The sequence below is a fragment of the Acipenser ruthenus genome, chromosome 6, assembly GCF_902713425.1.
Source record: "Acipenser ruthenus chromosome 6, fAciRut3.2 maternal haplotype, whole genome shotgun sequence".
NCBI classification, from domain to species: Eukaryota; Metazoa; Chordata; class Actinopteri; order Acipenseriformes; family Acipenseridae; genus Acipenser; species Acipenser ruthenus.
The window spans coordinates 66,047,081-66,119,169 of record NC_081194.1 but is presented as its reverse complement, the minus strand read 5'-3'; the positions used below and the strand labels follow the sequence as shown (position 1 = coordinate 66,119,169).

Below are 72,089 nucleotides of genomic sequence, written 5' to 3'. Positions count from 1 at the left end.
GCTTGCAAATTTCAGAGGGCTCTGACCTGCAGTTTTCACTTCCAAAAACAACTTGACTTTTCCCTAAAGTGGCAATTTCATTTTCATGATAGCGCTAAACCCAATCCACATGGCGTTTAATTTAAAGTAAGGGCAGGGCCATGAGCCTCGCCAAGAAACAATACAGGAACATGCTTTTTCCACGAGCTTGCTCCAGGCAATAACATTTCAAATATGTGGGCAGAAATTTTGTCTTTGAGTGAAGCCAACCGTGGTTAAATTAACTGCATTTTTTTGCATGAAAACAGTTGTATAAGCCCTGTTGATAGAGCGCTAATTGAGAACTGATGGATTGGAAATATAAAGACCATCATATGATACAGTATAATATTTTAGGGGATATGTAGCATAAAATCCATGGTTCCTTACAAAGGAGCTTATTTTGGACTTAATATTGAAATTACAAATAAGCTGTTCTTCTTATTTCAAAGACCTGAGCAATTTTGGTTGACCGTGTCTGATTTAGATTTAGTCTGGTTTCCACACTTCATAATAATTATGATACTTGTGACACGCGTGACTGGAAAATGAAATCTCTTTAAGTCGATAGAAGCATGTGATGATTTCCAATATGAATTGGAAAAATAAACACATGTGACAGCTGTGGCAAGCTTTAAGTCTGGTGTGTGCCGTGCTTTGCAAATTTAAAAGCTTGAACCAGGAAATGTAATTATAGACAGGTATTTCCCATTGAGTAAAATTGCATAGCAACATTATTGATACAATATTGTTTCAATCTTCAAATATAAAATATACACATCAAAGATCTTAAACCACTTTATATATGGAAAATACAGATGAAAGTATATGTGACTTTTAATGCTATTATTTTTTCATAAAATGTTATTAAATTAAAGTTATTTTATATTCTAGCTAGCCATACACACACTAGAAGACTAGAAGTAAAATAAACTAAATAGAAAAAGGTTTAAAAGCTTCATTTGATGAAGGAATTAGCTGAAACATTTGTTCACATGAATATTGAAGGTTTATGGCAGATATTATCATTTTATTATGATGGAATATAATTGTAATGGTTTTAAAAAAATAATTTGCAATAATACATAGTGTGATGAACACTCAGGTAACACTTGTCTGTCTACTCTGATTAGGGAACAGGCTATTTTATCCCAACAAAAGATGTGAGGCTTCAGACTCACTTACTACCTGCTCTACTGTTTTCAGTCTTAAATAACCTTCCAAGCAGTCCCTTTCAGTAGCATACACTACAGGAAGTGAATGAACGCTTTATTAGAGATCTTCTTTACTGAAAGAGACTGATAGCATTGACCTTTAAGTCAAGTTGATAATTTGTTTGATAGCACTTTACAAAAATCTTGATAGTGTGGTAAAGAGTTAGGCGGTCACGGCTGGTCAGTGGCAGGAATAGCAAACGGACACCTCTAAACTCAATTCAGTGCCTTGGCGCACTTTTATTATTTACAAAACAAACAAAATAAACACAGGAACAAAACAAAAGTTTCAAACTAAACACTTCTTAAACAAACACTGCACCCAAGCTAAAGCTAACAAGATACCTCCTCTCTATCGCTGTTCAGGCTGGACAACTCCTTTACTGAACCATCACTTCTCTTAAACAAAGGCTCTGGCTCCTCTTTTATAACATTTGGCTGGGCTTAACTGATCATCAATTATTCAATTAAGCACCAGCCACATTCTGAACTGGATGTGGCAGGATGGGATTTTAACCTCATCCCTGCCAAACTTAAATTCAAACCATTTTAAACTATTAACACAACTAAAGATACAAAACATTTACATGCGCCCTTCCCTGTCACAATCAGGGCCGGATTAAGTTCAATGGAGGCCTGGGGCTGTCATCATTTTGGGAGGCCCTCTTTGCAAATTAATTTGCTTCCCTTTTACTTACTACCACCATGCTCGATTAACATTAATGTCTTAGCTGATCCATATTTTACCTGATTCGATGTTTGAATTAGTGCCAGTTTTAAAAATGAGCATTGGCCACAGCGTTAGTTACTGGCAGTTTCAAATACAAAATGAGAAATGCAAACTGCAGACTCCTTTGTCGTAAAAGCAAGTTATCTGGAAATGTGTTGTCCTTATCTCTTACGAATACGTACGTGAATAATAGGTTTGTAGTAAATATATATGCAGTCAAAACATGTTTAGCAAATAATACAAGGACAGTACACAGCGCTTTCTTATGTAATGTTGTTTTATGTTATTTGTGTAACGCTACAGCTTGTCAGTTTTTTTTTTTTTTTGGGAGGGGGGATCAAATGAGGCAGGCTGTGTTTTAAGACAACCTAAAAACTTCATGGGTACCCGGTTTAAGAAAGCTATACGATAAGTCACGCAAGACTCAGACTCTGCCTCCGGTATTTTAATATAAATTTGTTTATTTGCATTTGGAACGAGAATTTCTCAGTCTAAAAGAAAACTACATGGAAACACACACAAACCAAAACTACTACCAAAATAGACTGAGAAAAAGGTGAGACTTATTTTTATTTTTCATTGAGTTTGCCCCACTGTAATCCATATAAACCTATGTCGTTTCATCCTGTTGATTTCTCTCTAATGTATTTTCCGAAGTACTGGTACCTTCACATACATTTGTTGGTATTGTATTAAAATAGTGTGTCAGTGTTGGTGTTTTGTTTCACATCTCTTCCTCGTGATGACACTGCACTTGTGTTTCTGCTTTTCAGCATCGTTCTCATACTTCCTAGGTGCTGCTTTGTCAGGTTCTGATCTGCATCACGTTCACACCGCAGCACACCTGCTAAAAGTGGCACGTGACTTGATCGCAGGTCAAGTCATATGATCAGGCAGTCCCTGCTCCTCCAACGCAATACCGCGTGGTTAAACAGACCTGTTGTTCTGATCCATACAGTCACTCACTACTAATTCATTTTGTAGATATTGCATTATAAATTATATATATTGTAGCGATCTTGGTTCCCGCAGGCAGGCGCATCACACAGGGCGAGGCAATCCACACACAGGCAGAGGGCAGGCGCGAACCCGGGACCTCTCGTACTAAAGAATAGCGCCGATACCGCTGTACAAAAGAGCCGGCTCCCTTGCAAGGAGCGTATATCGGGCTTATGTCTTTGTGTGTCATTACGTCCCCTACCAGCCCTACTGCTGCCTTCCCCCGTGCACGCTACACTCTCCCCTGCCAGCCTCAAGTCTGCCCCGGACTTGCTAACCAGGCTACAGTCCGACGAGTGCGTACCGGGGTACCCGCGTCCACTTCTGACACCAATGTAGCGATCCTGGTTCTCGCAGGCAGGCGCATCACACAGGGCGAGGCAATCCACACACAGGCGGAGGGCGGGCACGAACCCGGGACCTCTCGCATTAAAGCATAGCGCCGATACCGTTGTACAAAAGAGCCGGCTCCCTTGCAAGTAGCGTATATCGGGCTTATGTCTTTGTGTGTGATTATGTCACCAACCAGCCCTACTGCTGCCTTCCCCCGTGCACGCTATAATATATTTAGGGAACCCTCAAAATCTGAGGCCCTGGGCTGCAGCCCCTAAAGACCCTGCGTTAATTCGGCCCTGGTCACAATAGTTATTTTCAGAAGAAAAAAATGCAATAAATGGATTTACAAATCATTAACTTGCCTATTAAAAGTAACGCAAACATATCATTTTGTACATTAAATATGGTTCCCTTTCAAGTCGAAGACAACCACCAAATGATACATAGTGAATAAGAGAACGTTAGGTTACGGATGTAACCCTAGTTCCCTGAAAGAGAAGATGACTACCAAACGATACTTTTGGGATATTGCTTGCCTTTGGTAGGTATTTCTGAGCATTTTATGTCAAAGCTGCCGATAGGTCCTTCTGCTGAGTGACATCCTGGGTCCCGCCACCCGAGGGATCAAATAGTCACTGAACAGAATGCTCGATCTTTTTTTGCCTCTCACTTCGGATAAGGTATGGTATACTAAACCTTAGTGTTGTGTCGAGTCTTTTTCAAAAAGAGCTCTCACTCTGAGTTGGCCTGTATTTCCCCTGCGCTAAACTTGCAATGGCTGTGTTCCTAAATTCAACGCTGAGAAGCAACGACTCTCAAAATCGTTCCTAAACTCACCGTTGAGAGCTAGTGAAGCGCAGTGTTGGCTCAACGCTGACTCAACGAACTTACCGACTCTCAGAGCTGGTGAGCTGATCAACAGAAAGATGGCGACACCCACAGAAATTATGAATGGGATTTAATTGTAGATACTGATACCGCAATCCGCCGTCAAAACAGTAATTGTTAATACACACATAACGATATATATATTGTATACACCCTCTCTGTCACTGCACCGCCCACCGTGGCTTAAGAGTCTGTGTGTCTCCTTGGTGTCTGCCTGCCTGTGTACGAGGTACTAAGGTACCTCGGTCACACAGTGACCTTAGTGCACACAGTGTTGCGGCACCTCGGTGCATGCAGTGACCTCAGTGCGTACAGTGCCCTCTGTGCTTTGGCGCCCTCGGTGCTTAGGTACACGGTGGACACGGTGACCTCAGTGTACACGGTGCTCCCGTACACACACTCTGTGCAGTGCTTCAGAGCCACAGTGCATGCTGCGCACAGCGCTTGCGGTGACCATGGTGCTTCTGTACCCCGGTACATGGTGGCCCTCAGCTCCAAGATATCCTCGGGCGCTGGCTTCCACCAATTATCAAGCTCAACCTCTGCGCTCGTAGAGAGAGCTTCAGCCTTCCTGCGCATTCCATGGAATGGTCTGTATTTAGGACGCAGGCTGCGGTTCTGCACCCTCAGCCTTTCCCTGTGTTCCCCGACTTCCTCGAGGAGGTGTGCACCTCCTGGGAACACCCAGCCTCAGCGCCTAGTGTGATGAAACAGGCTTCTCCGCTAGCCTCCTTGAAGAATGCAGAGAAGCTAGGCCTGGCGGGCTTCCCTCCGGTGGACTCCACCATCGTGGCCTTGGTTAAGGATCCACTGGTGGGTGGCTTACCCAAGGACCCTGCTTGCTCTAATCTGCTTTGCCAATACAGCGAGCCTGCTGACGGCATACCTGGATGGTATGATCCACTCGTCACCACTCCCAGAGCCACTAGTGTCTGATTTACGCTTAGTGACCAACTCTCTGCTCCAGGTCTCCAGGAGGTGGCTGCAATGCTCCCTCCACGCGCCCCAGCGCAGAGTAGGTTGAGCCACTGGAAACCAGCTAGGACATATATTTCAATGAAGACAGCCTTCCTCTTATCCATCACCTCCGCAAAGCAGGTTAGTGAGCTGCATGCATATTTGGGATAATACGGACAAACCCTGCGTTCCTTCCCAAGGTTATATCGGCTTTCCACATGAACCAATCTGTGGAGTTGGAGTTGTTCCATTCACCTCACTTTGTTACGGAGGAGGACAGGCGATTCCCTCTGCCCAGTGCGGGCATTGAGATGTTACGTTGAAAAGACAAGAGCTTTGCGCCATTCTGACCAGCTCTTCATCAGTCTCGGTATACGGACCCTGGGACAGGCCCTCTCCAAGCAACGACTGTCACACTGGATTGCGGACACAATCTCGACTGCGTATGATAATGACAGCTTACCCCCACCTGGGCGGGTAGCTGCACACTCTACTAGAGGGGTGGCCACATCCTGGGCCGTCTTTAGGGGAGCCTCACTGTCCAAGATTTGTACTGCAGCTAGCTGGACTACAGGTTCTACCATGTTAATGTGGTAGATCCCTCAGTGCCTACATTGGGTACAAGGGTCCTTGAGGTTGCACACTCCCACTGTGGACCTTATCAGTTATGCGTGGTTGATATATCCCTCATTAGCTGTCCGCTCACACTCCCTTGTGATGGCTTTGGTATACTTTCCCAAAAGTATCGTTTGGTGGTCGTCTTTGACTTGAAAGGTAATGCTAGGTTACGGATGTAACCCTGGTTCCCTGAAAGAGAAGACGACCACGAACCAGCGAGGTTGCTTCGATCGCTTACACGGTTTCGAGGCAAAAAGAGATCGAGCATTCTGTGCAGTAACTATCTGATCCCTCGGGAGGCGGGACCCAGGACGTCACTCCGCAGAAGGGCCTATCGGCAGCTTTGACATAAAATGCTTAGAAATACCTACCAAAGGCAGGCAATATCCATGGTTATGAAATAACCACGATTCAGATACTGTTTTATTTCACTCAACTAATTTATGCTGTGCATGAGAATGATGTATTGTTGTTTAAATCAGTTTACTTAAACACTGTCACTGTCCAAGAGGACTCATTTATGTAAATTGTTGTTGTGTGGCATAAATGAAGTAATCTGGAAAACACTGGTCCAAAGAGATTTTATAAATATATCCTTCAATCAATATCTGACTCATCTTCAAAAGATTCTAATTGCAGTTCTCAGAACAGGAGCAAGGGCTGCGAGGAGTAAACCCTGGGACTTGAAATAGGAATTATGTGTTTGTGACTTTAGGAAGATGACATGCTTTCCCCTTGTCTTGCAGAGAGTGAGAGTGAACTGAACGACCTCCAAGGCTGGGAAGCAAACGTTACTTCCAAGGGGAAAATGAAGACAAGAATAGAGGATACATTTGACAAAACTAGAAGTTTTTGGTAGAAGTGCCCTGACTAACAAGGAGCACCTACATTTCAGGAGATTGGCACTGCCAGACCTCTGAGACAGCCGCGTGGGGCAACAGGAATTCTGAACGAGAGAAGGAAATGAACATGCAAAGGGTTCAGAGAGGAATACTGGCATAGATGAAAGCAAGTTGTTAGTAAAGAATACAGGGTTTCCCCCTGGCTCAGGGAGAACCGCCCTCTCAGAGGTGAGACTGAACCGATCCGCCTCCAAGGCTGGAGAGCATGTAGGCTGCTCCGGGGGGAACCTGGAATGATAGAGAGATTGTTAAAATAGATTTGGCCGGGGGTTCCCTTTGGCTCTTGGAGAAGCTTCCTCTTGGAGGTCGAGGCCAGCTCGGCTGGGCCTAAGGTTGGGAAGTGATTGTCACTTGCCCCCTCTGGCTCCCTGCATCTGTGCCACCAATGCAAAACAAAAAGAAAGGCTAGTAAAGAAACACAGGTTAATTAGTGGCAATCATTAATTAATAAGGACTAATCTCACCACTCAGCGGAGAGAAACCTCCCCCACCCCCCCTGGTAGGAGGAAAACTCTGGTGGTCCTGGCGGAGATATGGCCCCCCACTTCGAGCATACTAACAATATTCTGTTTGGGACAAAACACAGAGGACGGCGGCTGGAGCATAACCAAGCTCCGTGAAGCCGAGAGAGGTATGACAGAGCCCACCAAACAAAACGCATATAAATAAAAACAAACTAGAGCGAACCGCTCCTATAGAAATAGCTCACAACCAAAGCACAAAAAAATGTAACAAAATAAGCGAAAGCCTGGTAATGCATAGAGAAGCACAGACGGCAGAAATTAAAATGACAAGTGGGGTCTGCAGCGCTGCGTGACAATACGCAAACGCAAAAAGCATGAGAGTTCAACCCAGGGCTTAAATAGGGAGGTTAATTGATAGATTGGCCGGATTAAATAGGGAGGAGCCCCTGCTTCTGCGCCCCGAACAACACACAATGGTTACAACTGTACATAAATAGGTTTTGCTGAACATCCCAAAATAATATATGATTCTCAACTCATATCCACGAAAACTCAAAAGGAGCATGTTGTAAAACCTATGCAACATTAGAAATAATATTATATTCAAATATTGCTTTTTAAAAATTTCAACCTGCAATAGGCAGAGGAGATTCTTGTACAATCATTTGCTTGGAAGCTCGTACTGTATGTGGCATGATGGTCTCATTGATTTCCGTTTTTTAATACCCATTTTCTAATAACCACATAATGCCTGAGGGAAAATATCTCGGTTCACGTGAATAGAAAAAACAGCCTAGAAGTTGTTGCTCGGTGCATTAATGATTCAGGGTTAGGGTCAGGATTATGAGCTTCTAACTCAGGCACCATTATTTTGTATTGGACATTTTAATGCTATAGTTCAATGCTGCGCAAAGTTTTTAAATGCCCCCCCCCTTTTTAGCATTTTGTCGCGCGCCCCCCCAAAATTAAAACGTTAGACCATAACTTTATATTTTAACACGTTTTTTTCCCCCCGAGTTCATGTAAATTGCGTATTTTTGCCTTAACAAAAAAGTCCAGATTTAGCTAAATACATACGTGTATCATAAATTCAACATTTAAAAATCAGTCTAGAAATCTTTTTTTTTTTACTCTTCGAGTGAACATTTTGACATGTTAAACCTGGGTTTCTAACAAATAAATCAGTGAATTTAAATATTTTGTTTACACTTGGCAAGTCAACATGTAACTAACATTTCTAACAAATAAATCTGTGAAAAAAAACATGTAACTCTTTTTTTGTTTGTTTTGTTTAAACTTGGCGATTCAACAGTTACCTGACAGATACATCTGAAAAACATTATCGTTCAGCAATTAAATCACAAAATACAGTATGCACATCGGGAGCGAAGCGAACGACACGAATACAGCACGAGTACAAAAAAATGTAGCTAGACATGTGTATCTTTTTTATTGTCTTTATAACCACAGACACTGGCATCATAAAGAACATTATATTTTTTTACTTTAATAATTAAATTCTCATTGATGTAGATTTTTTTAATTTATTTCTGTGGTAATCTCTGCGTGAGAGAGACACTGACAGTCTGACAGCAGCTACCTTTGACCTTATTTCTGTTTGGTCCATTGCGACACGAACAGCGCGTAGCAAAATACAAATAAAACAAATGTATTTCTATATTTGCTCGCTGCATTCACGCCACTCGCTTCGCTTGTGTTGTGCATTACTCCATTGAAATCAATAGTTTTAATTATTTTTGATTCACAAGCTCGCGACATTTGACCTGAAAGGAAGAAGGGAACAAAAAACACCAATAACAATTCTAAAAAGAATAAGAAAACTTTAGACAACTAATAACAAGCCCCTAAATGAAATGGCTAATTGACTAGGAAATAAATACTTTGAATCCCCTAAAAAGTCAGCTTCTCATAGGAATGTTGTATTAAAATAATTTATCATGCTGTCTGGGTTGCCCTATTTCTTACTTACTGTACATGTTATGCCTCAGACAATCATGTTGAATACATTGTCTTTTCCAAACTTAGGGAGCTGACACTTTGCAAGTCTATAATACTTAATTTTGAGTGGCTGTAAGGCTTTGGTTGCATGACTCTAACCATGATGACAGCTATTGGAACTGCTCCACACAAAGAACAAAGTCTCCCGATTTCAGTATTAAAAATGTGCCAGAAACTTTGTGTGAAACATGTGGTTCTGGTAATTAAAGCAAGCTCTGACAACAACAAACTGATTTTATTGCTTACTTTTCATGTTTTGTAAAAGAAAATATTAAAATGAATAGAAAGTTAAGCCTCACAAAACTAAATTGAAATTGCCAGCAAAAACTAAACTACATTCTTGCAGGTTTTAAAGAAACAACATGTAAACCATGGTGTTTTATTAACTGACAAATACAGTGAAAGTGGCAAAAAAAAAAAAAGGTAGAATACAAATCAATGTTGAGAGTAGACAGTAGAGTAAGATATGGCACTCTTTCTTCTGCATATCCCCTGTGTTCATCTAGAAAAACAAAAAATGATTCATAAATATCTTTAAAGATTAACTGGAGACAAAGAAAACAAAAAGTAAGAGTAAATGACTATCAAGTCTTCTTAAACCACACACCTCCACTCCTCCCACAGCCATGCTCTCTTCTGGGTGTATTGCTCCTTTATTCTTAGTTTTTCAAGCCATTTTGTGTATTTTACAATTCCTAAATTTATACATATTTAATACCAATTCATATATTAAACCTTCATTTAAAAACTTTGCATTTGCGTGTCATTTTATATATGTAATTTGATGAATAAGCCTATAAATATTTAACTTTCAATAAGGCTATATTATTATTTCAATTTGAACAATTCATTACATTTATTAAGTTGGAAACTAATGGTACTCAGTGGTTGCATGGCTTTCCTTTGCTGTTGGATTTAATTTAAAAATGTCACGGGTCAGGTGAAACAGTGAAACAGCAGTCTGAATTAAACAAAAATAAAGGCGAGGGAATTTACCTGCCTTTGTGTAATAAGGAATGTGCTATTTGGGTCAAACAAGGGCCAAATAATTTCCCCCAAACTCAAATCTCGCTACAATCCAGAAACATCAATTCAGCAATTAATATAGTTTTCAGGCCGCTTCTGGCAAATACTTTCCACTGCCTTATCTTGATCGGCTCCAGGTTGTTTGTGATCAGTGAGCCAGCTGCTTCCCAGTCTCAGTTACAAGATTATACCAAAAGCAAAATATATATTCTTGCTCTTTCAACAGACATTTCTGACAGTCATGATTTATACAAATCTGTTTCCTTTCACCTTAGTGCTACACAGTGGCAGGCTGCTTTGAAGAGGGAGGGAAAGCAATTATTTTATTTATTTATTGCATTTATATAGCACTTTTTGTACAAAAATATCGCAAAGCACTGTACAGTTCACAGCAGAAAAAAGAACAAACGACAACACATTTGTATACCATGTCATGCCATCAGACCATTTAAATAACAGCATACACATGATACCATTTTAAAGTTATATTAAAACCCAGTAAGATATGAAAGACATTTTATAAAAGTGCATTTTTAGTCTTGACTTGAAAACTGTAACGGTCCCAGCTTCCCTGATAAATGAAGGCAGAGCATTCCATAATTTTGGAGCTCTACAAGAAAAAGCCCTACCTCCTGTGTTGCTTTTGTTGACCCTAGGAATAACCAGCAGCCCTGCATCCTGTGATCTCAGAGTGTGGTTTGGAAAATACGGGGTGAGTAACTCCTGCAAATAACTAGGTGCTAATCCATTCAGGGCCTTGTAAGTTAACAGCAAAATCTTAAAATCAATTCTATACTGCACAGGGAGCCAGTGTAAAGAGGCCAAAACAGGGGTAATATGTTCACTTTTCCTGGTTTTAGTCAGAATTCTAGCGGTGGTATTCTGAACAAGCTGCAAGCGGGATACCACACGTTTTGGGACACCAGAAAAAAGTGCATTACAAGAATCAATTCTAGATGAAACAAAGGCATGCATTAGGTAACTGGTCCTGCTCCTACTAATTTGTATTTAACTATTTAAGTATTATTTTTATTAGTTGGTGTTTCAATTTAGGGAGGAGTGTGTGTATGTGATTTTAAACCAGGTAGTGTGGTTATTTGAATATTAAGGTGATTTTGCAATTTGTAACTTCTCAGGGAGGGTGGTTTGCATTTGGATTGGTCTCCACACAGCCTCCTGCAGTGGTGTGATCCCCTTTGAAGTGTGTAAAAGTATTGTCAATAGAGCAGTTAGCAGTTGTGCCAGTCCCCTTGCAAAGTGAGGTGGAACCCATCTAGGGTGTGCATATAAATAGTGATCAGTCTACAGGAACCAGGGACTGAGGCAGATAGGCTAGCTCCTGCTTCAAGTAATCTTTAATTAACTACATTTGGTAACTCTGTAAGGTGGTGTTTGAATTAGCTGAGTTGGTGTGTGTGATTAGTACCAGGTGAGTGGTTTAATTGAATAGAAGTTGTTTTGCTATCTGATTGGTTTCCACGCAGTTGTTTTTTTAATATATATTAAGCAGCCTATTTTAGCGCCAGCCAGACGCGCCAGCCAACCGAAGAGCCTCAACAAAAGAGCCGGGAGTCTAGCTGTGGGAGTCTACAGGCAACCAGAAATCTGAGGCAAGATAGGTAACTGGTCCTGCTCCTACTAATTTGTATTTAACTATTTAAGTATTATTTTTATTAGTTGGTGTTTCAATTTAGGGAGGAGTGTGTGTATGTGATTTTAAACCAGGTAGTGTGGTTATTTGAATATTAAGGTGATTTTGCAATTTGTAACTTCTCAGGGAGGGTGGTTTGCATTTGGATTGGTCTCCACACAGCCTCCTGCAGTGGTGTGATCCCCTTTGAAGTGTGTAAAAGTATTGTCAATAGAGCAGTTAGCAGTTGTGCCAGTCCCCTTGCAAAGTGAGGTGGAACCCATCTAGGGTGTGCATATAAATAGTGATCAGTCTACAGGAACCAGGGACTGAGGCAGATAGGCTAGCTCCTGCTTCAAGTAATCTTTAATTAACTACATTTGGTAACTCTGTAAGGTGGTGTTTGAATTAGCTGAGTTGGTGTGTGTGATTAGTACCAGGTGAGTGGTTTAATTGAATAGAAGTTGTTTTGCTATCTGATTGGTTTCCACGCAGTTGTTTTTTTAATATATATTAAGCAGCCTATTTTAGCGCCAGCCAGACGCGCCAGCCAACCGAAGAGCCTCAACAAAAGAGCCGGGAGTCTAGCTGTGGGAGTCTACAGGCAACCAGAAATCTGAGGCAAGATAGGTAACTGGTCCTGCTCCTACTAATTTGTATTTAACTATTTAAGTATTATTTTTATTAGTTGGTGTTTCAATTTAGGGAGGAGTGTGTGTATGTGATTTTAAACCAGGTAGTGTGGTTATTTGAATATTAAGGTGATTTTGCAATTTGTAACTTCTCAGGGAGGGTGGTTTGCATTTGGATTGGTCTCCACACAGCCTCCTGCAGTGGTGTGATCCCCTTTGAAGTGTGTAAAAGTATTGTCAATAGAGCAGTTAGCAGTTGTGCCAGTCCCCTTGCAAAGTGAGGTGGAACCCATCTAGGGTGTGCATATAAATAGTGATCAGTCTACAGGAACCAGGGACTGAGGCAGATAGGCTAGCTCCTGCTTCAAGTAATCTTTAATTAACTACATTTGGTAACTCTGTAAGGTGGTGTTTGAATTAGCTGAGTTGGTGTGTGTGATTAGTACCAGGTGAGTGGTTTAATTGAATAGAAGTTGTTTTGCTATCTGATTGGTTTCCACGCAGTTGTTTTTTTAATATATATTAAGCAGCCTATTTTAGCGCCAGCCAGACGCGCCAGCCAACCGAAGAGCCTCAACAAAAGAGCCGGGAGTCTAGCTGTGGGAGTCTACAGGCAACCAGAAATCTGAGGCAAGATAGGTAACTGGTCCTGCTCCTACTAATTTGTATTTAACTATTTAAGTATTATTTTTATTAGTTGGTGTTTCAATTTAGGGAGGAGTGTGTGTATGTGATTTTAAACCAGGTAGTGTGGTTATTTGAATATTAAGGTGATTTTGCAATTTGTAACTTCTCAGGGAGGGTGGTTTGCATTTGGATTGGTCTCCACACAGCCTCCTGCAGTGGTGTGATCCCCTTTGAAGTGTGTAAAAGTATTGTCAATAGAGCAGTTAGCAGTTGTGCCAGTCCCCTTGCAAAGTGAGGTGGAACCCATCTAGGGTGTGCATATAAATAGTGATCAGTCTACAGGAACCAGGGACTGAGGCAGATAGGCTAGCTCCTGCTTCAAGTAATCTTTAATTAACTACATTTGGTAACTCTGTAAGGTGGTGTTTGAATTAGCTGAGTTGGTGTGTGTGATTAGTACCAGGTGAGTGGTTTAATTGAATAGAAGTTGTTTTGCTATCTGATTGGTTTCCACGCAGTTGTTTTTTTAATATATATTAAGCAGCCTATTTTAGCGCCAGCCAGACGCGCCAGCCAACCGAAGAGCCTCAACAAAAGAGCCGGGAGTCTAGCTGTGGGAGTCTACAGGCAACCAGAAATCTGAGGCAAGATAGGTAACTGGTCCTGCTCCTACTAATTTGTATTTAACTATTTAAGTATTATTTTTATTAGTTGGTGTTTCAATTTAGGGAGGAGTGTGTGTATGTGATTTTAAACCAGGTAGTGTGGTTATTTGAATATTAAGGTGATTTTGCAATTTGTAACTTCTCAGGGAGGGTGGTTTGCATTTGGATTGGTCTCCACACAGCCTCCTGCAGTGGTGTGATCCCCTTTGAAGTGTGTAAAAGTATTGTCAATAGAGCAGTTAGCAGTTGTGCCAGTCCCCTTGCAAAGTGAGGTGGAACCCATCTAGGGTGTGCATATAAATAGTGATCAGTCTACAGGAACCAGGGACTGAGGCAGATAGGCTAGCTCCTGCTTCAAGTAATCTTTAATTAACTACATTTGGTAACTCTGTAAGGTGGTGTTTGAATTAGCTGAGTTGGTGTGTGTGATTAGTACCAGGTGAGTGGTTTAATTGAATAGAAGTTGTTTTGCTATCTGATTGGTTTCCACGCAGTTGTTTTTTTAATATATATTAAGCAGCCTATTTTAGCGCCAGCCAGACGCGCCAGCCAACCGAAGAGCCTCAACAAAAGAGCCGGGAGTCTAGCTGTGGGAGTCTACAGGCAACCAGAAATCTGAGGCAAGATAGGTAACTGGTCCTGCTCCTACTAATTTGTATTTAACTATTTAAGTATTATTTTTATTAGTTGGTGTTTCAATTTAGGGAGGAGTGTGTGTATGTGATTTTAAACCAGGTAGTGTGGTTATTTGAATATTAAGGTGATTTTGCAATTTGTAACTTCTCAGGGAGGGTGGTTTGCATTTGGATTGGTCTCCACACAGCCTCCTGCAGTGGTGTGATCCCCTTTGAAGTGTGTAAAAGTATTGTCAATAGAGCAGTTAGCAGTTGTGCCAGTCCCCTTGCAAAGTGAGGTGGAACCCATCTAGGGTGTGCATATAAATAGTGATCAGTCTACAGGAACCAGGGACTGAGGCAGATAGGCTAGCTCCTGCTTCAAGTAATCTTTAATTAACTACATTTGGTAACTCTGTAAGGTGGTGTTTGAATTAGCTGAGTTGGTGTGTGTGATTAGTACCAGGTGAGTGGTTTAATTGAATAGAAGTTGTTTTGCTATCTGATTGGTTTCCACGCAGTTGTTTTTTTAATATATATTAAGCAGCCTATTTTAGCGCCAGCCAGACGCGCCAGCCAACCGAAGAGCCTCAACAAAAGAGCCGGGAGTCTAGCTGTGGGAGTCTACAGGCAACCAGAAATCTGAGGCAAGATAGGTAACTGGTCCTGCTCCTACTAATTTGTATTTAACTATTTAAGTATTATTTTTATTAGTTGGTGTTTCAATTTAGGGAGGAGTGTGTGTATGTGATTTTAAACCAGGTAGTGTGGTTATTTGAATATTAAGGTGATTTTGCAATTTGTAACTTCTCAGGGAGGGTGGTTTGCATTTGGATTGGTCTCCACACAGCCTCCTGCAGTGGTGTGATCCCCTTTGAAGTGTGTAAAAGTATTGTCAATAGAGCAGTTAGCAGTTGTGCCAGTCCCCTTGCAAAGTGAGGTGGAACCCATCTAGGGTGTGCATATAAATAGTGATCAGTCTACAGGAACCAGGGACTGAGGCAGATAGGCTAGCTCCTGCTTCAAGTAATCTTTAATTAACTACATTTGGTAACTCTGTAAGGTGGTGTTTGAATTAGCTGAGTTGGTGTGTGTGATTAGTACCAGGTGAGTGGTTTAATTGAATAGAAGTTGTTTTGCTATCTGATTGGTTTCCACGCAGTTGTTTTTTTAATATATATTAAGCAGCCTATTTTAGCGCCAGCCAGACGCGCCAGCCAACCGAAGAGCCTCAACAAAAGAGCCGGGAGTCTAGCTGTGGGAGTCTACAGGCAACCAGAAATCTGAGGCAAGATAGGTAACTGGTCCTGCTCCTACTAATTTGTATTTAACTATTTAAGTATTATTTTTATTAGTTGGTGTTTCAATTTAGGGAGGAGTGTGTGTATGTGATTTTAAACCAGGTAGTGTGGTTATTTGAATATTAAGGTGATTTTGCAATTTGTAACTTCTCAGGGAGGGTGGTTTGCATTTGGATTGGTCTCCACACAGCCTCCTGCAGTGGTGTGATCCCCTTTGAAGTGTGTAAAAGTATTGTCAATAGAGCAGTTAGCAGTTGTGCCAGTCCCCTTGCAAAGTGAGGTGGAACCCATCTAGGGTGTGCATATAAATAGTGATCAGTCTACAGGAACCAGGGACTGAGGCAGATAGGCTAGCTCCTGCTTCAAGTAATCTTTAATTAACTACATTTGGTAACTCTGTAAGGTGGTGTTTGAATTAGCTGAGTTGGTGTGTGTGATTAGTACCAGGTGAGTGGTTTAATTGAATAGAAGTTGTTTTGCTATCTGATTGGTTTCCACGCAGTTGTTTTTTTAATATATATTAAGCAGCCTATTTTAGCGCCAGCCAGACGCGCCAGCCAACCGAAGAGCCTCAACAAAAGAGCCGGGAGTCTAGCTGTGGGAGTCCAGCGAGGGGAGGCCTGCGCTGAGACGCTGTTCGACTAGATCCGAACCTACCAGCGCTCTGGAAGAAGCCATCTACTAGTCAGGTCTGTATCCTCCACCCCACTGCTCCTACTGTGCCTTTTGTCTTGCTTGTCCTGCTATGACTGTCTCTCACATCCCTGTTCTGTCCTCCCGTCCTTGTCCTCTGCCCTCCCTCCGCTGTTGCTCCTCCAACCCCTCTAACCTCATTTCTCTGCCTCTCCCCCCCTCCCGCACACTCTCTGGTGCACTCTGGAACTGTCACTCTTCTGCTAACAAAGCTGATTTCATCTCTGCCTTTGCCTCCCACCTCTCGCTCGATTTCCTTGCTCTCACTGAAACCTGGCTGTCCCCTGATAACACTGTTACTCCTGCTGCCCTGTCCTCTCTCTACGTCCTGTCCCATACCCCGCGTCTCACCGGACGGGGAGGTGGGACGGGTCTTCTCCTCTCTCCCTCCCTACTCTTTTCTGTCCCCTCTGATCTCACCTCCCTCTCTGTCACTACCTTTGAATTTCATGCAGTCCAACTAACCTCTCCCTGTCAACTCCTGCTCATTGTTTTGTACCGCCCCCCTGGGCCTCTCACTCACTTTCTGGATGAACTCGACTATCTACTCTCCTCCCTCCCCTCTCTGTCTACCCCGACTGTCCTGTTGGGTGACTTCAACATCCATCTCTCCAACCCCAGCCACTCTGCTGGATTCCTCCCTCTCCTTCACTCCTTCGACTTCTGTCTCTCTCCGTCTCCTCCTACCCACAAAGCTGGCCGTCAACTGGACCTCACCTTCTCCAGGGCCTGCTGCCCCTCCAACCTCTCTGTCACCCCCCTGGACCTCTCTGATCACTATTTCATCTCTTTTTCTCTGTCTCTCCCCCCTCTCCCTGCTCCTCCTACCCCCACTGTCACCTCTCGCCGTAACCTCCGCTCTCTCTCCCCCTCTGTCCTTGCCTCCACTGCTCTCTCTCACCTCCCTCCTATCGACTCCTTTTCACAACTCTCCGTAGACTCTGCTACCTCCACCCTCTTCTCCTCACTCACCTCCTCCCTCGACTCCCTCTGTCCCCTCACCTCCCGACCCGCTCGCCCCTCCCCTCCCCATCCCTGGCTCTCCTCTGTGCTCCGCTCGGCAAGAATCACACTGCGATCTGCTGAAAAGAAATGGAAGAGAACCAAACTCCCTGCTGCCCTAGACCTTTACCGCACTCTTCTCTCCTCCTTCTCCTCTACTCTCTCCTCTGCTAAATGTGCTTATTTCCAATCTGTAATCCAAGCCTCCACTAACAACCCACGTAAACTATTCTCTACCTTCTCCTCCCTCCTAAACCCTCCCCCCCCTCCTCCTCCCTCCTCTATCTCCCCTGACGACTTTGCCTCCTTCTTCTCTTCTAAAATCTCAGATATCCGCAAACTCTTTAACACCTCTCCCTCCCCCGCACCCCCTCCTGCTCCAACCCCTACACCCACTACATCCCCTACTAACTCGCCCTCCCTCTCCACCTTCTTGCCCCTCTCAGACTCTGACCTCTCCTCCCTGCTCCAGGGTCACAAACCCACCACGTGTGCCTTGGACCCCCTCCCCACTCACCTCTTTCAAGCTGCTGCTCCTGCTCTACTCCCCTTCATCTCCTCCCTCCTCAACACCTCTCTACTTTCTGGCATCTTCCCCTCTGCCTTCAAAAAAGCCTCGATCACTCCCCTCCTCAAAAAACCTACCCTCGACCCCACCTCCCTCCAGAGCTACCGTCCTGTCTCCCTCCTACCCTTCCTCTCCAAAACCCTCGAGCGGACTGTACACCGCCAGCTCTCTGCTTTCCTGTCCAACCACTCTCTGCTTGACCCTCTCCAATCTGGCTTCCGCTCTGCTCACTCCACTGAAACCGCCCTTCTGTCTGTCACCAACTCACTTAAGTGTGCCCGAGCTGCCTCTCTCTCCTCTGTCCTAATTCTCCTCGACCTCTCTGCTGCCTTTGACACTGTTGATCACTCTATTCTACTATCATCTCTTGCTGACCTGGGGATCTCTGGCACTGCTCTGGCCTGGTTCTCCTCCTACCTCTCCAACCGCACTTACCAGGTAACCTGGCGTGGAGCAACCTCCACACCTCACCCTCTCTTGACTGGAGTCCCCCAAGGGTCAGTCTTGGGTCCTCTCCTGTTCTCTCTCTACACCCGCTCCCTGGGCCCCCTCATCGCATCCTATGGTTTCTCATACCATTTCTATGCTGATGATGCTCAGATTTTCCTCTCCTTCCCCACCTCTGACTCCACCATCTCCTCCCGTATCTCTACCTGTCTGTCTGCTATTTCCTCCTGGATGCACTCGCATCACCTCAAACTCAACCTCTCTAAATCTGACCTCCTTTTCTTTCCCTCCTCCTCCCCCTCCCCTGATCTCTCTATCTCTGTTCCTCTGGAATCTACCACACTCTCTCCCTCTTCCTCAGCTAAAAACCTTGGAGTCACCCTGGACCCCTGCCTCTCTTATTCCCAGCACATCTCCACTCTGGCACGCACTTGCAGATTCTTCCTGAGCAACATCCGAAGAATCCGACCCTTCCTCACCAACTATGCTACCCAGCTCCTGGTCCAGGCCCTGGTACTCTCCCGCCTAGACTACTGCAACTCCCTCCTGGCTGGCCTCCCTGCGTCCGCCACCCGTCCGCTCCAGCTCATCCAGAACTCTGCTGCTCGCCTGGTGTTCTCTCTACCTCGCTTCGCCCACGCTACTCCACTACTCCGCTCGCTCCACTGGCTCCCGATCACCGCTCGCATCCAGTTCAAGACTCTTGTACTAGCCTACAGATGCCTTGATCAGACTGCACCCAGCTACCTCCAGACCCTCATCTCTCCCTACACCCCCACTCGACCTCTCCGCTCCGCCTGCACTAGAAGACTGGCTCTACCTCCGCTACGCTCCCCTGCCTCCCGAGCCCGCTCCTTCTCCACCCTTGCTCCGCAGTGGTGGAACGACCTTCCTACAGATGTCAGGACTGCCCAGTCCCTGACCACATTCCGGCGCCTCCTTAAGACTCACCTCTTCAAACAGCACCTGTAGAACTCCTCTGTTGTATCCTGGGACACTATCACCCTTCATTTAAATATGCTTTATTTTGCTCTTATCTGCCCCCTATTTTACTGCATTTAATCCTGTACCTCAGAATATTGTAATCTCCCAAGTGTTTAATCTGTAGTATTTTGTACTTAATCATATCCTGATGTAACTATCACTACTTAATCATATCCTGATGTAACTTTCACTATTATCTGCTGTATTATTGAATTGTGGTTTGTCACACTTGAGAATTATTGTATTTCTTGTTCTTATTGTATGACTTATATTGTAACACTTGAATGTATTTGTATTTGCTTGCGATTGTAAGTCGCCCTGGATAAGGGCGTCTGCTAAGAAATAAATAATAATAATAATAATAATAATAATTAGTCTCACGGCATCAGATGCAGAAATAATTGTTTGAAGTTTGGCTATATTTCTCAAATGGTAAAAATATATTTTAGTAACTTCCCTAATATGAGTCTCAAATGAGAGATCAGGATCAATGATGACCCCCTAACTCTTAATTTCTAGTTTAAGTTTTGATGAGAGACTGCAAGGGTCGAGCTCATGTAATTCCACATTTCCTTTTAGTTGGTTCTGTGATCCCACTAGCATAACCTCAGTTTTATCTGAATTCAACATTACAAAATTCTGTGACATCCAATGCTTGTAGCTAATAACACAAGTAGCTAATAACACCCAGGCAGAAGAAATTCCTGGCTTTAGGGACAAATATAGCTGGGTATCATCAGCATAGCAATGGTTCACTCCGCGTCTGCGGATAATGTCACCTAACAGTAGCATATATAATGAAAACAACAAGGGACCTAGAATGGAGCCCTGTGGAACACCACAGACAACTTCCGATAATGCTGATTTTACCTCCCCAATAGAGACAAACTGAAACCTTTCAGAAAGACAAGATTTGAACCAGGATAGGACAAGGCCAGACAGTCCTACTGTGCTTTCAAGATGATTCAGTAGGATGGAATTAACATTAACAAGGGTGTTTGTGGGGAAGGCCGGTCTTGTTCTACCCAATTGCACATGCAGTAGCTGTAAAAAGGTTATATAACTTTCTGGAGTGTTCATCACAAAATGTAATTTCGTTTTGGGAAAGACACAGTACTGTAAAAATCGTTGTATACGTCACACTGGCGTAAAAGTCGCTTCCCCCTTTTTGAGACTTCAATTTTAAGAAAACATCTTTATTGTGTATACTTTTTTTGTTTTTTTACAATTTCTTCCCCCTACATGCTCAACATCGATAAATAAAGAAAGATACACAGGTTTAGTTTCGAAATAACCCTTGTTTGCAACATTTTATTTTACAGTGTTGTTTTTCGTTTTTAGTTAAACTGCTAGAAACTATTCGGTTTTTCAACATTTCTAAAATCTAAAATCAAGTTATACATCCCACATCACATCTATATTAAACTATTTTATTTTAGCTTATCACGTACCCAAACAAGAAAATATCTACTTTGCTTTACTGAACATTTATTTCCAAAACCATACTTAGACAATAGTTCCAGCTGCATTGGCTTATACAAATTTGTTGTATTAATTCAAATTTAAAAGAAAAGTATTAAACAGTGCTGCTTGCATCAATAAAAAAAGCAAAAACAAAAACAAACAAAAACAAAAACTAGTCAACCCTCTTTATACTGCCTGGTTAGGGCCATGGGTAGAAACGGGCAATAAGCGAGGGTGGCGTTATAGTGACGGTCCAAAAAAACCAAACCACACACAACCTTCTATGTTTGCAATAAATTCAAATGTTTTTTTAATTATACAATTACACGAAGGTAAAAAAAAAAAATTCTGCTGTTTACAAAACTGATGCTTTAGTTTAGTCAGCCTTCATTTGTGCAAAACTTGCACGTAAACAAACAAACTTCTTACCGTACTTTTTTTTTTTTTTTTTTACTGTGGTTTATAAAAGTCACTTATTTTAGACTGCGTCAAGCCTTTTTTTCAGGTTAAACAAACCGATCCGTTCCATCAAGGTAAGCCATTTGTTTTCATCCATTACAATGTCTCCAAAAATTGTTATTCGATTAGTATGCCTCACTTAGGCGAGAAAACGTTTGCGATGTCTTGCTTTCTTATTTTCAGATGCAATCATGCAGATTTTTTTTCTTTTGCCTTGGTGTTAAATGTTGGGTCGACTCGCCATTTTGTACTTCTGTTTTGCTTTGGGAGCGGTTGTGTTGATGACATTGGTATGAACGTTCAGTTAACAACGAATTAGGAAAGCGAGTCAAAAGTTAACTGCATAACTTTGTTGTTTTAATTGGCCATGGTTATTTCGCTGGCGCTACAATGAGGGAAATTACAATGCTTATATTTACGTCTGCTTGGCTTGGAAAGTTGGCGGATGACAGAGTGGTGGCGATATACGGGTAAAAATAGCACTGTTTTTAAATAGCTGGTGGTGGTATGCGAGGGTGGCGTTATAAAGGGTGGCATTATAATGCGGGACAACTGTATAAACTAAACAGTGCACCATCTAATAACCAGTAAACAAAACATTTTAGTGTTGTATACGGTGCAGTTCAATTGCCTTACATTTCCAGCTGTACACATACATTCATTTTGTTTTGTTAATCAGAACCATAACCATACACATACTTTACAAGTCTACCACTGCATGTCGAACAAGTTACAGTATGTATTAAAGTCATTCAAAGTACTCAATTTAAAAAAAAAATGTTTTCTACATCAGCCATAAACACGTTCCTCATCTATTAGTTCATTTTTCTTTCGCTATCAAGTTTGTCTTTATTTCGTCTCCAGTCACTGTGTTTTCAGCATTGCAATTGTCATGCATTTCAGCAAATTCAACAACACGCAATTTCAAATCAGTTGTGTAGCATTTTCGTTTTTCGTCTGACTGTCCCACTTTATCCAGTCTCAAAGACACCTGCCTTATTTATACCATTGCAGTTACAACGAATGGAAGACTTGTTAAGCGTACTCAGCTTTCTAACCAATAGCTGTTTGCTACGGATCCCAGGGGCGGGTTCAGTCTGAATGTTGACAAATCAATGGATCGGGAGGGTGGGAATAAGGAAAATCTGACAGCTATTGTGTTAACAGTGAAGCAGTATATCTGTTACGTTTTCATATTCTGAAGAATGATAACTTTACACTTTTTTTATGATAACGCGTCTGGGTCGAGAGAGGTCAGTCAATAGTCTGAAAGCTTAGTTTAACATTCAGATTTACTAAGGGTATTGAGAGTAACAAATGAAAACTTTTAATTCAAACACTGGTTTTGTGTTTCTACCTAGCAACATGACCAGAATAATCAGGTTGTTGACAGTTATGTTTGTGTAAGCTATAATAATCATGACTAATTCCATTGGGGTACTGGTACAGTAGTTTAATATTAGACACACCGCTGCATACGTCACACCTTAGTCGCTCCCCCATTTTAACGGCCCCAGAAAACTGCCTACGGTATTTAAAGGACAATAATATCACCTTCACAGGGTTATGATTGACAAGAATATTAAGGTGTGGCCCTATTATTCTATTACCTATTGCTGATTAGAATGCTGTTATATCATGAATTCACTACCTTGGATACAGTACCTACTTCGGTTACAATTAAACCCTAGACCTAACTTCATACCAGCATTATTTTATATTACCAGGTGTTTTTTTGTTTTTTTTAACTTTGACCATGGCCTTGCACTCATTTGCGTTTAGGTGCAATTAGACAGCATATAAAGCAAGTAGTATACCTATTTTTTTTAAAGTTTGAAAGCGGCAAATAATAAAAAATGTGGAAAATAAACAAATTGTTTGTAGAATTTTCAAAACACAATTACATGAAATTTAAAGGATGTCAGAATTCAGACCAGTGTTTAGACACTTAACTGGTTTTGTGCCAAATCATTTTCTTGAAATATGAATGTTTTTTTTTCCCCCCAAACATATTTATATGAAACAAATAAGTTCAGCTAGAATATCAACCTATTTATTGAATTGTGATGTGTGCCGTGCAAATGTGACAATGGGCATGATGTATAGGGTGTTAATAATTTGAAAAAGTTCCAATTATATTAATACCTTGACATTTTCTAATTTTGAAAGGTACAATCCTTCATAAATGAAGTCAAACAGGGAGCCACTGTAATTTTGACAGTCTTCCTAGAATAAAGATCCCAGGCCTGCTGGCAGATGGATTAAATTTCAAATGAAATAAATGTGTTGGAACTGAGTGACTTTGAGAAAAAAAACTTCCTTTACAGGAACTGCAGTAATTAAAACCCAAGAGGCTGACAAGCCCAGTGCTAATAGTTCATATTGAATGGGGCTGTGTTTCTCTGACAGCTGTGCCAATCTGATCCCCATCACTAACAGGGTTTATACTGCTGAAATATTCAGCACTTTTTTTAACGGATACATTTATATGGATAAATAATATTTAGTAAACTGGTATCTGATTAAAATCCAGTGTTGCGTTTTTTTACATTTTTCGGGTTATTAAAATAAGTGGTAGATAGGCTGTGCCAGAAAGTTTGAGGGGGAAACTTTATTCTTTATTATTTATTCTTTATCTTTATTTTTGGTCATATTTAATTATTACATTTTAGGACACCCATAAACTGCACCAAAGTATAAAAATACTTCAGCATATTGAAAGCAGAATACACTTAAAATGTAATACATGTGTTTACATGAATTGAATAAAATAGTTTAGGAAGAATAAGAGTACACCATTACTATTTGGATTTGATAACTGTCATTGATTAAATCAAATGTTAGTTACATAACCTATGATCAGTTATTACAAGGTAACGATTTACATAGCCTGTCAAAAAGTACATTGTAATTACACTATAATAACATATTATTTCAACATATAGGCCTAGCTTTGTAGTTACAACATAACAGCATGCTTATTTACAAAATGACCAATGCTCTCTCGCTTATTTTGTAATTACATGTGGTTGTGTAATTACTTTTGAGGGGGTCAAGTGGACAGACAGGTGTTGTTCTCCCACAAACTCGAGTAAAGGACAGAAAACCCAGAACTGTTGAAAGTGGCAGTTTCTTTGCAAGTCCCATGGATGCTGGTTTTGAAGGCTGGCTAGCTGAAGAATGGTGACTCTTTCAAGGAAATGTATTGATTTGTCCTCCCTGCTGCTTCTGTGCAAAGTTTATTTCCGGAGTGAGAGACACACGCAGTGCCAAAAATAATTTCAGCATTGCTGTTTAAAAACCCTGCAACACACAAAGGAGCTTGTAAGACTACATTTTCCACCTGCAAATTTATTTTAGCTTGCTTTTTGATATATAACCTAAATTAAAGCTCAGGAGCACAGCGATGCTGTATTATTTTCAGGCAGTAATTTATATGTGTCAGTCACTCATAATGTATGTTATTTTAACATCTTTTGCCAATATGTATTTAAAACTCATGGGGGATGTGGGGAGCGTGTGCTGTTACGTGGCTGTACTATTGAGTGCCTTTTCCTCAGGTGTACAGCTGTGGTCAAAAGTTATGCAGCACCCTATAAAATGAACTAACTCTGCTTCATAAAGTTGAATGAAACCTGCTGAATAATGTTAACATATTGAATTACATTCTGCTTTGTAATTTTCCATATACTTTACGAAAAACTGGCAAAAATTTTAAAATGTGACATTTCGAAATCAAAACATGAAATACTGTACTACTGTTATGGCTTCTGACTTCTGCGATATAATTTTGTAGTTTCTTTGATTACATGATGTTAAATACAATATCTAAATTATGCTCATAAACTGTATTTATTTTCTATGTGGGTGTAGCTGTGTTGTGCCACATTTCCAGGCTTGGGCAGCATGTACATTTAAATATAAAGCTTTGATCATAGTATACTTGAATTTTAAATTAAGTATGAGAAACCAGTCATTGTAAAGGACTTCAGAAATCCAGTATATCATACCCTGGGTATAGATGTCATTTTGTGCATAAAACTTATGACACAGTTAAAACACTATGTTTAATAGTAGCTGAATCCTTGTTCATCTAACATTAATCACAATCTTCACTTTTGTGTTTTATTTACAGCAAGTTAATACAGCATGTGTCAGGTATATCTTGCAGAAATCATTTTGCACAGTTTAAGAAGCCAGAACTGATTAGCTCTGATTTGGCCAAACTGCATGTATTCATTAGCGTCAAAAACTGGTGATGCATAAAATCATAAAAATACAAACACAGAAAAAACCTGAAATCTTGTTTTTTAAAGCAGTCATTTTCTAATAGCAGTAGAACCCTGTGAATGAGTGGTTTGCAGTGCTCTGGAAATGACAGACAGAAGACTGTTCACAATTTAACAGCTCTTCATTTGGCTGGGTTGCATGTCAACAACACTTCAATAATGAAATCATGTAACACTGACGACAAAAAGACCCAAAACGTCCGGTATACAGTCACGTGAGATGTTGACTTTCAGTCCATGCCCACTATCGCTTCAGTGCTGGCATAGCATTTCACGCAGGCAGTTAAGACGGTGGTTCAGAGACGGCATCAAATATGACAGCTCTGTGACGGTATAGACAATTCACACAGGCCAAAATGCAGCATCAGTGCCGGTTCTGAGCCGTCACAACTCGTCTGTGTGAAAGGGGTGTGTTTATAACAGCTTTGGCACTAAGTCTGCTGTTTCTTGTGCCCAAGACGGAGCCAAGATTACCTTTCATGGTCAGTTCCTCCTATAATGAAAATAGGATAGAGAACTGTGCATTCTTTTTTAGCAAGACATTAAGGACATTAAGGTAAGTCTAGTTCCAGTTAGTGACACAGTCACCAACAAATAACAGAGATGCGTTCATTTCTGTCACCAATCACATTGTGCACGCTGATTGGTTCAAGTGCAGTTGGAGTGGGCCAGTTAGGGTAGACCAGGCCCAGGGAATTTAATAGACTGGGTTGACTCTGCTGGGACGGACTCCCAGAAGGTAATCGACAGGGGCCTATGTTGTGGTGGGGGAGATAGCTGAAGCTATGTTGTCCTGAGTCTCCTCACCTCCCAACGCTACAAAATAAACTGTATTTCAGTCATAAAAAACAACTTTAAAAAACATCTGTTACAGCTTTGTGAAGCTTTGGGTCTAATTGCAGTATGTATTAAAAGGCACACTTCTGTTTACATCATGAAATAATACAGTTGTAATTTGATACATGACATTTAGACTTAACTTTAACAATTAGAGTAAGTTGTCATAGCAATAGTTAAAGAGACCATTTAAATAACAGATGCCAGTTAAAAATGCTTTAAACATTACAAAATAGCCTGTCATCAAATAAGGACAATGACTCTTAATAGGATAATGTAGCCGCCCATTCTCTTTTATACCCAAACGGAAGAAACATGGGGCCAAGCAAGAGAAAAAAGGGAACACAATACTCCTGATATTTATCTCACTTCCATTTCAAATGATACATATATAGACTTGCTAAATATGTTTTGCTGTTAATCTAACCCTTTTTTTTGCTGGAGATTGCTGGAGAAAAACTGAATTATATGTTATTAGAAAATGGATCAGAGATTTCCTTTAACCTGATTGGCCTGATTAATAAAAAAAAAAAAAACAGTTCACAAAACTACTGTAAGTAGAAGTTTTTTTGTACTTTAGTACTGAGTACTGAATATTTAGGCTATTGCATATACCCACAACATCGTCCACCGCTGGGTTACCAAAGCCTGAAGGCTACCAGACCACATCATGGAATTCTGAGCAAACCACATTACTCATTGAATATTAAGGAAAACATTTGTATGTATTCGCAAAACAAAATCTAGCGCGGCATAAAACCAGGAAAAAAACGAACAAATTTTTTTTTTTACGCAGTCGTTTTCTATTAGCAACAATAGGACACTCATAAGAGGGCTTTATCTTCTGGTAAGACCCTTCTCATTATGTAGTCGCCCTTGCTTCAGCTCAGTACATACCACACTGGTGTGGCCATACCACACTGTAAGCCTTTTTCTTTGTGTTATATTGCTCAGTTTATGCATGGAAAACAACATATAAATATTGTACCATACCGTGCCTTACAAAGCTTGTGAGTTATTATATTTAAATTAACTGTTTTTTATTAATACAAATACATCTTAATATAGTAAAGCTTTGAGAACAGAATAATAGAAAAAGGGGGTTATGTTATTATTTCAAATAATTTGATAAACGGGTTTCTAAACAACATGAACTGTGCAGCAGGATCACTTGTAGTTTTGATGTCTCGTTTCTAATCCGTTTGTTACAAATATGGCTCTTGAGACCAGCATGCACACACCTGCACTGATTTAAAGCATTACATTTGTCCATTAAAAAAAAAAAAAAGTGTATTAATATGGTCCAAAAGTTTCAAATGTAGCCAAACTAAATAATTCAGTGAACATAAGGCTTTACCATATGCTTTTTTTTTTTTTTTTTTACTAGAAACAACATTATTTCCAAAACTTAAAGACATGAATTGTTGAATTGTTCTCTTTGAACATTGTGATGTCCCTATACAGGAACAACCTACAGGTTATTATAGTTCTTATTCATCGACCAGGTGCTGGAATGTATGGGCTGTTAGGAGAGCTTGGCACATCATTTCTTCAGTAAGACTCTATTCTAAAGGGTGATTTATGGGTCGGCAGTTTACACACACTGTATGAATTTCTTTCGAGAGCTGTGAAAGATTACATTTTGCAATAACCTTATCATCTGCAGGATTGAGAGGCAAGAGAGAGCATGATGAGAAAGTATGTTTCTGATTATAATGCAGCACAATGTACAAACTTATTTGAAATACGAATTAATAGCAATACATTTGTACCAACACGGGAAAAAAAAACAACCTGAGTGGATTTGAAGAAGCATATCCTGACAATAGCCTACTGCTCTTTCTGAACACAGTGTAAATGCTACTGTTGACCTCCAAGGTTAATCCATTACAATAGACAATTAGATTTAGTGACTGTTGGAAGATAAAAGCAGGTAACGATGGTGCAGCCCCTAGGAGTATAAGATGGATTTCAGCAATTTCCTTTTGCTTTATACAACTAAAAATGACGGAGCGTGTTAGGAAGAGTGTGATCAACATGCTGTTATGTAGAGCAGTTCATTTTCCACTTCACTGGCTACAGGTGGAAAGTGAGTCTGAACACTGTTTAAAAAACTATTACAGACGAGCAGACAGATACCATTGACTTTCCTTAATTGCCACATTCTCATGCAAGCTCCAGCTAAAAAGGCTGATTAATTATCTTTGTTGGTGTGTGTTGGTGAGCTGGGGCCTATCACAAAGAAGAAAAAAAGGGTTTTAAAAGGCTCCTATTGTAGCTGTCATACACCTTTTACAAGAATATTTTCCTCTCTTTTAAGGTGTAATAATTACTTTTCTGTTGAAGGAGATTTTTAAATAACATGTGCAGGGATTTGTTATTTGTAATATAAAAAAAGACTGATTTGTTGATTGAGAGATAGGAGAAAAACTAACATTACAGGTGCACAATACAGCTCACTGAGGATGACAGGGGCTACAGTAAGCAGTGTTAAAAGCTTAGGGCTTGGCTGCTTTGTTAGGAATTATTAGGTGGCACATTGACAACAGCTGCAGAGTGACATCTGAAATGCATTATAGAGAATTTATTCAGAAAGATGTTATTTGTCAGAACTATAATTCAACAGGAAAATCTTGATCTAACTGTTAAGTTGATAAACCCAGCAAACACCATCCTGCCATTTGTCTGGTGATGCCATGCCTGAGGGGTGTTGGTTGAACTCATCCCATGGCTCCCTAATTAGATTCAAATTCGGGCAACCCAAGGACGGTTTGTGAAACCCTGCTCTTCAATCTAGTCCATAGCTCTTCTGGGTTGATGTACAGTAGCATTGTCTTCTTGGTTTGAATCACCCCTGTAATGAACGATGACCATAGAGGCAAACCTGGATGGACATGACACTTGCTAAGTCCAGCTGGCACCCTGTGGGTGGGTATTGCACAGTAACTTACAATAGCAGGGAATTACTCTATGTCGAAAATCAGCACTGGCTGAAACGTTGTTTACTTGCTTGTCCCTGTTTAAGAGCTAGTTAGACTATAGCTTTTTTTAAGTGTATCACACTTGAATAATTAGGGATTTTTAAGCTTCACCCACTGGAGAGAGTTAAACATTTGCTCTTATGCTTTGAAAGCATGTTTGCTAAAGACCCAGCTAAATAGTTTTACTTTGTAAACATAAACCAACACTCCTGAGCAGTGCAAATAGTAGCAGGTCATTCTTATTCTCACTAATGGGATGATAAAGCAGTCTGCCCTAGTTCCTTTCATCATTCTTTATATGCTGGCAAAAAGAAAGTAGGAAATAAAAACAGGATTTTGTTTTTCAAAAGCTTTAGTGAGTCACGACGGAGACTTATTAGTGATTTTAAAAGATGAGACATTCGTCTGGAGGAGTGCTGGCTCTAATCCATGGGACACAAAAGAAAATGCTGTGTTTTTTTTTTTTTTTTTTTAAAAAAAAGCTATACAAATAAAGTTTAGAGAAATAAATAAAAGCAGGAGTGGCATGTAGAAACACAACAGTGCAGCTGGTAGAGTATGAGACTGAACTCTCATTAGGAATCGAGCACAAAGATTATTTCACAGATGAGACTGAACTCTCATTAGGGATCGAGCACAAAGATTATTTCACAGGTGAGACTGAACTCTCATTAGGGATCGAGCACAAAGATTATTTCACAGATGAGACTGAACTCTCATTAAGAATCGAGCACAAAGATAATTTCACAGATGAGACTGAACTCTCATTAGGGATCGAGCACAAAGATAATTTCACATATGACACGCTTTGAAACCTCTGCTCTGCTGAACGTTGTCTAGTCTCTCCATACGATTGTTTCAAAATGCATGCAAAGAAAATAGTTTAATAATGATCCTGTCTGCTGAGGTCTTTAAACTGAAACAGGGCAAATTATGGGTTATATCATATCCGTATTGGGCTTATATCATGCTTCTAACCACACAAAAGTAGAAAGATGCAGCAGTCTGTACCAATGGTGGGCCTGTTTCATTGCTTAATGGCCCATTTAATGACACAGGCAGGAAGATTGTTCAGTTAAAAACTACTGGTACTACTTTGTTGCTTTACTGTTTGTTGCCTTACTTTCAGGCATTCTTTATCAATTTTTACCCCTGTTTTTCATTTTCAAATGTCACCTTACAACTTCTACCAGCTTAATGGGGGACCTCTGATCCCACTGCTCAAACATCTCTTTTTACCTGACAATCTGATGCAACAGATCTTCTTCTTCTTCTTCTTCTTCTTCTTCTTCTTCTTCTTCTTCTTCTTCTTCTTCTTCTTCTTCTATTTGGCAAATGGCGGATGCCTGTATCCAAGGCAACTTACAGGTGTTACAGGGCAATACAAAGTTACAGTGCTAAGCAATATTTAAATACAAGGTTCATAAAAAGCTTATGAACCCTGAAGGCAAAAATCGTTGTCTGCTCTCCCTCTTGGCCCCCAGCCAAGACTGGCGTGACCAGGATTCAAACCAACGTGCTCTCGATCTGGTAGCTCACCCGCACTCTTAATCTGAAATAAAACACATGACAACAACAATGTGCTCTTTTATAGGTTCCCCAGGTGAAGAAACAATAAAGAACATTTGAATATGCTAATACTAACAAACAAGAAAATGACAATCATATTAGAATCTCAAACAAGGCAGATAAAAAGTTAAATTGTATACATTCATGGACTGTAAATCAAAAGCATACTGTAGGGAAACTGGGTGTCTTTTATTAAACCGTTCTTTCTTCAGATTTCCTTTAATATCATATTGAATTTCTTTATGCTATTGTGAGGTAGGAGGGGTGTATAAAGTGTTTGCTTATTTTGGCCAATTTATTAAAATGTCTTTCAATTTTTGACAGTCTGTGATACAATTTTTATTACATTTGCAGATTTGGCTGGAACCATTTTTGCATGTCTGTGACATACATTAAGCCTTCAGAATTTCTGGAAATAATTCTCCTGTTTCATTTATTGATTAATATTTATGTATTCATTTTTTGTCCTGGCTTTCATGAAAATAAAATATATTTTGTTGGAATGTATTTTTCTTTTTCCATGACAAAGTAGATTACATCTCACAAAAATGGAACATGTTGAATAATATACTAAGTAATGGCATTTCAATTAAAGGTATATATGCTGACCTTAGTACCATCGTGTTTCCTTTCTTTAGCTTAAGTATCAATTTGAAATGTCTTTAAGCATGTTTACTGTAAGTCTCTGATTCCATTTTCTTCCTGGTTCAAGGAAGTGTGTTGGCTCAACTGGTAAAGGCACAGGCACTTAGTGTGCAGTGTGAGTCACACATCCAGAAAGCTATGACGATCACTGACACTGATGCTGACGGGGCAAATCATGTCACCAGCATTGCATTACTGCTAACACGTTTTGCCCTAGCGTTAGAGGTTTAACCCATCATCAAAATCAGGCCCATACAGTCAGGATACAGGTTGTATTGACTCTGGCGCACCCACAAGTTAGGGAGGTAAAAACGTCAGGGACTGAGCCACTTCACTGCCCTACAGCTGTCCCAATTGGTTTGGTGCTGGGATTGGAGTACACCCACTGACGTTCAGCTCTCCTGAACTGTTGTGAGGAGTTGAAGGGACAACAACCTAATGCTAGTGACTCAACTGAGCCATGGTGAAAACATTAAAGTGTATTAAAGTAAAAGATAGCACAGACAGGCTTGGTAAATCGTATATATATATATATATATATATATATATATATATATATATATATATATATATATATATACATTAAAATATGATCAAGCTTTTATTAAAAAATTCTCTAAATGCAAAAAGAATGGGAAAACTGCAAGTGCTATGTGAATGCACCATGGTAAACTTTTATAAGGGCTGAATCTACATCATTAATCATTGTGTGCCACTGGGAACCTTATATGCCCCTGCTTTTTACAACTACATGTTATTCAATGAAAGGGAAAAAGACCACTGTTTTACTAGGCCAACTGAGAGTTGTGCCACTTCCCTCGGGGGTTGTTTTTCAAAGGAATGCTCATTATGAAAAGCAATTAGTCTTGGCAGAGTATCTCTCAAAACGAATCCTGTTACCAGTCTGCACGATTGTCTACCTAATTTTTTGCTTCTTGGAAGTGTGATTATCGTTATGTGCTAAGTTCATTTGATTGAGTTTCTAAAGGGTTATCTGTAATGGGTTAACAGCTTGTCTATGACTGTTGCCCAGGGATACCAGCTTCTAACTGTGCGCACCGAAAATCCCAGAACTCGATTTGAAAGGTGTTAGAATTTGTGGGTACACAGCATATCTCTGCAAAGGGAAAACATGTTACCAGTTATAGATTTGCTGTAGTTCAAATTATGTAAAATAAAGAACATTTTACTTGGTATTGAAAGTTCAGAAGAGCATGAAAAGCACAAGTTACAGACTGAAGTCTATACAAGTAAATAAGTATAATTTACTCTTGTGGGTAATTTATATAGGGTGCATGACACAGCAGTAGTGTTTTAAGTTAGAAAACGGTGCCACCTGTCTATGCACAAAGACTATGTGATGCATAGGGACATGCAAAATGACAAATGATTTGCCATGGAATACTTTAATATATGTTTGTCAAACAGCATACAGTTAACATGTCATGATATTAATTCGATTTTGTATTTTCTAACTAGTGGACTGTCGCCATTTTTATTGTCTTTGATCTCTTCTCTCTCATTTCTAGGTATTTCCTGACTTGATTGAGATTTCCTGCTAACTGTGGACATTTTATTGACAATTACTGGCAAGTTCATACTACTATCAATTATGTATGGCGATGCAGCTCTGTGGAAAATTCCATATTCATGTACCGGTACCTTTGTGAATTACCCATCTCCCACACACACCTCTCCCACACTTAAAACAGATTATTTTATTAACAAACGACTAGAATGTTTAGTCTTTTTTATAAAGAAAATGGGTCTATTCTTTATTTCATTGTGGCACTGATGGGGGCAGACAGTTTTGTGTCAGTTACAGGTATTTCCTGTACCGTGTACACTAGTGTTGTAGTTCAGTAAGGCCCACTGAAAAGCTCCCGAATAATTCCAGGGCTAAGTAAATAGAACAAAAGCACTGTATACATTCCTGTTGTAGGTGGGAATGAAAGAATGGTAAACTCCGTCCGCACTAGGAGGGGAAATGAGAGGGCTGGAGAACGGAGACAAGTTTGCTAAACGTGGACCTGCACAGAAATGAAAATAAATGAAGAGACTACTGGCCAGTTTGCGATATGTTCAACACACATTTGTAATACAATCCAAGACAGCTGCTGTGATTAAGTGCACCTGAATATTGTTTAATTTAACATGGTAGCTACACCTGTATTTTATTTGAGGGTAATTAGAACGGGCAACTCTTGTTGAAGTTTGTCAGTCTTCTTTTTTTTTTTTTTTAATTTAAAAGTGCCTTAAAAAGTTTGTTCTGTGCAACAGTGCTTAAGTTATTGCTATGGTAAATACAGCAGTTTACTTGTGGGATTGAAAATCTAGTGAGAATCATACAGTTTATTGAAGGTCTCACTGGCCAATAGTAATTGTTGCATAATACTGTAGTTCACAGTGGAAATAAATATGTTATGTTTGTTCCCTGTATAATCAAAGCAATATTTGTTGTTTTTTAATATATAAAGTCAATCACAGTGGTATATGTGTATTGCATTTCATTTGTAGTTAATACCTACCACCACTAGATGGTAGCAGAATATACAATATTATAAGGTACTGTATTTACTAAAACCTAAAATGGAATTGTTATTTACAAGCCAGTTTTAAATAAGAAAAAGGATAACATATACCTAACAACCTCTCCACAGTAGCATGCTCATGCACACAGTGCCTATGTGCTGCAGTCCTGTCAGTTCCAATAAACTCTTAGTGTACATTAAACAGACCTCAAAATAGAGGGTCCAGAGTTGCTTGGGCCCTAAGCAAATGCTTACTGATTATACTATTGTTGTGTGCGTATAAATGTCAGACTTTGCTACATTATCAGTACAAAAATTTAGTTTGATTCAATGTGTGTGGCTTTGCTTCTTTAGGTAGATACTTCTTTGTGTGTTAAAATGTCAACTTTGACCTTTTTAGCTTTGCTTTACTAATTAATTTGTCACATAATACACATTCAAGGTCCAGCCATGTTCAAGCCAACACTTTTATTCTTTTATAAAGTGTGCTTGGACACCACAAATCCAGTAAAACTGAAGCTTATAAACCCAGCTGGGAAGTTGAAGACATTTTTTATATAAGCTAAAGGAAAGTGATAAAAGAGTAAGAGTAAAATAAATAATTCATAATAATTACAGAGAATGGCGAGGACTCACTGACATGACAGATCAAAGGCAGTGTGATTGTCAGCCTGTATTTACTGTCTGCATGATATGTTCTGGAATGGGAGCTCCCAGATTTACTAGGGCTGTAAAAATAGTTTAGCAAAATATGTCTGTCTATCTGTCATCAGACACATTTTGACATAAAAGTGTTATTGTATATTACAAAGCTTTGATTTTTTAGATTTAGTTGAAGTCTCCAGACACATTTAGGGGATAATTAAAACACTGCAATCAGATATTTTATTCTTGAATTGTTATTGCTGGCAACACATGCATAAAATAAATAGCACTGTAGAATGGCACACCCAGCCCCCCCCCCCCCCCCCCCCCACACACACACACAGAGGAACGCACACAGTCATGTTTTCATATCCTTGTGAAGGCTTACCAATAAAAACCAATATATTCAGAAAAATGACTGAAAAAAAGAGTTACAGATAAGCACAGTTTTTTAAAAAGTGGAGACTATATAATTCAGAATTCTAAGTTTTCTATTACATTAACTTTCATCAACCAAATAAAATGTTATTTCAGGCGCACTTACACACACACACTCACACACACACACACACACACACACGCACACACACACGCACACACACACACATGCTGTACACAGCCTCATTTTCTTCTGTATGTGGCATGTAAATGTACAATTAAAATACTATGCAGGGGCTCATTTACAAATCTGTATTTCATGGAAAAATGGTGGAAAATTGATGAACAAAAGTTTAATAATAAAAAAAAAACTATGTAGAGACATTCAATGACACACTTAAATGTTTGAAGTTATTTATGACAGATTTATTAATGTACAGACGACTTGTTTGAGAGCTAGCCAGGTTAGAGAATTTAGCAATTGAGATGAAGCCACTCGGGTTGACACCCCTAGGCCCTTCATTGAATGAGAGATCTTTAAACACAGGATATTGTGTTCACAACTGCTGCACCAACTCATCAGTGCTTTCTAACCCTTACAGAATATCTTGATTGTAAGGCAGCTTCAAATGCTATATACTGTATCTCGATGTTCTGTAAAGAGCTAAAGATTCTGGTATTATGTACAATACAATACTAGCAGTCAGTGTTTTGTGTTTTTGTAAACGGTAAGTACACAGAGAAGACAGTGATTCAGTAATTGTGAAAATAAACACTTTTATTTCAGCAGCTACCAGTACAGAAATGGTTGCCGTTCACTGACAAACTGTTGTAAACGTTTGTGATTCTTTTACCATGTCGCTCTAACAGCTTCACATGCACGCAAACAAATTGTCTGTGGTCATCCCCCTCCAATATATGTGACCCAGCCAAATTAGAGGGAAGGAATTATACTTGATGAGGCTTATTAAAATGATCCAGTGCCAGCAATTAGACCTGTGCTTAAACCCCTCCATATGGCTGGACACAATGATGAAGAACTACAGACTCAGGTGAGACTCATTCCAGGTCTGATAACTTCTGTAATAGTCTGTTCAGAGCAGACACAGCAAGAGATTGATTTGCCAGATTGCTGTAACCTGATTATTTTAGTAGTTAATCAGCAGTCTCAGAATGTGTGAAATATGTTACTGGGACAAATTTTATCTACATTTTTTCTAGAGTAATTCTTAACCAAGAGCTCAAAGAACATTTTTTGTGCTGTTCTGGGAATTCTAATTTCACCTAGGAACGGGTAACCTTAGGAGAAAAGTAAAATTCAGACTGGCAGACCAAATAACCTTTGAACCAAAGAACAATGGGGAGATACAGACTACTGTTACATGTCTCAATCCTAAAGTTCTTGGTCATGCAAAACTTTTGGCCATAGCTGTACATGTATGTACATCTAGAATGCCAGGCTTTAATATCATCATCCTTATGATTTAATACAATAATCTAATTTTATTTTTTCAGTAATTTAAGCATTGATATATGAACAGTGGCTTAAATAAGACATTAGCGATAAATCAGCAAGCACATTCTCAGCTATTATTGCAAGGAAACCATTTTGTATTGTCATTTAAGGAAAAGCCATTGTAAGATACATAATATAAATGGTTACAAATGTGTTAGATTGTTTCTATAATGACTTGTGCAAGCAATATTGCTATGTGCTGAGAACAGGCCTTTGTAGCTCATAGCTCTTCACTAAGAACATCAAATAAAGAGATAATTAAATGATAAATAGATGTAGGGGTCTGATTCATGTGCAACAACTGAAGCAGGGTGTCGACTTGCAAAGAAAGCCATCAGCACTGTCCTGTCAGAATGTGCCAACGTGCAATGGTTGTTCTTATGAAGTGGCTTTAAATTCTCCCCCTCCGTTCACAGATGTGTTCTTGTAGGAAATTGGCAAAGAACAACCGTGTCAAGAGTTTCAGACAAAGAGACTTCTCCTCACTTCATAAAGAGTTTAACTGTTGAAAATAATTAGAAAGATGTTTATCACTTGGCATTTAAACAGCTTATTGAAGGTAAAGCACATTTGAGAGAAACATATTTGCAAAAGTCCAGCGTGAAAAAGATGCAAGATACTTAATCAAAGGCATTCAGCTCTTCAAGCTTCTTCATATAGTATGATCACTCAAAGACTGTCAGTGCGCTACCAGATATATAACAAAAACTGTATTTACAAGCAAAATAGCAGGTCTGGGACAAACCTTGTAAAAACTAAACAAATATAAAACTAGAGTGTAACTGGTGTTTGGTGTTTGCTTTTATGAAGTAGTTTAGGATGACTGAAGTATTTTTCAAGATTTCAATTCAGTAAAGATACAGGAATAGACAGATATTATACAGAACCTTGAGTTAATCAATCTGACCAGTGAAACGGCAGAGAAGGAGAAGCACTATGCAGAACCTTGTATGTGTTGACATGCTGTGTGTGTCACAGCCCCCCACTAGACACATGGAAAATGCCTTTTTTCCAGACCAGACCCACTAAGGGGTAAATGTACTAAGATGGGCCAGTCGCAGCGCAAACATAGCATTGCATTTTCATTGCGACAATTCGCAAAGTATACATTTTGTCGTATGTACTAAGAGAAAATATGTTAATGAAAAGAGCCGCAATATACTAATTTAAATATTTGTTGCTTTAGCGATATCTCTAGCATACATTGCGAGAGTCGTGCGATATTGTTCAAATAAATAGCGGGAGTTGAGTTGTGGTTTGCTGCAGCAGAGGGTACACAAAGGATAACATCTAAACATGAATCAAAGCAAGAATCAAAATAACATTTTTTTTAATGTAAACGTCATCTGTACAATGCATTCTGTTCCGTATTCATTTTACCTATTTTAATACTGTTATATATATATAAAAAATGAAAGGCAATCCCATCAGATTCTATAGTGGGGCCCCCACCTTCACCCCCAAAAAGCTTTTCATAATCATACAGTAGCCCCTCGCTAAACCGGACATGTTTGTCCAACATAAGGAGGTGTTGGGTTTAAAAACAATACAATAAAATCGCACACACATACATTTAGTTCTCGATGTATTTTAAATATAAATCATTGCGCTGAAATAACACTAATGTGTTTTGGGTAGGCTACACATTACATTATGTAAAAATATATATCAGTACAGTAGGCCTATACAGTATACAGTACAGAAGTAAAATCAAATGAATACTTAGCACACTTTCTTTTTACTTTAACCTGCTGGTAACACAAAATAAATCATGCTGCTGCATTGTACACATTGGTGTACAATGCGAATAAAATGTTATTTTAAATTGAAACTAAAACTTTATTTTAATTATTATTATTTTTAACTTGGCCTACTTAGTAGCCTAGACAATTAACACACAATAGGTCATGGTCCTATACAGATGCTCAGAATGAGCTGGAGGGGTTAGTGGCACGTGTGTGCAGTTTATTGCTCCCAACACGCTGGGAAAACCAGAAATGTCACAGACAATGTCACAGTTTTCAAGGCTTGTAAGTACATCCTGACTTTAGTGAAAATTAGATACTCAAAAATGCACTGAGCACAACTGGCAACGCACGAGAAAAGCGGACTGGGAAATGCCAGCAACAATTGCCACTGTCTAAAATGTGCTTTCAAAACAAATTGATGCAATTGTAAGTGTCGCAATTGTCTGCAGCTTTAGTACATGTCATTATAATATTTGAGAACCCTGATTTGCACCCCCTTTTTTGAGAATTTATGCAGGAACGCCCATAATTACATATTCATCTAAGTTTGAACCGCAAAGAAAAACTGCTGCTGCAAAGCATTCCCTAAAAAGTTGCTAACAGCATTGCACATGTTTAGAACATTTCACCTTAGACTTCCGACTCGTTTGCGACTCGTTTGCGACAGCCATAACACTTTAGTACAGCTAGTCCTAACTCTCTAACTAAAAATTTTATTAGGGTATATTTTTGGATTTACTTTTAAAAAATGGATAATGGAGATTTGTTTTTATATCGAATGCTTTAATGTTTTTGTTGTTCTTGTTGTTGCATTATACTCACTTAAGCATACTGACCCAGACATGTAAATACATTAAAAAAAATGTTGATGCCTTTTGTTGGCCCACTTGTTTGTTCACAACACAAGCTTTCAAGACCATATCCCTTCATTTATATGAATAAAGCATGTATTCGCAGTGCTTGTACAGGCATTGGGAAGGCAGAAATAGGGCAGCAAAGGGGTGTCAAGTGAGGAATCAGCATGGGTAGGGTTACCATATGATTCCATGTACACTAGGACAGTTTGGGACACTTCAGGCTTTTCAACGCACCCCAATGCATTCTGGTAAGTGTAGTCTTACTGTGAAAGGCACTTGAGACAAGGAGTTATATGACCACAACAAGTGTGGGGTCATTTTCCTAGACTGCAGTTAATATTGTTGGCAGATTATGGTGAATGCTATAAATCGATAGGAACACATATAAATAATAATAATAATAATAATAATAATAATAATAATAATAATAATAATAATAATAATAAATTTATTGAATGTGGCACCCCTTTTTGAATTGAAATGTAGGAGTAATCAAATAATGTATAAAGCCACATGAAAGCTTCAAACTACAGCAGCAACACTGCTGTATCTAGGTTACTATTCATTTCAACGATAAGAATGAAACACTATAAAACACTTTGGGATAGTTTGTTTGTTGGGTCACACAGCTAATGAAACAGGGTTTGTCCCAGCCAAGCAAATGTTGATACTGATAAATGCCAACAGAAAAAAAGTCAACAGAAACCAATTTGTAAAAAATAGGCTACAGTATATAGTATTTGAGCTGTTAGTGCTAGTTTTCTATTGAGAGAGCCTCTTCGCCACATCCATGTATGCCATCTCAATCTCCTTGTCGGCAGCACACGTGTTGGTGAACTCATCCTTGGTGTAAGCATTCTGCAGGTACCGCCACACTCCTGTCATGTCCGACGGGATTTCATAGTTGCGATACGTTTTCGCTACAATCTAAGACAATACAAACACAAAAACAATACAGTCAACTCTCGTTAATACGAATTTCAAGGGACAAGCAAAAAAAAAAGGTCTTATCAGTAATTTTTATTATCAGGAGTCTAAACCAAATGCACATTGTCAGTTTTTTATGTAATCACATTTCAATTACAGTACAAGAAAATTATTATACATTTAAAAGTACTGTGCATTTTATTAAAAATACAGTTGTATTAAAAAGTATACATTGCAACGTCATATCAGCACACCCCATTTTGATCACAGGCATTTTTAAAATACAAAACCAAGGTGTCCTCAGTATCACAATGGTTGAGAAAGTGTTTGCGGGAACGGTGAAATCTGCAACAACATCTGTCTTTTTCTTGTGCATTCATGCTCTAATCACCATTTTCAACACTTTCAAAGCTCGTTTTTTTGCGCTGGTTACTCACTAATCTGGATGCCAGTTAATACATTTCCCAATATCCTTTACACTCAGCTGTTTGAATGAGAGTAATTAGTTTAATTTTTTAAAATAAATGAATCCCTGGGGGGCTCCAAAATAATTTGCACAAACAGGAAATTCGTGTTGAGTGAATTTGTATTGTAAGAAGTCATAATAAAACCCGATAAAATCATTTAGTTTCAATTTAAAATAATATTTCCAGTATGGTAACACAAAATAAATCATGCTGCTGAATTGTACACATTGGTGTACAGTGCAAATAAAATATTATTTTAAATTGAAACTAAATGATTTTAGCGGGTATTATTATTATTATTATTATTATTATTATTATTATTAGCTTGGTTGCCTAGACAACACAAAATAGATCATGGTGCCGCATTGACAAGTTATGATACTTACATGACGACAGTCAATTCTCATTAATATGAATTTCAAGGGACTAGCAACAAATTTTGCATTATCTAATTCGTATTATCATTAGCCTATAGCCAAATGTATACTGTCTGTTTTTAATTAGTCAGTGGTGCAGTGCTAAATTGTGCACAATTACAAACCACCTGCACATTAATAGAATAGGAGTGTTTCCTATTCCTATACAGGTGTTCAGAATGAACAGGTGCACACCCTGCTTTTAGGGGAAAAATAGGTATTTGGCTGTTCGCCTCAAAAATGCATTGAGCACAACTGGCAACGCATGAGAAAAAGCAGACTGGGTAATGCCAGCAACAACTGTGACTTTAAAACATGCTTTCAAAAATTCTTAACAAATTGATGCAATTGTAAATGTCGCAATTACCGGCATCTTTAGTACATCTCATTATAATATTTGAGAACCCCCATCTGCACTATCTCTGCCCCCTTTTTGTGAATTTATGCAGGAACTCCCATAATTACATATTCATCTACGCTTGAACCGCAAACAGAAACTGCTGCCGCAAAGCATTGCCTAAAAAGTTGCAAATAGCATTGCGCTTGTTTAATACATTTCACCCAAGACTTCTGTCTCCTTTGCAACTGGTTTGTGACTATTGCGACAGGCGCAACTCTTTAGTACCTTCAATTTACATTGTATTTACTGCCCATTTGGTAGAGTCATCAGTGTCATGAAGACATAGATAATTCACCACCATGACATACTCTGGATATCCGCTGTGTGTATGATGTGACAGCGAGACTTGCAGGACTTGTGTGTTGTTTCTTTTTTCTCCACTCCTTACCTTCACTATATGAAGCTTTGGCAGGAGATTGCAGTCCGCGAGAGTCAGCTCGTCTCCATCCAGGAACTTGCGATTTGACACGTTCACATCTTCAGCACTGTCCGCGTCGATCTCCTCGGGGAGCGCAGTGTTCAGGTAAGTATCCAGCTTCCTCAGCGCCTTGGACAGGGCCTTCTCCAGAGCTGAAAAAAAAAAGACTTTCTGTGAATTCACTACTACGAATTCTCCATAACAGGACAGATCATTCTCTCTTGCAAATACCCATTTAGAAAGCAAGGGGATACTAAGCTACACATTACCTTTGCTAGACTACGTTCAATTATATTGCAGTATTATCTAATGTTGAATTTATAACACTGATTATTGCTTGCAATTATTTTACCTTGAAACCTGACAGGAAAGTTTAAATAGTGCTCTCGCTGGGTGCTGAGCAAATCACCACTTCACTGCAGACAAGTGTATATCCACTAGGTGGCAGCAAAGTAAAACAAACAGTTGACCAGCGCTTAAACATTCAAGAAAATGAATCCTATTCATGAACATTGCAAAGTGCCATTAGGGTAATCAGTGGTAAAAAACGAAAAGTTGCCAAAAAGCAGTTGGTCTGTGCATGATGATCACACACAATGTACAGTGCAGGTAACTGGAATAAATATAGGAAGTTGTGATTATCAGAAGCACATCTATTTATAATGTTTATAATGTTTCTAAATTTAAATTGACATTGTATTACATTTTCTCTCCTTGACATTTTGATGTCAATGTGCTTGTTTGGTTGCTATCAACACCCTTATACTTCTTGCCACTTAACATGAACATTTGCATTTCATAGGAAGATCCATATGAGTAGTGTAGAAGGCATTCCGTTCCACCCCTGACTGATGAAGTGAGAATGGTGTAAGTGGATGTCTGCTAATTATCCACAAATGGGACCTTAGCTTGCAGAGGTACAAGTGGCTAGTCAGTCACGTAGGCATGAATGGAAAAGAGAAGAAGAAAAAGAAATAAGTAGAAATAAATAACAGAAAATAAAGACGTGAGAATTAAAAAAACAGTACTATCCACAACGACAAAGATCCCTTTGGTAGTCATCATTAGATATTTAAGAAGATGCCTATCAGTAATAGTTTTAAAACCTTAACCACTCTACTGATGAAGATTTTGTGTACAACATGTATTACAATATTTAATAAAATATTATATTGTATCAAAAAATACTATAAATCTGCAAACTCACCTTCATTGGCCTCTGGTTTTGTGTTCTTTATAAATGCTGAGAACTTTGCAAAAATGTCATTTCCTGCAGTGTTGGATTCTCGCTGTTTAGCAGCAAGCTTGGGGTACCTGATGAGAAAACCACAGAATAGGTCATTGGTCCACAGCCAACCAGGACTGAATAGCAGGGGATACTCAGGAGCCCTCTCAGCGCTCTGAAAGGAAGATGTGCCTGACTGTCACTAGTGCAGAATACTGATTCGAATCACAACACCATATTAATGCACATAAATACAGTAAGTTTGATGCCTCAAGCCCAATGCAATCATGTATGCACTGTCACAAGTGTGACTGGAAACCATGAGCATAGGTCTTTTAGGCTATTTTGAGTCCAAACCCTAATGAAACAGGATCTGTTTCTGTTACGATGTGCGATGTGAGAAGTGTCCCTTTCAAGATTTCTACACGTTTTTTCACATGTTAATACTTTTCACAGAACTGCTGTATATTGCACTTTTTATTGAATATCCAAAGACATATCCTTCAATAGCTTAGCCATTCAGGTGTTTGTTCTGTGAAGGAGTAGGGTACAGTGTCCTACATTCCCACTATCTACATTCTTGGAGTAAATGCCCAAGGAATTCGGGAAAGAGTTTGTGTGGATATAGACTTCAACAATTACAACATTACATCAACCAATCAGAAAACAGAACACATACAACAGTAGGCCATTGAGACCTATATTGCAACGGGCAAAATGTGGTCAAGCATTGTCCTGCACATTTGTTGTTGCTGTAATTGTGCTGTATACCGCCACCAGGACATATTTCAAGTGCTTAAGTTGCCCAAGCAGTTAGGCAGTGTTTCAACCTACTTTGGTGGTGCAAGGACTTCCTCCAGAAACTCCTCGATTTTGTTGATGTCAGTCTTGACCTCGCCGTTAAAGGTCAGGAAAGGTGGATGAGTCCCTGGGGCCAGATTATGCAGGTCTGCGGGTTTTCTAAAAGAAACAAGCAGATTCATTATTGTAAGAATGTTGTGCATCGATATCATAGCAATTATTTTTGCTAAGTTTTTCATCTTATTTTTTTACTTTTGAGTAGGGGTGTGCTAATACTCATATTTTCCGATTAATTCCCTTTAAGAAGGTTTAAGTTGTTAAGTATTTATTAAATTGAATAAAACATGTTAATTACTCGACAAAACTTAATGTTCCCTCAATTGCCCTTGTCTACACAATTATTGAGTAACGATCTGACAGTTTGATTTAATACAGAACCAGTCATGATCAAACTAACTAAATCCACTCATGTGATTATTTGTCTTCCCTTTCTTTGATATGAAATCACTTTGATTTCACATTGCTTGTTTCCTTAGAAATGCTTCATATCTGCAGTGAATTGCTGCAGGGAATTGTAGTCCTGGATGTAATCTTTGACTATAAACTCGACAAATACATTTCCCAGTTTGCACAGAGGTAGCTTAAGTTAAGTCTAATAAAAGGTCACGCAACGAATCAGTTGCATTTACTAGTTTTGCAACATATTTCCATTAGTTTTGCAACATATTCCCATTCAATGCCGTCATATTAACACATTCAGCTTATGTTAATATGACGGCATTGATGGTTTCATTAAATACTTGCTGACAAAAAGTCATAGATTTATTGTAAAAAAAAAAAGGGTACTGGCCACCCTTGCTTCTGAGGCCTGTTTACATGAGGTGTGCGCTGTTCACTACACAAAAGGAAGACGTGGATTTAATTTGCTTGATGCAGATATTTACCTTTTTAAGTCGACAGTGGTGACGTTGAAGACAACCCCTTTGAGCCAGAGGATCATGAAGAGACGCTGAGAGAACGGACAGTTCCCAATGCTTTCTCCATCACTGCCAGCCTGAAATACACAACCGGCAAACAAGTCAGTTCAGCACAGCAGCTTAATACCAGCCATCTACATGCATTTAATTTCATAACTGTTTTAGATCCTTCACACGGTTCACTGATCAACATAATATTTGACATTGAACTTGACTTGAACACCCCCCACCTCAAGCTTCATCAAACAGAAGCTAATCTTGAGTACCAGGTAGAAACTGTTGACAACATATAATATGACTTTCAATTTGGAACAGCAATAAATTAACAAGTGTGTCAGTGACATTCCAATGACAAATTCAAAATTAGAGCTACCCGTAACATGAAATAATTCGATTACCATGAGCTACAGTATATTATGTAAAAATGTGTGTCTGACATACCAACAGATGCTTAATATTGTGATCATATACGGTATACTTAATGACACTGTTTAAGATCCCTATCTACAGAAAACATTGCCTTTTAAACCAAGCTGCATGTCTAAATCAGAAATGATTCATTCATTTGTACAATTACCATTTACTTAGCTTGTGTTACTAATGTTATTTACATTTTTACATTGTTCTACTGGAAGATTTCATTTTGTAAAGCTATACACATTCCTGTGCCTTTCTGGCAGAACTCAAGAGAGAACAAAAGAAAGATTTAATTGATAAAGCACTGCATTGTTTTTACCAATTACTCACAGAAAATATCATTTCAGAAAGTCTACTCCAGTCCACACGTTGCAAAGCATGTTGGTAATAGAGGTCTCTAAAGGTATGGCACACACATTTTTTCTTTTAACAGTGGATACAGTATTTAATGTTTGGCATCTCAAAAAAAATATTATTGAACATGACAGCTGGTGAAAACAAAATTTTAAACATTTAAACAGCCATTTATATTCACTTTGTTACAACACAAGGTTAAAAGAGCAATCGGATCTACATAAAATACCCCAAATAGGGAGTTTCGCTTTGAAATAAAGAAGCCAGACATTCCTGCTACATTTGGTTTTATGTTACCAGATCCATTGTGTAGAGCACAGTACTGTAATTTGTTCTTTCTAGGCTTACATGCAGTCTCCTGGTGTTAAAAGAAGCCTTAAGAGTCTTTAACCATTTCAGATGCTAATCAAATTCTGGCCCAATGTAATTGGCCTTGTAATGCACTTGTAATGCTAACAATAAAGCTTGTATCCGCGTGTAATGAACGTGTAAAGAACAAACCTTGAGGCACATAGCAACAAGAAGTGGGTGGTCTTTTTAAAATTGAGCTGCATTCATTGGCAGCGATGGAGATTTTCAAGATATTTTTTTTTTAGGATTCTGCTTTATACTTTTTTTGTAAATGATCATTTCTTTCAGATGATGTCAATAAGTCATGATCCTCTTTGTTGTTTTTAATATAATTTGACTACTGGTCGAAAACAGCTGAAATGTCATGTTGTGTTTGGGTAAGATTACAAGTCAAACTTAACATAATGTCTAGTTTTAATTTTCTAAATACAGTACAGTACTACTGTACTAAACGGGCAGATGTTGAATACATCTAAGGTGCCATTTTGTGTTAGCTTCAAACAATTCTCCTTAAGAAGCCAGAAGCGCACACATTCGTACTTCTTTCCAAACATTTGTGCCGCATTTAACAGTTGTGATCTCTACAGTACATGCAAAATATACAGTACAAGGGAATGAATCTCAGCCAAATGTCCATATCTTTGTACAAGGTATCAGGTTTTCAAATAATAACATGAGGCAGGTGCAGAAAGTTAACACTGAAACTGGAAACTTGGAACAGGCTGAATTATACATGAAAATTCCATTACCTGCTTCATTAGGCCTTCTAACTCTTTGGTGCACTCAGCAGTCACAGATGAGCACTGAATCATATTATTTTAAAATTCCATGAACCAATAACATGAGGTGCTAAAACCTGTGACAAGCCCATCTATTGGATATTTTACACGTCATTAAACTGCAGAGAAAAAGGGTGGAACTGTGTTAATTCATTCTTATAGAAACATCAATCACAAAATGATCAGGCTAATCTACTTGTATAATAAGCCCAATTACAATGGTCTGATACAATAAACTGAGCATAAAGAATAAAAATGTAATTTGCATCTGCCTGACATTCAATGTGTTTTGTTTGAAGCCTGATATTTATCCGGTGAATAAAGGAAAGGCACAGCTGTAACACAATACAGCCGCAGGATAAATAGTCAATCAAGACCTAGAAAATGACAATAATAACAGCAGTCATGTGTCAGTGGCTCTAATCTGACAGGCGCGTGTGCGAGTTCATCATAGAAGAAACTAGAAGAAGGATTCTGTCAATTACCAACAGTCAGCTTGGCTGAACAGGTACATAACATTTTAAGCATGGTCTGTTTCCCTCTTTCATGGCAAGATTCAGGGCTGTGTTGAAAAGAATGGATATATCAAACTAAAGCATATGTCTAGGCGTGCTCAGTAGCAAGCACCAATATCCTATGCATTGTGTACATATATATATATATATATATATATATATATATATATATATATATATATATAATATCCAAAACTGTCAGAGACGATAAACATCACAATGCTTTGAAAACAGTGATGCTATTGTTAACGTCCACTTTTTTAAGTTGACAAATCTGTTTCATCTTTCAGGTTACATGGCAATATGATCCCAGAGAATGTACACCAATACGTCAATACGGCTTTTCATATCAACATATTAATCGCATGCAAAATGAAATGTGTCTCTTACCTATCCTGCAGCATCTTATCTTATCAATGTAATGAAAATATTCACAAAATATTATACCGGTAACATCATTCATTATTATAATTATTTATATTTTAAATGTAAAATATATTTGAGCATTCACACCCATACTCATTAACCAATCAGTTGTGCTCATTAGCATTTGTTTTGGAACCAAAGGTATGGATTGAAAAGTGAAGTTAATGTACTGTAGAATGCAATAGGACACCAAGGAAACATGTGTACACGGTCTGAAACACAGCATTCTGGGGGCCTGTATTAAATCAGCAGTTCCCTTTCCTCAAGCAGGATAAAGGTACATATTTGCATGTTTTGCTGTGGGCTGATTGTAATTCAAACTCTTTAAAGTGCTGTTTGAAATTCAATGTCCTCTGCTCTCCCTGTTAAGATGCCACAGTTCCCTATACTGTACATTTTACTGTAACTTTATTTTAAATACTGACCTTGGTTTCACTGCTGTTAATTACTGTTGAGCTCTGCTCTTGGCACTTCATGGTATATATCTGTATATACAATTACACTGCAGTAGATAAAAGAGGTTCCGTTTATAATTAAAAAAAACACATGAGGTAATGGCCTTTCTTCCACCGCGAATGACCCTCACCTTCAGTCCGTGCCAATAGCTGACACAGCAGACACTACCTACTGGGAAGGACTGCTTTGCCAAGGATTATTTCACAATACTTATCTTAAGTGAAAGTGCCTTACTTGTTTAAATGTGCTGTTAAAAAAATCGTAAAATCCTGTGGTGGATCGCCCATATTTACTTACCTTTTCACTATTATAATGCACGTCCCAGAGCCAATGACAAAGCCACTCTCTGAATAATTTTATTAAATTATATTTTTATTTTTTTTAATGAATTTTTAATTGTCTAGTGTGCTGAATATGTGAGCTAAACACAAAAGCAAACTGATGTACTGAGAGGTAATGTAGGGTTCAAGCCACTGCTAACCATTACATTGCTCTGAATCATTCTGCCTGTTTGGTTCATTATTCAGATGCCAAAAAGTCACATGACCAAATCATAGTTAGAGGGTTAAAGTCAAGTGTACTTGCACATTTTGCCTTCAGTGGATATACAGTAACCATGCTCTGCTCTCAAATGGTTTCTGAGATTTGACGGGTTTACAAACTGACATTAGAATGCTAAAAGGACACCACCCGAATCCACATTCAGCTGATACATTTGGGATATTTATCTGATGCACTATCATATCCTGGATACTGTAGACAGACTATTCCATACTTTGGGGGGCTCTAACTAAATACTGATCAGCCAACACAGGACGTTCACCAAGGCACTTGATAAATAAGTGCAAGACTAGATCGTAAACTGTACTTAGGTATATTTACCTGTAACACCAAGCCTAGGTAACCTAGCCACAGACTTGTACACACAAAAAGTACCAGTACAATTGCCTTCTACAATTCAGTCACGTCCAATTTAAGGAAGCTAGTAACTGGCAGTGATGTGTTTGAGGAGGGTATTCTAATAGAAATGTGATTGCTTTGCTTAAATTTAGGTCCAAAAACATTAACTTAGTTTTTATTTTAATTTTAATATGATCTATTTAAATTTGGAAAAAGTGCATGTAAATAAAAATGATATTATAGCAATTCAATCTAAACCACCTTCCCTTTAAATGATTCTGGTTTTGCATATTTGCATAAAAATGCAAAGCAATAATAATAAATAAAGCAAAGCCAACACTTTGTCCTTTGAAGACGGAAATGCTTATAAATATAATATGGACAGATAGTCTCACTGAAGTGCATTTTGCAGACTGAGGTTTCATGTTGCGCCTTTACTGTGCCCTCTTTCCTGGAGTGTACAGAAGGGCTGTGTAGAGGAAGCAATGTGATTTACAATCAGAGGGGGGATTATGGGGGGCAAGATGGGGCATTTGCCCCTTCACCTTTTACAACACAAATATGTTGAAGGGGCAAAGATGCAGCAGCAATTTAACTACTCATTCCTGTATTATTAATATTATCTTTTAAACTTCTGTGTGATACTAATCAAGATGTAAACCTTATTGTAACAATGTATCGTAAAATACAAAATGGCTAAACGTATGCTTTAGATTCATATTTTATAATCCACACTTGAATCACTATGACAGTCGCATGAAGAAACAGTAACACCGGTCTCCCAAACAAAATGGTTGTTCCAATATATAATTAACTACTATTCCAAGTGAATTATAGCAGCTGAATATGTTACAGACTGGAGTAAACACTTTGAAAACATGGCACATTCTGTATTAGTAAAAAACAAAACAAAACAAAACCAAAAAAAAATATTTAGACAAATATTTCAAGAGACGTTCAAGTTCAGTATTCAGTGCCTACATAACACATACATAACAAATTACATCTAAATTACTACTGATTGTCCTTCAATGCTTCCTCTACAACCAGGGGTGCAAATTTGGCGCTATGGCGCTGGGGTAGTTCATATATCGCCAGCAACATTCAATTCTGGCACTAGTAGATGTTCCTTTGCAACCACAGATGGCGATAGTTTCTCATTGGGTCTGGACTCAGTGAAGTGTAGGGGAGGGTGGCTTTATTAGGGTGGGGAGCACCACTGGGCTCAATTTCAAAAAGCATAGCATCTATTTTTAAAACAATCTACACCCCTGTACACCTTCTCTACAAGCAGAGGTAATCTGCATTCAAATATTACTCTGGAGACTGCAATAACCGTGAGTGAGCTCTCACCACAGAGTGTATTCGAAGCCAAATAGATATATAGTAAACTTTGTATGTTGGATTTTAATACTCGGCTTAGCCTATCAGAGCTTTGTGACTCAATTAGAATATGTATGTTTCTAGGGCGGCTCCTCATCTGTGCCCACCTGCAGATTATATGAAATCATTGGTAAACAACACATGCCGACAACAGGCAGAGATGGTTGTGGTAATGGGTATATTTTTTTGGTCATTGCTCAGAGGATACAGATTGGTTTAATAGCATTGCTTTACTGCTGTGACAGCTTAGAGTCAGAGGTTGAATGAAATAACAAAATGCCTACCACTAGTAACATACAAAGCATGCATACCGAAATTTGGAAAAAAAAACTAATAACAACCCTGGGAAGCCTGTTACTGTAATTTCTAATCATTGCTGAAGTGAAACCTTAATGCTAATTAGGTCTGTGGCAAGTTATGCTTTTTGTTGTTTCAGTTCATGTTTTGTTGGCTTTAATCATATGGTTTTTTTGGGGTTTTTTTTTTGCAGCAGTGTTATATTCCAAGGAGGGGTCTTGTTTCTATCTGAAAGTAAAATGATACAACAGCCAGGGCAGACCAGGGGGATTCTGTTTCATGAAAGCTCTCACTTTTTACCGGCCTCCACAATCTGAATTCAAAATACAGCTTTGCAGCCCTGCTATAAATGCATGGTCAAGCTGTGAGCTGTAGAGTCGTGAGCTTTACATGTTCCGATCTGAGTAGCCTAGAATTCAGAATAACAAAACAGTTAGCATGAATAGTTAGAAATATATCTTTCTAATGGGGTACATTATTCCCATCAAATGCTCTGACTCATAACTCTCATCATCCTTTAGGGTTTGCAGCACCTCGTGATCAGGTGTTGCTTTTCTCTGGCACCAGTGAAAAGCCCCTGTTATATTTTTGGACCAAACGTCAACTGTTCAGTGTCATGTTTACTGTTCTGAAAGAACGCTGCCAAGTTACTTCAAGCTGTTCAACTCTGCTCTGGTAACTAATAATGGTATGAAAAAAGGTTGTAAAAGAAATTATACAAAAGCTCTCAAAAAACCATATATCTAGAGTTCTTGAAAAAAACATGAAAATGTAAATTGTAGCAGACTAAGTGAAACTTTAAACAGGTCATTTAAAAAACTTTTAGAACATTAAGTATATTAGAACTGCTCCCTGTTTCTAGCATCTCACTGTCCTGTATAATAGCATCTTCATCATTGCTGACTGACAGCATGGAAACATTATGCAAGACAGTATGCAAGACGTTGAAGGGCTGAGGCCTAAGGATATGCTTTCACAAGGCTGGTTCATACTTCAGACTCCAAAATCATTTCTGGTTGGAGTTGAGGGTCTCCGACTCTGTGTGACAGGTCGGACTTACGTCATCTACACTTCCGACTGGCTTCTTTTTTGGAAAGTCGTACAGCCTTTTCTCATGTGTCTGCAACCTGAAATCACATGGGGTTGGATGATGTTGATAATCTCAACATTTGCTGCATGGTCGTACGCTGGTAACCATCATGGAGCAAGACTTCAAGGAACTTTTAATAGAAGAAGTTCCCTCACTTACAGAATATAGAGACGACCAAATCACAGAAACGGCGTTGGTGTGTATTATTCAGAAGAAAAAAAAGGACTGGAGAGAATGTAAAGCATGATGGAGAAAAATTAGATTTGTGAAGAGTCAACCCTGAAGTAAAGAGTGGAGTCGGAATCTCGTGGCCACACTTTGCTGGGAATTGCCAGTTGCTGTGTGCTGTGTGACTGCAAGTCTTTCTGCAGGTGTCACTAGCATCGCATGTGTATTTTTGCATTGATGCGTTTAGAGGACGGATGTAGCAACAACGTCGCTTTTGTTTAAACCTCTTGTATAAGCGGTACAAACTCAGCACATCTTCTAAAATGTCAATCTTTCCAATTAAGCAAATGCTGTCTGTATTTAAAGTATGAACAACAGCTACGCAGTCAAAAGGGCTGCGAGACGATGTGTCCTTTCAGCAAATAGTGAAGCTGCACAGCTTTTACAGCTGTATGCGACTGATCGCATTCATCTGCGACAGAAGTATGAAGCAGCCCTAACTCTCACTCTTATGCCATTACTTTGCAACCTGGTGGCCATCTAATACAAGACAATACACACTTTAAAAGACACGACTAAATCTGTCACTATACTCTATATAACATCACACACTCAATAAAACCACCTGTTTTGCATCCTTTCCTCCTTCCTTTTAACAGGAAAATAATTATAATGCATGCTTTATGCACAACTTCTATCAATGGAAACATTTGCTTCCAATGTAAATTTTCCATTTCCACATGGTAAATATCTCCTGTCCTGATTTTTTTTTTTGTCTGTATACACATAGATACCCAAGCGTTAAAACCTTTCACAAAGTGACATTACCACACTAGTGGCCGCTGGGCCTGAAGGGGTCACACACCATCAACTCAATCTGTTTCAATGCTTACCTTTTACGATTATTTATTAATCTGGGTAACATTTGAAAAAGACTGACAGCTGAAAGCTGCTGTGTCCATATGATGTTTTTAGTTTTTTAAACATATTCACAAGGGTATCACAGGACCATGGAAACCGATGTTGAAAATATCAGCCCTATCTGATACATGATACATTTTCCTGATACATTTTATCAGATAACAAATGCAACTTAAAAAAGGAGAACATTTGTTTCCTTTATTTACATTTTTGTCAGAATACTTTAATAACCTCCTGCTGCTGCAAGAAGTAGGCCAAGTATGCCTGTTTAGTTACAGTGACAGATTCTCAGGAAAAGAAGAAGGAAACTTGTGTACCTACTGTCATCAGAAGGGTAAACAAAAGAATATTGTATTCAAATATTAAAGTTTAACATGATTGTGTGACACTGAACCTTTAAAACTGTACTACCCCAGCCACTGCATTCAGGAGTAAAATGTCACTGATGTTGCCTAACCTGGAGTGGGATGCAATAACTAACAGATCTTACTGATAGCAAAAACACAATATTTCTAAGAGTCCAAAGTCCTTTGGTCTGTGTGCAAAAACGTTGGACAAGCAGAGCAAATGGTGTTTGTGATAGTTTTTCAGCACTTTAGGAAGGTGACATGGCCAGTGTAGTCTGACAGCTTCAAGCTTCCTCTGTTTTACTGTGTAGTACCAAATTCACCTAATTGACAGATGTGTTACAGAGTCCAAACATTTAACAAAGCCGCCTCAAGCCATGTTCGGTAAGCTACTGCAACACCTCAACTAAACAAAACAAGGAATCCCTTGAATAAACAGTATTCCTGCTAATGAAACAAAGTTACCAATACAGCAGACAAAACACAGTTACCAATACACCAGAGAATTGTGAGGGTCTGGAACCAACTCCCCAGTAATGTTGTTGAAGCTGACACCCGGGGATCCTTCAAGAAGCTGCTTGATGAGATTCTGGGATCAATAAGCTACTAACAACCAAAAGAGCAAGATGGGCTGAATGGCCTCCTCTCGTTTGTAAACTTTCTTATGTTCTTATGTTCTTAACACCTTCATCAAAGAGTCACTCCAGTCACAAACACAGATTACCATACGGCACTGTGACAGAAATCGAATGATCTTTGGTGGTGAATCTCCCTCCCCACCTGTGAGGACGCTAAGTAATGGGAACAGAGTACCCTGGACTGTTTGGCTTGACACTTCATTCCTAGGGTTAAACGGAAGTCGGTCATCTAGAAAGGGGGGCGGAACTTCGGAGCACTAACTCATCGACCCGGAAGGGAAATTATGTGGTAGCCGCAGATTGGAGGAGAGGCTGCAATCATTTACCAAGGGTGACGGTATAAATAGGGGACGAAGCAACGTAATCTATTCCTTTGTTTTGGTTAGAGAAACGACCCGGAAGGACCAGAGTTGTGATTATTCATACCACGAGTGTTTTGTTTGTTTGTCACTGATTTACTGTTTGTTATTATTATTAGATGGCTAACGCGTTTCTGGAGCTGTCACCATGGGCCAGCATGAACCCGGAACAGCACTGCACTTGTACCACAAATTAAATTGTACATGCACCACGAGCACTGTAAAGCCCGCCGCACACAGCCCGACTCAAGCCGTCCCGACTCATCTCATCTCAACTGGCCGTACAGAGTTCAGATGAATCGTATCAGTGTGCGTGCCTTTAAAACCAAGATTATGCAGATTTCAGTCGGGATGTCTTCAGATTTGAAGATTTAACATGTTGAATCTTTTTCAGATGCAGTTTCGTTCAGATGTGATCAGTCTGTCTGTGTGCAGCGGTTGCCAACCAAGACTGACTGAGACCGATTTGTCATAAGGGTGTCAACCAATGGTGAAGCAGGTTTAAGTGACGTAGCTTGTCATGTAACTTGTCATACAAGATGAATATTGACAGCTTTAGTTCCACAGGTAAAAATACATTAGTCTTGAATTGCTCCGAGTGTCCCGAATTCAAAAACACCAGATACGTACACATTTGAATAGTTTTTTTTAGCGTTTACTAATCAAAGGTAAATGATCAATTTACCTTTTTATTATCAATCTACTGGCAGCCTATATTTTCTTACTGCGCTAAAACGGAAGTAACCAGTACGTCGATCTCCAATAGGTCACAAATCACAAGCCCCTAGATCCACACGCTGAGAAAAAAATGCCAAAGTCAAATAAAAAATCAACAGGTTGGATTTTATTTACCACAGGCTAAAGTGTAGTAGACAAGCTATACAAAAAATCAAACACTGCCTGAAACATTTGCACGGTGTAAATGGTCAATTAATTAATAGGCTAAGCGCTTCTTTTGGTTGCCTCGCGGCGCTGTCCCCACTGTCTAATCAGCATACGATACCATGCATAATGTGTACAGGGCAGTATTAATTAAATTTGCATACATAGTAATCACCAGTCTAGCTGTGGTCAGTAATTCAGTCTTAGCAGCGTGCGACACCCAGTCGGGAAAAACTCAATTGTGACGTTAAACCAAAACTGAGCACAACTGATGGCAGAATCTGTGCAAACTCAGATGAGATGTGTCGGGACGGCTTGAGTCGAGCTGTGTGCGGCGGGCTTAACACGCACCCAGGACTGGTGACTGTGTTTATCATTTGGAACTCCAATTCCTTTCTTTTGAACAGTGCAATACCCATTGCTGGGTATTGCCTGGGATTTATTATTTGCGATCGCCAGACCGGGATTATAAGTAAAAAAACACTGTTGCACTCGGATTCTTGTTGTCTGCCTTTTCAATAATCACCGCATCACCCCTGCACCTGTACACTGCAAGCCACTTTGCCACAGGCACTCAATATAATGCTCTGCTCATGATTACGTATGAATACAATACCATGTAGGACCTTCTCTCAAGATACTGTAAAGATAATGGAATGGCTTCATAACAACATTAGAAATATGGGTTACTGTCAAAAAGTTAACAGAAATGCATCTATGTATAATTAATTAACCATGACAACAGGGAGTTAAACACACTCTGTTACATTATCCATCACCTTTTAACTATTAACATTCTTAGATTAAGTTTCATGCTGTATAAAATTACATTATGGATAGGCTTAGAGCACTCTTAATAGATACAGTGGTGCTGTATACTTCAAAAGTCTTGCAACTGGTATCAAATTAGTTGGTACTGCACCAGGGTCTTACCTTTACAAACAGCTCAATTTCAGGGTCTTCTCCGTTTGAAGGAGTGGGGTCTGTCATTTTTTATTTTCTTTATATTCTGTAAATGTCTTCAGTATAAAGCCACATTAAGCATCAACAACATCATATTCACATTCTGTCTATCAGGACAGCTTTAATTAAAATTTCTCTTGTATAAACTTTTCCCTCGCAGTATTATTTTTTTTATCGCCAAAGTTAGCGGTCCTAAAAGAGCAACAAGTGTGTGCTCGGTGTTGTTTTGTTTTTACCTTATACCCAGCTGTCAGTGCTACCAGAGCACACTGTCAGGATGAAGCCAAAAATAGCTTGGAGTAAAGATAGGAGGAGGGCAGACTGATCAGAGGGAGGAGCCAGTGCTGTGAAGCTTCAAGTGGAATTTTTTTTTTTTTCTTCTCATTATTAATCCCAAGAGAGAAAATGAAGGTTGATGTAGATCTTCTAGAGTAAAAGCAATGATAGCGAAATGAAACAGCCTGTGATTAATTACATTTATGCCATAACCAAAGGCCTACCTGGATCCGTCATTCTAAGGATCTGGTTATCTCTGGTGAAAGGCTACAGCTTAATCAGTAAGTACTCTTACTGACAATGTTTAAAACCAGCAAACAGCATCCTTGGCTCTTCTTGTCATTGCAGAACTTTGATCCAAGCAGTGAATAAAAACAAAGCATCCTGATAGCCTAATCTAAAGGGCGTATCTATCAGATTGAATATAATAAGGTATTGTGCAAAAAAAAAGACCTATAGCATGCATATGTCCAGAGGTTTAAAACAATATTGCAGTGAAAAGGTACATTTTTTATTGAATAACACCTGTATTGGAACCTTACTGAGAGAATCATAGAATACGGCTTGTAAAGACCATGTCTGAAAGCGAGTGGGAATCACAGAATAACCAATCACTGGCATGCATTGATGTACATGTGCCATCTGCTTGTTTGTGTCAGGTCTTTGACTCAAAACGCTTTTTAATTTTCTGCTGCTGGTCCACAAGCTTCTTGCTACTTTTTGCCACCTTCATTGCATGTCATTTATAATCCCAGAATAGTGTTCTGGAAACTTGAAAGAAGGTGGTCTCTTGAGTGTAAAAAACAGAACATTCACCATAAAAAACTCACAATGAAGAAAAGATGAACAGTGACAGAATAGATTATACCGTTTATGCAGATTGTTTATGATGACTGGATATGCAGTGCTTCCTAAAACACAAATCCATTATATTCTGCAACACCGCATCACTTGGAATAATCACCCAAAAACAACAGTCATGAACTGATGAGAAAATGTTACCACAGAACTGTGTTCTAGGCATGTAAATGCTTAACATTGTAAAATCCATATGTGCTGCCACACTAATGCTTTCTGACTACGACCCATCTGCACCTAAAATACTTCTTTTCCCAGGAAATTCTTACAATCTCTGATCAAAAATTATGCATCAGAATTTAAGTGGAAAAGATGAAAGTCACTAGCATACTGTGAGTGAGTTTTAACTGTCAAATATGCAAAGCAGACTTTTGGGTTACACACAGCAGGACATCCCCATGTAAGTTCTTAGCACTGGTAGCTCATTAATATTGTTTGTGAGAGACTCCACTTGTAAGGGTTAGGGTGAACTCTGACATTCCTGTGCGTGCAATCTAAATTTAGAGAATCTTAAATGATCTGCTCCCCTGTTCATGACAGAGAAGTGGGAGACCATATATCAGCAGGTACTAATAACTCTGAATGGAAACCTTTAGATGACCTTCTGATTTTGCTGCTTATCAAGCCTGACAAATCAACAGGTAATATGAATGAACAAATGAAGGCCACACAATAGCTTTAGCACAGCTTCAGTTTGATTCAGCACATATTTGGTCTTCAGGCCAACAACTTTAAAGCTTTAAATAAATACATAAATGTAGCCTATTTGTTTTATAAGGGATAATGGCATTGATGTGGTCTGTCACAACATAATAATATGATAGAACTCTTGTGTCAATTCATTTTTTGAACAAAAGAGTTCCATTATTACAGAGGAAAATGCCACAGTAGTGTCGTTATCACAACTATATACTATAGCATTTTTATTTATTTATTTAACTTTGTTTGACTGAAATAATCACTGCAGTCCACTGAAAGAGTTAACTTTTAGAGAGCAGGGCTCAGGAGTCTTAAGTGTTTCATCAGTAAGCAGTGGTTTTAAACACAGGGGGGAGTTCATTAAAAACACATTGGTGGCACAGCAAACAGACACGTTTTCTTACATGCCTGTTTTTATACCTTTGATTTGGTTCACTTTGAGATTACAGTGAATAATCATGACAGGAAATGTACATGTAGGTATGAAAAGACTCTGAGGTGATACATTGATGACACCCTACTTTTATTAAAAAAAGACAGATGCTCAAAGACCAATTCGCCATTAGGTCAATGGTGTATGTTTTGTTGTTCAATCATATATGAGAATGCATGGTTGGTGGACATAGCCTTAAAATAGTCTTGACATATCTTGTGTGATTTGCCAGGTTGAACTGTGGAACAAATAGCAGAGCTGGGATTCAAACAACCTCCTCAGAATCATCGTCATGATGTTGATCAAGACTGTTATAACAACACAGAATCCCGTGAGTGCCGCTCACTGTGTTCACACTGGAAAATGTACTTGTAGCTGATTAGAAGTCACTGGAGTGAGAAAACAGGCTAGGGAGTTAGCAGTAGTCAAGATAAGTATACTAAAATAAATATTAACTTATTAAATTAAAGAACTGGCCAACGATGATCAAAAATGCTCCCATTGGCTCAGCTCACAGCACAGCTACATTTAGCAGGTGGAGATATATATATATACACACTGTACATACATACATATATATATATATATATATATATATATATATATATATACACATACATACATATATATATACATATATATATATATATATATATATATATATATATATATATATAGTTTTCCTTTTTTCCAACTTTGCTTAGCAAAGCTTCCTGTTGAGGCTTTTCAATGAGATACCACCTGCTGGAATTTGCATACCACAGACTCAGCTTCACTATTAAGTGCACTTACATGAATTCCAAATAGATTATGGCGTCATTTTCGTACAAGACCACGCCCTTGAAATTCTGCTAGAATTGAGGGACGTCTGTCTAAAACATTACATTCTTTTAGTATTGGTAACCAACTGTCAAAACCTGAAAAACGTAGTGCTGTAGCCACTCATGAATTTTATAACCAGGAGTCCTCTAGCACGAAAGAGCGCTGCTTAAAAGAGATCTTGATATCATCTGGGGAATGCAATATATACTTGCTACAGCAGCCACAATAAAACTATTCAAACCGTGGTTTTAAAGTCATTTGAGCAGATATCTTAATCTGATTAGTGGATTGGTATATTGTAGCAACACTGTTGTTTATAAAATGTACAGTTTTAGTCAGAGGCCAGACCTCATGGCACTGCAGTTCTGTATCATTTCTGGTGCTTGTGAGCTGCTCTGGGCTTATATACAAACGATTTTTAGCCCTATCAGCACCCCTTATGCCATCCAATCAGAGAGTGGGCAAATGCAGCCCTCACTCACCCAGTGATTAGTAAATGACGAGCATAAAAAGTTCTGTATCTCTTTAACTGCTGCCATTATCAATGGTATGGTTCTTCCATAATATATTGTAAAATACTGACAAAATGACATTTACAGTTACTTACACAGTATCTTCCAAATCGCAATCTGAGATTACAGGATGCGGGGCTGCAGGTTATTCCTAGGGTCAACAAAAGCAACACGGGAGGTAGGGCTTTTTCTTGTAGAGCTCCTAAATTATGGAATGCTCTGCCTTCATTTATCAGGGAAGCTGGGACCATTACAGTTTTCAAGTCAAGACTTAAAACACACTTTTATAAAATTACTTTCTTATCTTAGTGGGTTTTAATGTAACTTTAAAATTGTTGTATGTGTATACTGTTATTTAATTATGTTATTTAAATGGTCTGTTTATGGTAGTTGTATGTGTGACATACTATACATATGTATTGTGGTTTATTCTTTTTTCTGCTATGAACTGTGCAATACTTTTGTATAAAAAGCGCTATATAAATGCAATAAATAAATACATACATATTTAATACATTTATAATGTATACAAACACCTGCTTTCCATTGTTAACTTCCTCAAATAGCTCCCTTATTGAATCTAGAATGCTAGAACATTCAACAGCTTTCTGTTACCAAGAATAGTAATACAGTTATAGTAATAAACTATGCCCCGTGTTTCCAAGGCCTACTCTGAGTAGGACTGGTTATCACTTTCCCGGTTGGATTTTTTTTAGCCCTTGTCCCTTATCTATAGATAAATTCTGATGACCGAAATTCTTGATAACCAAAGAGGTTCATCAACGTACAGTTTGATATGCAATCACAACCACTGCTGGGTTTACAAACCGGCAGGTAGGAGCAGGATCCGAAAGCCTGGCTGTTGCACAAGGAGGCCTTTGCTCTCGGCTCAGAGGGTGAGCAAATGCACAATTTGTTCAATCGCCTCTCCGCGAGTCAGAGATAGAAGCTGACCTACACGCATTAGGTATTTATTATAATCCAAACACATGGGGCCACATTATTGCAGCCTCTGATGTGCCAGTGGCATTCTTGTGCTCCGTCCAGCAAAAGACCAAACATTTCCCTTCAGTCAGCTGTTTCATTCTGGAACGTTCCATGTCTCTCACAGCACAGGAAATTGAGCCCTCTAGTGGGGCTACAAGGAGTTGAGGATAGTGTAAAACTGAAAGAATTCAAACTGCAAATTGTCTGAATTTGACAATGCTTATGTTAAAAGCTACTGTAGTTGCTATTTTTTGTGTGCAAGGGTAGTGCAGTTTCTACACCAAGGCCAATTTAGCCCTAGTTATGTAAGTTAAACATCACTAAACATGTCCTGTCTCCCTTCCATCCTGTTCTGGGATCACAGAACACATCATCACTACTGGTGTCCACCACAGTAGTGTAAATGGGATATCAGACAAGCTAAGACAATGTATGCAGTAATATTTATTTTTTTCCCATATGTTGGTCTGTGAGAAGTAAGCACCTCATTCAAATGGACATCCAGCAACACAGATACACCAATATTGTTGAAGTGTAACACCAGCCGGAATACCCCAAGACTGCAGCCCAGCTGCTCAAGTAGGTTAGCAGGCACAAAAGGAAAAATACAAAGTCCATTGGGTTACTTAATATTGTCTATAAAACAAGAACCTTGATGAAGAAGGGTCAAAATGACTTTGGAACACAAAAAGTTAATAAGTAGCAAGAAAAAACAGCTTGATGGGTCCCTTGTAAAGATTTACAATGGTATGCAATGGTAAAAGCACAGCAAAGTGCAGTAAGCATAGCAAATCATAAGCAACCAGGTTCAAGCACTGATACAATTAAACAAAACATATACCTGTAAAAGTACAGTGTGGTGTAAGCTTGGGAAAAGTGTGTTGAACTAAAGATGTACTGTGCCCTAAGCAATATACTCAAAAAGGCCCAACATGGGCTTGTCATAATCTACAGCAGGTGGCAAACTGCAACTATTTTCCCCTCCACCTTAATTTAGATTTCATGTCGTAAGTGCACACAATTTCCTTGTGGTGTCCCTTATTTCCGTGTGATTTTCACACTTAACAATGTGGTAGTTCTGCGTGCAGTGCTTTTACAGGCGTGTTTTAGGACAGTGGTTCTTAAACTGGGGAACGCAGAGGTAACCTAGGGGGTCCCCCAAAACAATTGTTTAAAATTAACACATATACTGGTGCTTAACATATAAAAGGTGGTCTTTCACTGTTGTTAAGAAAGACAGGTTTGTGATACAGTCAATATGCAATGCACATTTTGTGAGTGACCTTTTCCTCTGATTTTAGCTGGGGGTACCTAATCAAAATGTTGTATTTATTTAATTTTTTTAAAAAGTGGTCCCTCAAACAGAAAAGTGTTATAACCTTTAAAAAAAAAATGATATCTACCACTGCAAGACCAGTTTGAGGCTTTGTAAGATAACTGGCTCGATTATTCTTGTACAACACCCACAACAGACTGAGAGAATCACAGAATGCATATGCCAGGATGAATCTTGTTCTGTATCACTATGAGTAAGGCTGTAGCGAGGCCGATGGTTCATGTTAGCAGCTGTGGATAAGAAGTCAAGGTCATGGATTAGGGAGTGGTTAACATGTAGAAAACAGAAAGTACTGATTAGAGGAGAAACCTCAAAATGGAGCGAAGTAACCAGTGGTGTACCACAGCGTTCAGTATTAGGTCCTCTGCTATTCCTAATCTACATTAATGATTTAGATTCTGGTATAGTAAGCAAACTCGTTAAATTTGCAGACGACACAAAAATAGGAAGAGTGGCAAACACTGTTGCAGCAGCAAAGGTCATTCAAAAGTATCTAGTCAGCATTCAGAACTGGGCAGACACATGGTAAATGAAATTTAATAGAGAAAAGTGTAAGGTACTGCACACAGGCAATAAAAATGTGCATTATACATATCATATGGGAGATACAGAAATTGAAGAAGGACTCTATGAAAAAGACCTAGGAGTTTAGGTTGACTCAGAAATGTCTCCATCTAGACAATGTGGGGAAGCTATGAAAAAAGGCCAACAAGATGCTCGGATATATTGTGAAAAGTGTTGAATTTAAATCAAGGGAAGTATTGTTAAAACTTTACAATGCATTAGTAAGACCTCATCTAGAATATTGTGTTCAGTTCTGGTCACCTCGTTACAAAAAGGATATTGCTGCTCTAGAAAAAGTGCAAAGAAGAGCAACCAGAATTATCCCGGGTTTAAAAGGCATGTCGTATGCAAACAGGCTAAAAGAATTGAATCTAGTCTTGAACAAAGAAGACTACGAGGTGATCTGATTCAAGCATTCAAAATTCTAAAAGGTATTGACAAGGTCGACCCAGGGGACGTTTTCGACCTGAAAAAAGAAACAAGGACCAGGGGTCACAAATGGAGATTAGATAAAGGGGCATTCAGAACAGAAAATAGGAGGCACTTTTTTACACAGAGAATTGTGAGGGTTTGGAACCAACTCCCCAGTAATGTTGTTGAAGCTGACACCCGAGGATCCTTCAAGAAGCTGCTTGATGAGATTCTGGGATCAATAAGCTACTAACAACCAAACGAGCAAGATGGGCCGAATGGCCTCCTCTCGTTTGTAAAATTTCTTATATTCTTATGTTACTCAGCGAACTCCCCTGGTGTGCAGGTTATACTGTACCTACAAGGTAAAGGCAGTTCAATAAGTAGTACCCAGGAGAACTTGACAGACAAATCCACTGGGAAAACCAATTGTTAATAATTTGCAGTACATGCAATTAGGGGTTTAACATTGTAATAATAGCCATTAGGAATTCCATTAGTGAATTTTTCTGTTAGCCATATCAAGGTGCTTTAGTGCTTTGCTGATAGAGTTATGGTCACTGTTTGCTTAGCAATATTCATATCTCCACAGATTTTGAAATCAATCAAATTTCAGCTCCATCTTGTAAGTTGCATTTTGTAAGTTGCCCTTGGCAATAAAACACATACAGATTAACCGTTATTTACCTAAGACTTTCACAGTGTAATCAACAAACCTATGATTATACATGGGATATATACTGAAAACGCTATATCTGTCGAACAGTAAGTATGAACCTTATCTCCTTATAGCTATTCATACGTACAGGTATAGTACACATAAACACTGTGATATCCTAGATTTGTTTCTTAACGTTTGTTTAGTAAAATGTATTTGGAGAAGTGACCAGCACTTAGTATTGAGCACACAAGTCAATAGACTTTTTGTATTCTTTATAATTGCTACTGTACTGTATGCTCTTTCAGCGTCCTTTCCAGAATAAGATTGGATAACAAGGTTTGAAATGTGCAGAATGTCCGTTTAACACTTGAATGTATTTGTATTTGCGTGCGATCGCAAGTCGCCCTGGATAAGGGCGTCTGCTAAGAAATAAATAATAATAATAATAATAATAAACTGCAAGAGGCTGGAGGGGAGACATTACAGTAAGGCACAGACCAGTTAAACAGCAATCAAGATCTAAACTGTGGTTCTAAAAAATGCAATTACATTTTTACAAAAGAGAACCTTGCTAAAAACTGTACTTAAACTCCTGAAGCACCAACCTCAAAACCAAAATAGTCAAATGGTCATTGCGATTAGCACCTGCTTTAATGAGATTATTAAATGATCTGAAATGATATCAACTTTACGGATTCAAAGTTATCCACGTATGAGAACATCCTTTAAGGTACTCCATATAAACAAACAACTAAACAAATAAATATGTTATCAATAAATAGATCACAGCAAATCATTTTTAGACCGAATACAAATCACTGTTTTTATTCTATTCATCAAATGGAACAAAAATGACTCTTTAACCATGAATTACAACATGCTTTAACTCCTACCTTTACTCCAGCCCACTGATTTGTAAGGAAATATCTCTCTAAATCACATTTACCTTGATGTACAATGTACTGCATAATACTGTACATTTTTTTTAAATGCATGCAGTTGCAAATCAAACCACTGTTCTGGATTGACCAGTTGATGTCAAGGCTAACAAAGACAAGGTTCCTGTGAAAAGAATAAAGCAGCAAATAGTAATGTTTAGTGATGGTGAGCTTGTTGCTATGCTACCGAGCTGGGTCAGAAAGTAGGCATTCTTCTGATGTCAAACAGAGACCTCCCTCTCCTTGGATAGCACCTACGAAATTATATTTGCTTATATATACAGTCCTGTAAGGATTAGCAAAAGATTTATATGTATAGTATACAGTATAGTAATAAAAAAGACTGAAGGGAAACTTTTAACACCTAAATGATATTTATAACCATATAAAATAATACTGCACTCTAGGAAAACATGTTTCTTTTAACACTGGGTTAAAGAAAAGCTGGGTATCAGTGTTCAGCTATTGCCAATTTTTACCAAAAAATAAATAAATAAAAAAATCCCAGGTTTGTGCTGTAGCTCATTTTGTAACTATTTTAAGTTACTATCTGACAGATTTAAGCATGTGAAAATGGATGAATAATGAAATAAATGTAGTGCATATCAAGGCTGTTTAACATAATTTAGCACCGATACTGAGGTGCTGGCAGGCAGGCACCCATCAGAGCTTCTCCTTGCAGTGCTGTGACATTTGTTTTTATTCATTGTTTTTTGCAGCTTGTCCATAGAGTAAAACAAAGCAGTCTTAATAAGAAAATGAAAATATAAGAAAAAAATAATCTGGCCTGGTCCTTTATAGCAGGCCAGTCTAATCTTTACCTGCCATCCTTGTGATTTCATCCTCTTATCCACCTCAGTTAGGGCTGATATATCAATATTATTAGCTACAGGATGTAATCATCAGGATATGTTCTAATACTGCATGCTGTTGTCGTGGTATCTTTATGAACCATGAATTAAGAATTTCAAAGCCTCTCAGGAAACAGACTGCAGGGTGCTTTGTTATTTTATTCATAATGATGGGAACAAAATAATTCAGTTATCAACCACTGTGCATGCTTGCAATTAATATTACTGCAGTGAATTAACTGTATGACATTAATATGGGTCAGTAGAGCTACTTGTCACAGAAATAAAAATCAAGAGTTTAAATATATTTTCTAACTGCCCTTCACCTATTATAAAGATATACAGGTGAGTAAGTTTAAAGACTAAACAACACCTGCTACAGAGTTCCAGTGACTTGGTGTAAAAAAGGAAAATTGCATTTGACTTGTCCCTCCGTTCTGCAATGCTAAACAAGCTGCCTGTTACTAACGTTGTGTGGTCTTGGTTTTGACGGTATAAAGAAAATGTATTTTTATAAATACTCTGCATGATTAAAAAAAACCTTCTTCTGTTGAAAACGGGGTGGCATGGAAACAAAAGCTACGACAAATGACACTCTCAAACCGAGAAAGAATTGATATAAACAATATATTTAGATCTACTCAGTGTGAAAATTCATTTACTGTGCTGTTCGCAAAGTGGTGATGCTCTGACCACTATTGTAACATTGCTAAAAGTAGGTCTTTTCTTTCTTTGACTGATGCTGAGAAACTAATTCATGCTTTCGTTTCAGTAAGACTTGATTATTGCAATGCTTTATTTGCTGGACTTCCACATCATGTCTTATCACGTTTACAGCTTGTTCAAAATGCAGCAGCGAAGGTTCTGACTAGAACGAAAAAACTGGCTCATATAACTCCTGTGTTGGCCTCATTGCACTGGCTTCCAATACATTTTAGAATTGATTTTGAAATCTTACTATTAACATATAAAGCACTAAATGGCTTAGCACCAGAGAACTTAAGAGACATTCTGTCCCCATATAAACCTCTTTGCACTTTCTAACTCTGGACTCTTGTGCCTCCCAATGGTAAAATTGAAAAGCTGAGGAGAAAGTGCATTTTGTTTTAATGCTCCCAAGCTGTGGAGCTCTTTGCCTTCCTCTATTAGAGATGCTGCTTCGGTCAGCATTTTTAAATCAAGATTAAAGACTCATTTTTATAGATCAGCTTTTTTAACCTAATCTAGATATAAAGTTTCTGTTATCTATTTTTATCTACTAACTTTGTATTTTATTTGTTATTCTTATTTATTTTATTTTGTCCTATCTAGATATTTGCTATTTATTGTTATTTTCAATATCATTGTATTTTGTTAATTGTGTGATTATACTGTTTTGTCTTGTTTCTTGAACATGATACATACTGTCTATAAAGCGCTATATAAATAAAATATATACCACTCCACAGTCAACTTGCTACCTGAGTCCTTACTATGTCATTAAATGACTTACCAGGAACAAGGAAATTAAATATTTAAGCAGCAGTGCTCAGAACAACCGGTATTGCATTTTCCATATGACAATCCTAATATTAAGATACTATAGGGCTTTCCAAACTAGGTACCAAGGGGTCTGCAGTACATACAGAAATATTCTCTCCCAAATGACCCAAACAACAATGTTCCCAAGGCCTAGAGATCACTCTATTTACAGTAGATAGTGTGTCATAGGTGCTAGGGGTTACTACATTTACAATCTACAGTATATTTACAATGTTTGCACTAGCAGTACATTTTACAGCAACAGGGGGTGGTTGCAGGGAAAACCACATCTCGCATTGCTATGGATTGATGTGGTGGGGGTTTCTCAGTGTCATGGGAACACCTGGGTGGCTGTGCCAGTCAATGAAATGAAGGAAATAAGCCCCTAATATTGGTCTCAAAATCTGAACTTTTTGAAATGGTAGTCAATCTGACATGACAGTCGCCGAATACCACGCAGCCTCAGACCTTTAATATAATGGTGACGTCATACAAAGCGGACGATGTGAGATAACAGGGGAATCATAACATACGCAACATTTAGGCTGGAACTAAAGCACTCTAGTGGTCTGTGAGACAGAAATTAGTTTGTAAAAAAAAAAAAAAAACAGAGTTTTATATGACGGCCAAACAAAGCAAAAATGTTTTTATTATTAAGCAGAGTTTTGGTTGTTAAAGTGTTAAGTGGACAAACCATAATATTGTGAACTAAAAGAGTGAACTGTTCCAGACTGGACCAGACACGATGTGCATGTGTTGAAGTGTTGTCTCCAGGTACTGTGGACTTGGGGACTGTGCATCTTAATGAGACAGCAGTATATCAGGTAAGGACTTTGGGACTGCTGTGATTATCTTGTGCAAGAGAGGTTCAACCAGTTTGTCAGTATGCTTTACTTACAATGTATGCCACCATGTTTTGCAATAAAGTAAATGTGAGCAAAGAATGCGAAGAGAAAACGCTTACGAAGCAGATTACTGTGTATTGAGCCTTGTCAATAAATTCCATATACTATATTACTACAGATAAAAACAACATTTCTGAACAATCTCCGCCACACCCCTTCCCAAAATATAAAGCTACATGCGAGAATACTCCTTTCACAATTTACATCATAGCTGTACAGTGTGTGATGAGCGTGCTACAAAACAAAACAAAACACTTGCCAGTATCCACTTGTGAAGGCGAAAGCATGAATGTTTTGTTATCAGAAAAAAAAAGTCAATAGCACTTTAGTATGTGTGCACAGGTTTGGAACACACAGATATCTTGTGTGAGTTTATTCCAAATGTTGCAGGTGAAAGGACATTAAATAATGCTGTTTTGTTAGTATTGTTTTTAAGGTAGTAACGGCCCATATTTGTATTAATTATTATATTATTACATTTTTAAAAGGTGTTTTCTATAATATGATCTTGAAAGCAAAAACACAATTTTGTTTAGCTTCCTAAGCTTTTAATTTGCAGAGAATTAAGGTAATATATAATCTCCTTTTGTAGTACCATCTGAGCACTGATACTTCTCCGAGTGATATAATAGCAATCAGGTTTCAAGGGGGGAAGCTTGTGTCCCTACAACTTTGAAGGGTGTATTAACACAACATATGAGAGAACACAAAGAGCACAAAAGTTTTGGTTTTTTTTGCAATAAAGAAGAAAACAGACACCATGCAAATATTGTAGTATAAAAATAAACATGAATGTGCAACACCGTTGCTGTTTCACATTCTCCAAAAGTGAGTAACTATTGAAGAGCGTCTTTTCACCTTACCTGTAAAAGGTGTGGCAGGTGTAAAGTGTGAACAAGTAACGTTCAATATACTCTCGGTACCTTTTCCTTTGCACTATGGACTGTGTGATAGATTATGTTTAATAATTACCAGTTGCCATAACTTGCACACAGTGAGCTGGAGACTTTAAACTGTTCCTATCATGATTTACTATGCTAATAAAAGATGAAATGATTTGTCTGAAGGTTCAAAGGACAATATATCAGTGATACAAATATGGATGACTAACCTAAATCTTAAGTAATGGTGGTGGTAGTGGGGGGCGGGAAAATTGAACATACTTAATTCTTTCCCCATAGATGTAAGATATAAGGCACACAGTACCATATACAAAAAACTGTGAGCAATTTTTTTATTGAGAATACACCAAAATAAATATCAAAATAAAGATTATCGAGGCAGACTTTCAAATGGTTACAGTACCTTCAGCTACTAGAAGCTGAAAAACCTTTCTTATTCATCAACTAACAAAACAAAAGCTAACAAAGTCAATTATCTTTCCATTAATTATCAACATGGAACATGGAAAACAAAACAAGTCAACAGACAGTTGAAGCTCTGCCTTAAAGAAGAAAAGATCATTTTTGTCTTTGTGTTCAGACGTGCTTTATCATGGGTACTATAGCACTGTATTAACTTAACGGCACACTTCCTCACTACTTGCAATTAATGTACCTTGATATAAAAGGGCTAAACCCAGCTCTGAATTGCTGTTCTCTTCAAGGTTATTGCTGTAAGCTGCTGGAGTCGATCAGCTGAGATTGGATGGCCCTGGAATGCACTTTGCATTTAGACCCTTCAGCAGACTTCGGAATTGTCACATCTGGGACTTGGAGGAGGCTTATTATTTGATTATCTGAAAATATATTTTTAATGAAATATACATTTTTCATATTATTGTGTTCCTAATATGTTGCTCGATATAAATGGGCATAAATAATTGGACAACCATGAAATGACAAAGTTCAAATCAAGGCCAAATCCCCAAATAAGGTAACAATTTAAAAAGTGCTTCAGTCAAATTTGTTAATTGAACCTCATTATATCTACTGTGCAGTATTACACACTATACACAAAGGCACATCATATCGCAAATGAAACTTAAAATATTTTAGAAGAAGTCTGTTGTGATGGAATTAAGCATGAACGTCCATCACAGAAGTAATTGAGTGACACAAGGCTTTTGGGTGGAAAAGGGATTCATCTGGCATTCAAAATGCATTTTGGGAAAACTATTCTGTATATGCAGATTCTTATAACTTAGTATTTTTTAGAATGTTTTTTTTTAAAAAAAAACAGATTCAGCTTGATCAAATTCAGAAGAAATGACAAAGAATGAAAAAAGCAGGACTTATAATTGTTTTACAGTTTTTGTTATAATTATAACATCTTAGCTAATAAACACCAGCCATACACACCCAATGTGCTTTTGAGAGTTATCATTTTATGTGCTGAAAAAATAAAGCCTTTTATCACTTCACAAATCACAAGTTAAGTCTTAGTTGAACATGCAGTATGTTCAACAGTGAAATGAAAAAGTTAATTTCCAGTTTTCCTTTGTTAAAAGCCCATACTGGTGTTTTAAAAGGACTCTCCTAACATCCAGAACAAAATGTAACACTTGCAAGTGTGCAATACATTGCCCTTGATATGAAGGCTATTTTTTGTATACAACTGTAAGTCGCCCTGGGTAAGGGCATCTACTAATAAATAAATAAATAAATAAATAAATAAATAATCAAATGTTATTGAGTCAGCACAAAGCACAAAGCAAAAATGTTGAAGTGAAAAAGTCCCAAATTCATTTCGTTCTCATCCATACAGAATAATGCCTTTACTTTTACTTTCAAGAAAGTTCAGAATAACACCAGGATTAAACACACACATCAACTATAACTGATTAACAGAATGGTATGCACAGTACAAATAGCCAACAAATGGTAAAACGGGTAAACAGGTTCTCATTGACTCTCACTATATTTTATTTACTATTTCTAACTCCTGTCAGACAAAACTCCACACTGGGTGAAAGTTACAATAAACTAAATATTTTGGTCCTTTGTTGTTAAAAAGGTGTTTTACAAAGTGTGGACGTCCCCGTCTTTGTTGGGACATTTTCTCAAATTTTGATCAGACAATTATTGTAATACATACCCCCCCCCCCCCCCCCCCCGAATGAATGCAACACACTACGTGATATTTGCTTCCAACGTCTTAAGATGGCTTTAAGTTTAAAAGTGCGTTACCTTGACGAACAGTGAGATTTCCATCTGGTCCTGCTCTGAGTTGTCGTTCTCCTCGATATTGTTGTTGTTGTCACCAGTTGTCTCCTGGTCGCTGATCTCCTCGGTGGCAGTGGTGTCATTGGACTGCAGTCTGTAAGCCATAAGCATCCCGTCGATGGCATTATCTTCTACCACCTCTGTTGGGCTTGATATTCCGTCATATTCATCTTGATCACCTTGACCGTCTTCATCACCTTGCTCACCTTGATCGTCTTCACCACCTTGATCGTCTTCATCGCCTTGATGAGAGGAAGGCGAGCCTACAGATGAACCTAGTGGGCTATTTTCCCCGTCCACGCTTTGCTCGAATGAAGCTAGTCCGTTCTCAACTGGGGTTTGCTGAGTGTCCATGTATTCAGGGGGGGTCGCAGAGGAAGTCGAATCCGGAACGTCCTCAGCAACTTCATCGTAAATTTGCTCAGAACAACTCGCAGCTTTCCTTTCATCTGGAGTGTCGTCTTCGGCCATTGGGTTATTCTCGTATTGGTTCTGATTTTGGGTCCTCGCTGTATCGTCGATAGACTCATAAAGTACCTCGCCGTGTCCTTCAATGTTCTGGTAGATGTTTTGACTGTAGTCGTTTTCCATGTTAGCTAGGCGTTTTGGTTGTCTGTCTGTGGCGCAGGGGGATTGAGATGTGCAACAGGTTGCAGAAGCCTACTGTTCTCTTCTGAATATAGACCGCAAACGGTATTACAGTGTTTGAGCTTGCTTTTTATTCAATAGCCTATACTGCTGGTGCTGCGCATGACCGATTTCTGACAATGATTTACTCAGCGCCTCACAGATAAGTTTGATCTACAGTCACTTTAAATACTGTACTGCTGAACATAATTGCGGTTCCATATGTAAAGTTTGCTGAGAGCAAAATATACACTTTATAATCATTGTGAAACTATTGTTTTTTGTGTTTATTTTGCTAAAAACGTTATCAGTACATGCAGAATCAATAGAAAATGTGCCAATTTACCATATTGCATATTTTTTTCTATATTTGCATAATATATCTTCTTCTTCT

At 38.6% G+C, this 72,089-nt stretch overlaps 1 protein-coding gene across 2 annotated transcripts; it reads right to left on the bottom strand.

Moving 5' to 3' along the window:
* Positions 1-35,892: 35,892 nt before the first annotated feature.
* Positions 35,893-71,746, bottom strand: clic5b (chloride intracellular channel 5b). Of its 2 annotated transcripts, none has more exons than XM_034017443.3 (6): positions 71,033-71,746; positions 44,852-44,961; positions 43,941-44,066; positions 43,089-43,195; positions 41,852-42,033; positions 35,893-40,180 (listed from the first exon to the last, which is right to left on the bottom strand). In XM_034017443.3, exons 1-6 carry the CDS (start codon positions 71,657-71,659, stop codon positions 40,016-40,018), a joined length of 1,317 nt encoding a protein of 438 aa, XP_033873334.1. In that variant the 5' UTR covers positions 71,660-71,746; the 3' UTR covers positions 35,893-40,015. The 2 variants fall into 2 exon arrangements, with proteins under 2 accessions (XP_033873334.1, XP_033873335.1); XM_034017444.3 differs by lacking the exon at positions 71,033-71,746 and adding an exon at positions 56,101-56,385.
* Positions 71,747-72,089: the final 343 nt, after the last annotated feature.

What these genes read in the sequence shown, in the direction of transcription:
- clic5b (XM_034017443.3), bottom strand. Translation starts at nt 71,659, where the DNA reads ATGGAAAACGACTACAGTCAAAACATCTACCAGAACATTGAAGGACAC. An exon ending in AAATCTCACTGTTCGTCAAG is followed by an intron (nt 44,962 to 71,032) that starts GTAACGCACTTT and finishes TGTGTATTTCAG; the next exon opens with GCTGGCAGTGATGGAGAAAG. An exon ending in CAAAGCTTCATATAGTGAAG is followed by an intron (nt 40,181 to 41,851) that starts GTAAGGAGTGGA and finishes GTATTGTCTTAG; the next exon opens with ATTGTAGCGAAAACGTATCG.